The 72,089-nt window shown below is 38.2% G+C and overlaps 4 protein-coding genes and 1 long non-coding RNA gene across 8 annotated transcripts; 2 read left to right on the top strand and 3 right to left on the bottom strand.

The window, feature by feature from the left end:
- Positions 1-2,799: 2,799 nt before the first annotated feature.
- Positions 2,800-13,120, bottom strand: LOC109070894 (heterogeneous nuclear ribonucleoprotein C-like). 4 transcript variants are annotated; one of them, XM_019087395.2, is made up of 10 exons: positions 13,028-13,108; positions 11,139-11,173; positions 9,616-9,660; positions 7,765-8,030; positions 6,251-6,323; positions 6,113-6,163; positions 5,807-5,967; positions 4,592-4,705; positions 4,388-4,506; positions 2,800-4,308 (listed from the first exon to the last, which is right to left on the bottom strand). In XM_019087395.2, exons 3-10 carry the CDS (start codon positions 9,618-9,620, stop codon positions 4,210-4,212), a joined length of 888 nt encoding a protein of 295 aa, XP_018942940.1. In that variant the 5' UTR covers positions 9,621-9,660; positions 11,139-11,173; positions 13,028-13,108; the 3' UTR covers positions 2,800-4,209. The 4 variants fall into 4 exon arrangements, with proteins under 4 accessions (XP_018942940.1, XP_042615214.1, XP_018942939.1 ...); XM_042759280.1 differs by having other exon boundaries at positions 6,113-6,160; positions 13,028-13,100; XM_019087394.2 differs by lacking the exon at positions 11,139-11,173 and having other exon boundaries at positions 13,028-13,120.
- Positions 13,121-30,986: 17,866 nt separating this feature from the next.
- On the top strand, positions 30,987-35,148 carry LOC109070885 (kelch-like protein 33). Its single transcript, XM_042759249.1, has 5 exons — positions 30,987-31,513; positions 32,030-32,760; positions 32,929-33,868; positions 33,957-34,127; positions 34,389-35,148. Exons 1-5 carry the CDS (start codon positions 30,987-30,989, stop codon positions 34,909-34,911), a joined length of 2,892 nt encoding a protein of 963 aa, XP_042615183.1. The 3' UTR covers positions 34,912-35,148.
- A 510-nt stretch (positions 35,149-35,658) lies between these two features.
- On the bottom strand, positions 35,659-38,438 carry LOC122145525. Its single transcript, XR_006160372.1, has 3 exons — positions 38,095-38,438; positions 36,158-36,290; positions 35,659-36,005 (listed from the first exon to the last, which is right to left on the bottom strand). It is a non-coding gene; the product is annotated as an uncharacterized LOC122145525 (long non-coding RNA).
- A 702-nt stretch (positions 38,439-39,140) lies between these two features.
- LOC109070891 (kelch-like protein 33) lies at positions 39,141-42,805 on the bottom strand. Its single transcript, XM_019087393.2, has 4 exons — positions 42,079-42,805; positions 40,671-41,619; positions 40,316-40,486; positions 39,141-40,012 (listed from the first exon to the last, which is right to left on the bottom strand). Exons 1-4 carry the CDS (start codon positions 42,803-42,805, stop codon positions 39,487-39,489), a joined length of 2,373 nt encoding a protein of 790 aa, XP_018942938.2. The 3' UTR covers positions 39,141-39,486.
- Positions 42,806-47,380: 4,575 nt separating this feature from the next.
- Positions 47,381-64,448, top strand: LOC109069475 (solute carrier family 12 member 3-like). Its single transcript, XM_042759248.1, is given in 28 exon segments — positions 47,381-48,025; positions 48,184-48,273; positions 48,405-48,480; positions 48,625-48,720; positions 48,948-49,087; positions 49,758-49,868; positions 49,965-50,076; positions 53,859-53,989; positions 54,069-54,153; positions 54,675-54,832; positions 55,073-55,180; positions 55,261-55,384; positions 55,461-55,562; positions 55,637-55,792; positions 55,870-55,969; positions 56,042-56,153; positions 56,276-56,410; positions 56,499-56,605; positions 56,693-56,775; positions 56,853-56,936; positions 57,186-57,284; positions 57,358-57,469; positions 57,554-57,572; positions 57,575-57,642; positions 57,720-57,852; positions 58,033-58,100; positions 59,775-59,922; positions 64,368-64,448. Coding segments are annotated over 28 exon segments (3,072 nt in total). The 5' UTR covers positions 47,381-47,791.
- The last annotated feature ends 7,641 nt before the right edge of the window (positions 64,449-72,089 follow it).

The raw sequence follows: 72,089 nt of genomic DNA, 5'->3' as shown, positions 1-72,089 counted from the left end.
TCAGTTCATTGTATCTGTTTGCCTGTCAGCGTGAAGTGCCTCTGCATTGGATGCATGCCACATCTCACATGTACAACTGTGTGTGTTTGCATGGACTTGTGTTTGTGTAACCGTGAGACCTGCGCTTCGGCAAACAGTCGAGATTGAGTTTGATTGCAGACTTGTAACTTTCTGTTTGGAGAAGTGTGCGATTGTGTGTGTTAACAGATAGATGTCATATAGACATATAGACATATGCACAAATAGATAGATAGATAGATAGATAGACCAACAGACAGATAGACAGACAGCCAGATAGATAGATAAACGGACGGCAGACAGACAGACAGACAGACAGACAGACAGATAGATAGATAGATAGATAGATAGATAGATAGATAGATAGATAGATAGATAGATAGATAGATAAACGGATGAGAGACAGAAAGCCAGATAGATAGATAAACGGACGACAGACAGACAGACAGACAGACAGACAGATAGATAGATAGATAGATAGATAAACAGATGAGAGACAGACAGACAGACAGCCAGACAGATAGATAGATAAACGGACGACAGACAGACAGACAGACAGACAGACAGATAGATAGATAGATAGATAGATAAATAAACGGACGACAGACAGACAGACAGACAGACAGCCAGACAGACAGACAGATAGATAGACAGACAGATAGATAGACAGACAGATAGATAGATAAACAGACGACAGACAGACAGACAGACAGATAGATAGACAGACAGATAGATAGATAGATAAACAGACGACAAGACAGACAGACAGACAGACAGACAGACAGACAGCCAGACAGACAGACAGATAGATAGATAGATAAACAGACAGACAGACAGACAGACAGACAGACAGACAGACAGATAGATAGATAGATAAACGGACGACAGACAGACAGACAGACAGATAGATAGATAGATAGATAGATAGATAGATAGATAGATAAACGGATGAGAGACAGACAGCCAGATAGATAGATAAACGTACGACAGACAGACAGACAGACAGGTGGACAAACGGAGGATAGACAGACAGACAAATAGATAGACAGCCAGACAGGTGGATAAATGGACAACAAACAGACAGATAGATAGATAGATGGACGACAGACAGACAGACAGACGGATGAACAGATGATAGATAGAGAGAGAGAGAGAGAGAGAGAGAGAGAGAGAGAGAGAGAGAGAGAGAGAGAGAGAGAGAGAGAGGAGAGAGAGAGAGAGGATCGAGGAGAGAGAGAGAGAGAGAGAGAGAGAGAGAGAGTGTGTGTGTTCACTGCACTGGAATGATTGTGCGCAGTGAGGCGTTAGATGAGGAGCGCACACACACACACACAGAACGCTTCATTAATGAATATACGTGTCCGGCTGGCGTGCCGTTCTGCCATCTGTGGCATGTGATACGCAGTTAGTGTTCTCTTCATCTTCATTTCATTGGACCTCATTCACTCGCTCCGTTTAAAATCGAGCAGATGTGTGTCTCCAATTCAATTCGTTTGATGGTTCCTGAATCTGTCTGCTTCCAAAGAGCCAGAAGAACGGCACAGAGTCATTTCATTGGTTTGAAATAATCCCCATTTAATTAAATTGAACAGAGATAATTTCATATTAGTCTGTTTCACGTTGCTCAGTTTCGCTGTGATATAACAGGTATACCAAAGGTTGTGTAAAAGCAAATTATCCACCATCAGATGACATTCTGTCCATGGTCTCAGATTATGAAACTCACCTGAAGAAATTTGAAAAAATAAATAAAGTAAATTGAGTTGCAAATATTTATATTAACTTGATATTTGGCACAAACCCTAAAGACATGATGGAAATGACAGCTACAACATTTCATATCAATATGTCACAGCGTTGATCAGATACAGCCTTTTCTGTTTGGCTCCTTCACATTTTCCTGTTTAACAAAACTGAGTAAGTTTACCCAACAACTGCTCAACAAAACACGCTCTAAAAAATGAATAAAACTATTGAAATAAAAATACTTTGAGGTTTGTCCTTAAAACGACTTGAAGATTGGACTGAGTGAAAAAAAGAAAAAAAAGACTCTTGAGGTGAAACAGAAAGTGTTTTGAGCGGTTTGGGTTGTGTTTTAACAGGTCCTCTAAAAGTTGCAGCGACAGACAGATCGAAAGATGAATGTGAACAGACAGAAAAACAATCTCATAAAAAAAGAGACTAGTCTAGACCTGTTTGTCTAAACCTAGTCTTATCCCTACTATACAGCTCACATCCTAAACAAACATTCAACAGCATGCAACAACATTCACAGGGTCCTCAGGGAATATAAAGAGAAATCTATCTTTTGGAGAAGCTAAACTGAAATTGCAGGTAGTTTGCTACAGGCCTTGAAATGAGGAGATTTCATTTTAGAGGACAGCAACACAAATTATCTAATAAAAGATACAAAAGCCCTTAAGAAATCAGTGATGAACGGCAGTAATACAATTACCATTCAGAAACAGATTACACGAAGCGCAGCGACCGCAGGGAACACTGTTGAATGACTCAATCAGTGTTTCTTTTAATTAGTTCATTGAAATGAACTAAAACTTGAGAGAGGCATTTGATAAGACTCTCTCAACTTGTAAGGTCACAAGCACAATTTAAAATAAAAAAAAATAATAATAATTCACTGCATTTTGCCACGCTTCATGACTACTTGTTGAGGAAAATAAAACGTATTGGAAAAACCAATGCAACATTTAGCTGAAGATTCTGAAGCAGTTTATCATAGCAGTGGTTCCAGATTCTTACAATAAGAGCCGACACGTCATGGACATTTGTAGATTTATTGAAACTTATTACACAGACCAAACAGAAAACAGAACAAATGAAAACGAAACGGCAACAAACACAGCTTGTATTTATCAGAAGCAAACTCACTTAGTGTCACTGTACACAGATACAAACCCACGGGTAAAATGACGTTGACTGTACAATCCGAACGTATTCACACAAACTCAGGGACCCCATAAGGAATATAAAACAGTTCAATCAAGCAGTATTTCTGAGAGGTTAAATAACAGAACTGGGCCACACTGCCGCCCACTGGTCGGGATGAGTAACTCTACATTTATTACCCAAAGGAGTCCTAGAGGTACATTGCTGCGCCTGAACCAACGCAAGCAATGAACTCCTGCCGGATGAGTTCAGATAGTTCAGGGTCCGTCAAAAGCTTCAGGACTCAACTGGAGAGCAATCCAAGACTACTTTGAGCAAAAATGATCTAATAATTGTCTAGTATGTGTTGGGGAAATGATGAGGATTAACAGAACCCTGCACAGAAGGGTCTCACAACCACAAGAATCAAGAAAAGCATTGGTGAAGACGGACATTCACGTGTATTAAAGCGCATCCTCAAGACCACGGCAGAACCTTCCCAAACCCCAGCCACCATTATCACCACCGTAACTCCTGCAGCGGTTTAAGATCTTAAAACAGATGAGAAGGACCTGGACGTGCCTGGAGTGGGAATGCGATTGTTTTCTAGGCTTTACAATCCAATTGGTGCAAACCAATTAACAAGGTTACATGTACAAAATGCATGTTAGTGTCTCTTTAGGAGTTGTAATCTCCAAATTCGATGCATTCTGATTGGCTCATCAATGTGTCAATCACCTAGTAGACCTACATTAGTAGTTAACGATGTTGATTATTACTCATATCCACACATATACGGAGTTTGTCTTTAATGGGTTGCCAAGTTACAAAACTAGTTATTTTTTTTTGCTCTAACCTTCACCCAAGCACAAACTATAACAGTTTTGGTAAAATCCAATCATAGCACTTCTAACTAGCTCCTCCTCCATATATTATGCAAACACATCTAATCTTTCGGGTTGGCAGTATTAAAACAGCTTGGCATGGTGATGCCACAGTGTCACAGCAATGAAGGAGATTTCACTGCAATTAAAAGTAGTTTCTCAATCCTAAAGCAGAAAACTTCACCATTCAACCATTTTTTTTTAAATGCAGATTTGGTCAAGGATGACGAGATCTCAGAGTACGGTGGCTGAAGTCGGGGTTCAGGCGATTGAGTGTCACTTGTAAAGCAGAGATTCATTTTCATGATGAGTCTTAGTCATTGTTCTGGACTCCTAAAATAAAACTAAGGGTGCTTTAAAGGTCAGAGGATCTACTCTATATCTCACGGTGAGCATGCATGTGTGTCCGTGTCGGTCACGTTTAAGAATGGTCTCCGTTGGTGCTGTCTCCATCATCCTCTCCTTCCTCCTGCTCTCCCTCTTCTTCCTCCTCATCATCCTCCCTTCCTCGACTCTTGATCTGCACAAACCCAAAGCGGCAGGTGAATAGGAGCGTGTGTATACGTGATTTCTGGCGCTGTTGTTTCTCTTTCACTCACCTCCTCTTCCTCCAGCAGGTCTCCCTCGTCCTCGTAGTCGTTCATTTCTGTGCTGTCGCGCTCTTTCTTCCCGCTGGAGTGCTGCGGGGAGGCTTCATCTGGTTTAGAGCTCTTCACCTCTGTGCAGAAGCATGAGGAGAGTGATTAGAACTGACTAGTGTTACTGCTTTTAGTGAATAGGTTTATATTCTGTGTGGCACGTACCGGATTTCTTGCTGTGGTCTCTCTCCATGCGCTCCAGGCTCTCCAGCAGATAGTCCACTTTGTGTTTAATCTGAGTCAGTTCTTTCTTAATAGTTTGTAGATCGTCAGCTCTCACTGAACACACACAGGGATGTTTGAAAAAATATAACAAAACACAAACCAATCCAAACTTTAAAATACTATTCAAAACTTCTCACAAAAGATTCACTAATTTCACCAAAAAAAGTCTCTTCTGCTCACAAAGGCTGCATTTATTTGATCAAAAATACAGTAATACTGTGAAAAATTTTTAGAATTTAAAATAAGTGTTTTCTATCTGAATACATGTTAAAATGTAATTTATTCCTGTAATCAAAGCTGAATTTTCAGCATCATTACTCCAGTCTTCAGTGTCACATGACCTTCAGAAATCATTCTGTTATGCTGATTTGCAGTATTGAAAACAGCTGTGCTGCTTCATATTTTTGTGAAGAAAAAAAAGTTTGGGTAAGATTGTTTTTTAAAAGAAATTAATAATTTTATTTAGCAAGGATGCATTAAAAAGTTTAAAAGGTGACAGTAAAGACATTTATAATGTTACAAAACATTTTGTTTCAAATAAATGCTGCTCTTTTGAACTTTGTTCAAATAATCTCAAAAAAATAAATAAAAAAAATCCACAAAAATAATCAAGCAGAAAAACAGTTTTCACTGTTGACTATAATAAACAACCATTATTAAAAACTGAGCACCAATAATAATAATAATAATAATAATAATAATAATAATAATAATAATAATAATAATAATTAATAAATAAATAAATAAATAAAGCAGCAAATCAGTATATTAGAATGATTTCTGAAGATTATGTGGCACTGAAGACTGGAGTAATGATGCTGAAAATACAGCTGCGCATCACAGAAATAAATTAATTTTCAAAATTAATTAATATAGAATACAGATATTCTATATGGTAATAATATTTTACAATACAGTTGTTTTTTAACTGTATTTTTGTTCAAATAAATGCAGCCCTATGAGTTTAAGACCCTTATAAACAACAACAAAAAGTTCCAAACTTTTGACTGGAAGTATATGTTAGAAAATTACAGTTAGATTTTTTTTTTTTAGTAATTAATATAGAAAATGGATTTAAATAAGAATTTAAAAAAAAAGAAAGAAAAAAAAGAGAGACATAAAATGTTGAATATAGCACAAAAAAGAGTGCCTCACTGGTGCGGGACGTGCGCTGGCTGCTCTTGGAGGAGAAGCTGGTTTTGGTCCTGCGGCTGCCGCCGGCGCTCACGCTCACTCGCGCCCGTTTGGAGGGAATCACCGGCCGCGAGAGCGGAGGAGGAGGAGGAGGGGGGACACGCGACGGGTACGAGTACATCCTGAAAACACACACTCAGATTAACACACACCTTCATGGAATCCTGCAATCCCAGTTCAGACAGACATTCAAAGCCTTTCATGAATAATGAACAAAGCTCTTTGCAAAGCATTTGAACGGTGAATCTGTAAGGAGAGCTAGCTCACCTGTCATAGTAATCTCTCTGAAAGTCATAGTCCAGATCAAATGAGGAGCTGCTGCAGGAGAAAACAGTTCAATAATCAACAGGGGTGAAATACTTCCACATAAAAATAAATAACAATAGAATAAAATTAAACACAAACCTGTACATATCTCCTGCAGAGCGTTTGATAGTCTTTGAACGATGAGGTTTTGGCTCACCAGCCAGATTAATATCTAAAAATGCAGAAAGATTGCACACACACACACAAATTACATTGTGGGCTAGTGGTCACCAGACAAGTCACTTTGGATGAAAGCATCTGCTAAATTAATGAATGTAAAATGTAACCAAAAAAAAAAAAAAAGGTGCTCATACATAAGCAGGGAGAAGTTTAACAGACATCTAAAACATTTCTTATTTGAACTATTACACTGAAGCAAACAGATCCTTCAAATAACTTTAGAATGGCCATATTTACAACATTAGGACACAAAACAGCTACACAACGTCAAAAAATTTTACTCTGAGTTTAGACTTTCTGAGTTTAAAATTCCTGATCCCATTTCCCCTCTACATTATCCAAATCTGGGTAAATATCTCAACAACCTGGCCAGGGCACATTTCCCCCCTAAAATTCAAGGAAATCAATTAAATGATAATAATAATACAATTAAAAATAGATTTTGCATTTAAAAATATATATATATATATATATATTATATATATATATAATATATATATATATATATATATATATATATATAAGTCTTAAACAAAATAATATCTATAAATCAATTTTCTTTTGATTTTTGTTGGACACATTCTTGACAGATTTTGTGAGATAACCAAAGACTGCATGTATAAGGTGGCTCACTCTTATTAATATGAACAGAAGAAAGTGCAACGCAAAGTATGACAGAATAAGTCCCGCCTTCTAAGTAAAACAGCCAATCGCCAATTGGTTATGTCATCAAATCACTGCAGCTGCCACTTCTTTTAGAAACAGACCTGAGATGAGGCACTTTGTATCGCACGTGTGCATTGGCTGGACCTATTTGAAGATAAGACAACATTTATGAAGCAATTCACGTTGGATTTACTTGCCGATTTCAAATTTGTTATTGAAATGCAAGTTCGGCCTGCAGTTTTTGAGATTCATTATTTTGCCATTCAAGTAGATAAGAGTTGATCTCGCATGCCTGGAGGCACTGCAAATAGGGCCGCCAAGTCCATTGACTTCCCTTGAAAAGGACTTTGGATCAACTTTAAAGCTGTTGTCTGTAGCTTTTTATATTTATTTATTTTCCCCAGTCTGTAACAATTTTTGAGTACATAACCAGCCAGTGTTCAAAACTATCTCCTTTTCTTTAACCGATTCGCAACAGTAAGCTTGCAATGTTTTATAATTTGAATGGTACTGGTAGGTTTTTACAGGAAATATGAGCATGGCACTGCGTCATTTCGTCGCGTCGGTAAACAGAGGCGTAAAGAAGATAATTCCACAAATAACTGCAATTGCAGGTTTCAAACAGAGATGGTGACAAAGAGGCAAACCTTACGGACTGCAGCTTTAAGATTAACACGTCCTCAGGTAACAAAACGTAAGAAATGAACCCGAGATCTACAATGACCTGCATCAATAAGATCTTCACAGTGTGACGCTACTCTGCTTACCGAGCACCTGTCCAACGATCATCCTCCCATCTTCACCCGCGACCGCTGCTCTGGCGTTCCTCTCATTAACGTACTGGACGAACGCGAAGCCTTTGTGCACGGAGCAGCCCACGATCTTCCCGTACTTACTAAAGATGGCCTCCACATCAGCCTTGGTCACCAGCATGGTGTTGAGGTTCCCGATGAAGACCCGGGAGTTCAGCGAACGCGGATCCGTCTTGTTGGTGACGTTGCTGGCCATCAGGCTGCTGGTTGTGGGGGAATGACTGGGCAAAAAGAGAGGAATAAAGGGGGTGCAGAAGATCGACAGAGACAGGAAGGACAAATGAGAATCTAGCACGTCAATAACATTACTAGCCTCAACATCTACGTTTCCATCCAAATTGCGAAGTTATCTTGTGAAAAATTGGAATTTTGCATGAACCAATTGAAACTAAAGCACCATTTCCAATCCATGTTGTTTAAAAGAACAAAAAACATAACTTTCTGGGAAACCTGCACAACATATCAGTAATAAAAATGGAAGTTGCTGCAAATGCAACAGATGAAATGCAATAATTGCTGCCATGTAATCTTGGCCTGATGTTTGGGAACACAACCATTTCAGTTCTGGGAGGTAAATGTACCAAACCAAATAATTTTGATTACAGACTTTGGCTTAGGCATTTCAGAATTACTAAACAATATTTTAGATTATGTGCAACGCGATTGGTCTGCTAATTAGTCCAGTTATCCAATCATGCGATCTGTTTTTGTTGCACATCGAGGAATTTGATCAGAAAATGTGTTTAGTGCATAGTTTATGTGCATGTAAAAAAAAAGATCCTCAATTGATCTCATTTTTTTTTTTTTATGTGCATTTAAAGTTTTATGTACATGCAGCTTTTTTATGTGATCTCAAAATTTGCATACAAATGTGGATGAAAACATAGTGAGACCTGATTAGTTCTGGAAATCTAAAGTCAACATGAAACACATTTTACTTTTTTGTATAATAACATGTTTCCTTATGACTTATTGTAAGTGATTCGATAAATGTATTAGCTACTTCAAAATAAATGGGGCCAACTTTGGTTACATGTTGACTTTCTCACAGTTTAAAATAGAACCACAAAAAGATTACTGCCCCCAGATCAATACATAATCATTTTCAATTAGTTCATTATTATGAATATTACCACAGAACAAGACATTTAGGGGAAGAAAAACATCAATATATATATACAGTTTGTAACCATCAAGATAAAATATACATTAGTTTCATAAGTTATATCACCTAGTATGTTAAAAATAAGAGCCACAGCAGTCATATATGAAGCTTTCCTGTGCTATAATGTGCATAGATATACAATTAAAATCAGAAGATTCACATATCAACTAGACTGGCGTGTATTTTGTAGTTTTATGCAGTTTGTCGTTAAATGTGTCACAGGGGATGGTGTATATATCTGTATGAACCAGGGCTGGGCAGGTAATGTGGTAGTGTATGGCCAACAGAGATATCACACATGCAAACTAAAATGCGGAAGTGAAACTACTCGCCCACTGCATTCAAGTTTAAATATAGAGGCATTATATTGCTTTGTTTATGGGTTTGACGGAGTAAAATGGGTGGAAATGCACTAAACAGTCAATTTACTGAGGAAAATGGACCTGGTTATGTGTGTGGATCGTTTTTTTTTTTCGTGCTTACTACATGTTTGAGGGGTAAACTGGTATGTCTGAGCTGGACTGGGCAGTGTTTTGGTGGTATTTTTGGACTCTTTTGGGACAAGACCGCCACATAACGTGCATATTAAGATATTTAAGTGTGCTGAAGGGGATGTCAGGGGTTGAATAGTCAGAACTCACTCCATTCTGTCTGTAATTCAGGTCGAGTCGTCTGTCTGCCTGATTCTGTTGGAGAGAAGAGGGTTGTTATTGGACACCATTGAGCTGCTGCTCAGCAGTGCATTGTGGGTGAAGGTCGTACTGCGTTGGGGGGTGATGTAACCCACCGCCCTTTCACGGACATCACACCAACCTCAACACCTTCCCAAGGACAAACAAGCAGTCTAGTGTCCGGATGCTGCCACCCAGTGGTTGGTACACACAACTTGAAGCAAAGAAAATGAAATCCAGACAGATATCCCAAGTGAAACAGAACAGCCCTGTCACCGTAACGTATTAAAACATGCTCAATGTCACATAATCCCTAACTAAAACTCTTTAATTTAAGGGAAAATTCCCAGTGTCTAATAAAGTGACGTTTCCCAGTCACGTGACACAATCAAATCATACGCTAATGGCTAAAAAAAGACCTTTCACACCACCGTCAAGAGAGATTAGAAAGGTCTATTAAAAGATGCTCTCGGCACAGCTGAAGACGCACCATTAAGTCTGTATTATAGCTGAACAAAAAGATGAATATCAGTGTGTCTGCAGGAAATCTCAGCTTTATAGGGACGAAAGCAGGTGAAGCCGTCACCTACAGGCCAATTACAGAGCGAGTCTGAGGTCCTCAGGCACCATGATAGACAGCAGCACAAATTCAAAGCAAATTAGGCCCTGTATGTTTGTATAATTGGTAATAAGTCGCAGAATAACACTAACCTTTGCTTTAGCAATTTAAGGATCAGTCAAGACTTTTCAATGCCTCAATATTTCACTATCACCATTACATAAAGTCAAGGAAATTATGTTACAATTATCATTGTTTTCACCCGTGCCAACTGAAGATTCAATAGTGTAACACTTACTAATTTAGGCCTGGTTTCACAGACAGGGCTTAGACTAAACCAGGATTAGGCTATAGATCAATTAGGGCTTTTAAGTCATTTTTATTAACATGCTTTAGAGAAAAAGAAGAATAAAGAAAGAAAAAAACTGGTGTGCATCTTGACACAAAACAAAGGCACTGGTATATTTTAACATCAGTCAGCACAAGTTTCTGAAACGGCTCACATTTACATTTTTGTCTGGGACTAGGCTTAAACTGGGGGTTAGAATCTTAACGATAGTTCACAGGAAATCAATCAGTTTTAAATGTGAAATTTAGATGTCTGTTCTTGAAATTATCTACAAAAATCTATCATGGCGAGATGCAGACTTGTCTTTGCACTCATCTAACACAAATGTAGACCTCATTGTCAGAGGTTTGGATTCTCTCAAGGAGTGCTTTAGCAAACTGTAGTGTGTCTGTGAACATGTGGTTTAGTGTTTTGCTGGCCTTTGCTGAAGCTGATTTAGACTATGAACTATTCAATGTCTTCGAAACAAGTCTACAGACTATTACGCATTTTTAAAGGTATTGGAAGAAGGTAAAGGCTACACACAGCAAACAGGAGTCTAGTCTGCATAAAAACAAGTGGAGAATAAAAGAAAAACCAACTTACGGATTGACGAGGTTCAAAAAAAGCTGCCTCAAAAACTACAAAAAAAGCAAAATGAATAAAATCAGAAAGGAACATCTTTAGCTCTCTTAAGTTGGGAATATATTTAATTAATTTTAACCTGAATGCTTTAGGGTTGACAGACCTGAGGTCTACATTATTGGAGAAATCTTGGTGAAAACCGGTTTGGTTTGACAAATTTGGTGTAAAATGTGGACTTGAGAATAGAAATGTGACCTCCATGACTTTAAAGAGCAAAATGTGTATGTTGTATATAAATGCATCAACGTCAGCATACAGTGTTTAATCTAGACCAGGGCTTCCCAAAGTGAGAGTCGCATATTTTGCAATGAAACAGCAGCGCAACAGCACTGGATCACTCCCATTTCCTTTAACTACACCGTTCACACCACAGTCATAAAATGGGAATTATCATCCAGTCACATTGCAATACTTGCTTATGGTGTAAAATCAGAAAAGAAACGGACTCAATTACAATATATACACAATCATTTCTATAATTTCCACCCTTGTCTTCTATAATCAAACGTGTGCTTTCGGGGGGTAAAGAAATGTTAAGATTAATCATAAAACATGGAAATATTACTGGTTGTACCCAATATCTTGCCATGTGAATGATTCTTATGTGTGGGAACCCGTGATCTACACAGATATAACAGCTAAAAACAAAACCAGTCTTTAATTGGAATATGATATTGATGTGTGCCTAGTGGGAACTGTGAGGGGAACATGATTTGGTGCATTTCACATCGTCATATAACATACACATTTACTGAAAATAATAATACTTGTATATTCTATATCGAGCATAGAAAGAAGACAGAGCAAAATGACACTTTCTAATGTGAAACAGCATTGAAAATATGGTTCAAGACTTGAAAATGGATCAGTCGGTGTGGGGGAGGGGTATAAATATATCATTTTCATTTCATTGAGACATTCTACAAGACAGCTATAAGAGTTTCATGGGCTGAACTTTTGGATTGCACACAAATATGAAGCAATTGTGAACACATACAGCATGAGGCAGTTGAGCGAAGGCAGTGATGCTCTCTTTGGCCCACTGGGCCTTCTTCAAACATTTATTTAATATTAATGCAACCAGCTCAATGCAACGTTCTTGGTGTACTTTTAATGGAAAGATTGAACGTTTACATGGTTTTGCACAGACCTGGGGTGCAAATGTAAAAGGTGTTAAGTGGTCCATGCATTGGTTTTATTGCATGAGACAGAAAACGTGTTTTCTCAGTCCATTAAAAGTGCCGAAACATAATTCAAAACCTGCAAAAAAACGTCGCCAGGGAAAAGAAGAAGAAGAAAAAAAAAAAAACACAATCGACACGATTCCGACTGGAACGCAACGAGCCTCAAAAATAAGCGCAAAAATAACGTGCAAATAATCGTATTGAAAAGAACAAAGGACAAGCTCACTCCAAATGTCTACAGCCGAATAAAAACAGTCTACTTATGTTGAGAAAATCAGTCTGTCATGTTAAAAATGGACTTAAAACGCGTTTTTATTCTGAATCCTGGACATGGAGGGAAAAACGACCCCATCTTGAAAACACAAGCACCGGTCCATTTCCTCCACATTAACTTCAAAAACCAAACAAACCAGCTGCTCTAGCAGTAGTCCTGCAAAAATGAGGTGAAAAATAAAATAAAAATCGAGCGGTCCTCTCAAAGCATGTTTTTGTTTTTCTTCACTGCTCTACCAACGGCTTCACAAAATGTACGCCACCACAGCCAAGCAGAAAATGACCAGAAAAATGCATTAAAAACAAAAAACACAAAAAAAATCTCCAAAGATAAGATTCAAAGTCAGTCAAAAATAAAAAAGCGACAAAAATCTCTCGAATCAAAATACTCACCGGGAGTTTAAGACTAAAAATGATTAAAATTCGGTGCTGTACTGTTTTGTGGATACAGTCCGTACCAGCTCGTCAGCAGACACCGACCAACAGACGAATGCGCGAAATGGCGTCGAGCGAATACGCGGCGGAAGCAAGCCCCGCCCCACTCCACACATCCTCGAATCTCATTGGCTACTGTGCAACGCGCTGAAGAAACACGTGGAATTGATTGGTGGATTTACGCGTCATTCTCTTCAACGCCTTTCTTTTTAAATGAAGTCCGCGTTTGATTGGTGAATGACTGCAGGATTTGGTTCGCATTTTACTAATCGCTATACAAAAGCTTTTCATCCCATTTATGGAGTTAAAAGCTCGTTAAATATCTGAAATAAAAGTTCTTTAGTAAAACAAAATAAAAAAAATGTATTATAGTAACCACATGTTGTAACAAAATAATTATTTTTACTACATTAAAACCCGGTAAATTGCCTAGTCATTAGTAAACCAATTTAAGTGTCAAAAATATTCTGAAAACACTGTGAGAAATACTGTATTAACAATAATACTGTTGTAATTAACTGTAGCAATTTGATATTGATCTGTTTCAAGCATCTGCAAACCATTAGCACAAAAAAAGCATTAAAATAAACGTAACTAAATATTTGAAGGCCTACTAAACAATTAATTGTAACACAATGCCACTGAGAGATCATTGATAATCACAATATTGAATACATTTATTTGAAATTCTGAATCACAGGAAATTATGGTGAAAAGAATGTAAAAACATTGTAGTTTAAATACCACTGTACTGTAAATTTAACATGAAATGTATAAAAAGGCAAGTCAGGTGATGTTGTCACAATATACTGGGTAAGTTGTCACAATGGAAACTTAATGGGTTTTCCAGCAGATTTTAAGCATTAAAAACAATAATGAAACAAAACAATTCATGAACAGCAACAATTCAGCATACAAAATTACTGACTTTTGATTAAATTTGTGTCAGCTTGTTAACAATTCAAAAATAATTGACAAAACAACAACAACAACAAAAACCATGTTATTTCAAGTTTTGCTTCCAAACTCAAATATATAGTCGACAAGCCCTTGAGTCCGTGAGCTACACTTTTAGAGGAATGAGGATTGGCGTTCACCACTTCAGCCTTCGGGAGTGACTACCTGCAACAAAACAATCCTTCGTATCTGTACTCATTTTCCATTTTTATTTGAATGCAACTGAGGAATGTGGCAACAATTATAATAGCTTTGTTGTCACTCGACTTGCTGCGTTGTCGCGGAAGAGTGAAGTCAAAGTAGAAAGATGATGATGATGATTCAGGAGTCTTCAAAACCTCCTCAAGTTTCTCCTGCTCCCGATTCTCCTTCACTGAAAGAAAGTCATCCATCATTACGTAGCTTCCCAATTAAAACTGATTCACTTTTTACAGATCCATGCATTGGCCTACTTCTTGTGAGAAGACCTTGTACATTTAATGGATAAAGTATTATTTAAATATACACAGAATTAAATATACAGCAGACTGCTCAGAGCTATAGTAATGATGTTACATGCGCTTCACACCTAAAACACACACACACTGCTGCTTCTGCTGCACAGATGAACAGAGAAAGAGATGTGGAGCACAAATGCTAAAGGTATATCCACCTCATCCAGTGTCCAGTTTTATAAAGTATACTATATTGTGGAAGCCCATATCTGCCACACAAGAAAAAATAAAATCATGCTTTGGTAAGTTATACTATAATAATGACTTTAAAAGTCATAATTATGAGATGAAATATCAAAATTATGACTTGAAATAGGTCATAAGTCGTAATTATGACTTTAAAAGTCTAAACTATTACATGAAATGTCAAAATTATGACAAACTAAGGAAGAATTATGATAAAAAGGGCAAATATGTCATGATTTTGACGTTTTAAGTCATAATTTCGACTTTTTATATCTTAATTATGACTATTAGTCATAATTTAATTTAGTATTTAGACTTTTATCTCATAATTACGATTTTGTCATAATTTAGACTCAATTCAAAATTATTTCTATATATCTCATTCAATTCAATTCAATTCAATTCAAGTTTATTTGTATAGCGCTTTTTACGATACAAATCATTACAAAGCAACTTTACAGAAAATTAAGTCTCTACAATATTTAGTAGTAGCTTATCAGTGAGTGACTGTCAGTTCATGTGCATATGGCAGAAATGTTCAGAAAAATCAATAAAAGACGTAAATAAACAGACGATTAACACTATTAACAGCAATTATACAATCAAACTTATAGCAAAATGTGGTAGTTCTGTATGTTGTCTCTGGGTTAGCATCAAACAGCTGATAAAAACATCACAGCATCATCTCTTCTCAGGTGTTCTGGATCCAGACTGGAGCTTGTGTAAAGTCTGGAGGTAAATTGGATACCTGTATAGTTTTGTAATCTATCTATGAGTATGTCGTGATCTATGGTGTCGAACGCAGCACTAAAATCAAGTAAAACTAGCAATGAGATGCAGCCTTGATCTGAAGCAAGAAGCAAGTCATCTGTAATTTAAACAAGTGCAGTTTCTGTGCTATGATGGGGCCTGTAACCCAACTGAAATTCTTCATAGAGATCATTTTTTTGCAGGTAGGAGCACAATTAAGCAGACACAACTTTTTCTAAAATTTTAGACATAAATGGAAGATTTGAAATGGGTCTGTAATTTGCCAGTTCACTAGGATCTAGTTGTGGTTTCTTAAAAAGAGGCTTAATAACCGCCAGCTTGAATGGTTTTGGGACGTGACCTAAAGATAACGAGGAGTTAACGCCATAATATTGAGAAGCGGTTTTTTCTGCTACAGGTAACAACTCTTTCAGTAATTTAGTGGGTACAGGATCTAATAAAACATGTTGTGGTTTAGATGCAGTGATAAGTTTATTTAGCTCTCCCTGTCCTATAGTTGTAAAGCACTGCAGTTTATCTTTGGGTGCGATAGATAAACCTAAAGTATTAGACGCTGTAGAATCTACATTTGTTATTGTATTTCTGATGTTATCTATTTTATCAGTGACAGAAAATTCATAAATTCATTACTATTTAACTGTGAGGGAATATTTAGATCGGGTGGCGTCTGGTTATTTGTTAATCTAGCCACTGTGCTAAATAAAAAACGTTGGATTGTTTTGGTTATTTTCTATGAGTTTGTGGATATGCTCGGCCCTGGCAGTTTTTAGAGCCTGTCTACAGCTGGACATACTGTTTTTCCACGCAATTCTAAAAACTTCCAAGTTAGTTTTTCTCCATTTGCGCTCAAGACTACGAGTTTCTTTCTTGAGATAGTGGGTATTACTGTTGTACCATGGCACAGTACGTTTTTCTCTAACCTTTTTAAATTTGATGGGGGCAACAGCTTCTAATGTATTAGAGAAGATACTGCCCATATTGCCAGTCATTTTGTCTAGTTCATGTGTATTTATGGGTACACAGAGCAGTTGAGATAAATCAGGCAGGTTATTTGCGAATCTATCTTTGTTGGCTGGAACAATAGTTCTGCCCGGACGATAAACGCGAAGCTATATAGTTATTATTATTAATACGCAGAATGCAAGATAAAGGAAATGGTCAGTAACATCATCACTTTGAGGTACGATATCAATGTCAGTAAGATCGATTCCATGCGATATAATTAAGTCTAGCGTATGATAAAAACGATGAGTGGGCCCGGTGACATTTTGCTTTACTCCAAAACCTGTTTAATAAGTTAGTAAACGCAAGTCCTAATGCATCATTTGTATTATCAATATGAATGTTAAAATCTCCGAAAAATTAGCGCTTTTATCAGCGGTAACCAACAGGTCTGAGAGGAAATCTCCAAATTCTTTTAGGAATTCTGTATATGGCCCTGGTGGTCTATACACAGTAGCCAGAGAAAGAGATACGATAGATTTCTTTTGCATATCTGACAGTGTAACATTAAGCATAAGTATTTCAAATGATTTTAAACTGTATCCTGTTTTTCTGGGTAACACTGAGAATATCACTATATATTGTTGCAACACCCTCCCCCACGACCAGTCTGACGGGGCTCATGTTTATAACAGTAGTTTGGTGGAGTAGACTCATTTAGACTAATATAATCATTTGGTTTTAGCCAAGTTTCAGTCAAGCACAGTACATCAAAACTATTATCTGTGATCATTTCATTTACAATAACTGCTTTGGGTGTGAGTGATCTAATGTTTATGAGCCCAAACTTTAAAAATGTGTTTTTGTTCATTTATTTTACGTTTTTTTCTCTGGTTTAATCACGATAAGATTTTTTTTTTTAGTAGATCCTACATTAAATTTATATTTTGACCTCACTATTCGGGGAAACAGACACAGTCTTAATAGATTGGACAGCGCAAGTACTTCTATTTAAGTGGGTAGAACAAAAGCCATCATAAAAGTTATTTGAGAATTGGCTTACTAGTCAAATGGAGCGTAGAGTCCTTGAGATGTTGTCCGAGAGCAGCTCCGCTCCGACTCATAAATCTGACTTTTAAAGTCATAGATGCCTTGCCATAGCATGACATTTTTGGGGGGTGCTTCCATACTATCTCAGTGTCTGAAACCGCTGCAAACGATTCAGTGCGTGAGTGAACTGTCCGAATGAATCAAAGTGAATCATGAAACAATTTCAGACCGTTGTGCAAAACCCGTTAGACTGATTAGAACAAATGTGTGATTCATTAGTGAACCTTCCTGCTGAAAAAAACAAAAAACAACAAAACAAACAAACAAAAAAGCCAGCCTGGTCATAGCTGGTCAGCAGGCTGATTTTAGAGGGGTTTTGGCCTCTTTTTGCAGAGGGCGCTGTTGCTGCTGCTGCCTTTTGCTCTCAAACAGGTATTCCATTCTATTGGTATCCAGCTGAACTGGCTCCAGTCCGGCCCAGATCGACTGAAGCCCGAAGTGGCCCACTTTTGGCAAAGGCTGCAGACTCAACAGCGCTTCAGTGGAGCCTCAGGGTACAACAGCCTGGCGCCGCCGCGGCGACTCGCTAACTACAGAGAGGGGCGGGGCTGAAGGGGGAGGGGTGGAGGGATGGGTGAGGTTGCAATCTGATTGGCCGAAGTATGGTAGGAGTCTTCTTCAGTGCTGTTCAACTCAAGATCCTCATCATCCCATAAATTGGAGAAGTCAAGAGCACTGAGGCGGAGCAGAGGGGCGTGTTTTACGTGGGAAGTCCAGGAGGTGTCGAGAAGAGAAGATTTGGCTTGTTTCATTGGATATTCTTTGGGATTTACTTTCGAAGCACTTGATCAAAGTAAATAAGTGTTGTGCAACACTCTAAGCTTTATTAGTTTGAATGATTCAACTCCTGTGTCTTGTGCTGGTACTTTACCAAGTGATAGGATGCACCATTTTCATCTGGCGCGGACCAATAAAACAGGTGGAACAAATCCCACAGATGCACACTGAAGGTTGCTTGCTACCTTTAAAAGTCAGCGACATAAACTAAAAGCATTGAAGAAATCAATTCAAGTTGCTTTTAGAACTGAACTGCCTGGTTTGTGTGAAACTAATGCAGAGCAATCTTCCAGTTCAGCTCCTGTAAACACATCTATAAGGGTTTTTTTTTTTTTTTGAGACAAAATCACTTTTATACAGCTGTTGGTGTAGTAGATTCAAGGACTTGCCAGCACTTAAAAAGTGATTGGATTGACGTATATGTAGTGAAAAAGCAGAGTATTTTGCGGTAAAGCACAGATACAGATATAGACATTTCATTGGATGAATTCATTTTTCTATTTTATATTGCACTACATATTTCTATTTTACATCAGTGTTTTTATTGTTAGAACTATTAATAAATAATTTAAGTTAATTAAAATAAATCTGAAACAAAACAAAATCAATATTAGATGAAAAAAGTATACTTATTTTTTATTTAAAATATACTTTAGTATTTAATTAGAAGTAATAAAATGATTAATAATAACTAAAAACTGAAATAAATTAAAAAAAAAACTTATAGCTAAATTAAATATTAAAAAAATGGCATGAATACTGAAAACATATAAATAAAATTAACTACTATAACAGTTTATAAATAATAGGAAAATATCACTGAATGGCACAATACAGTCTTTCTGGGGGATTCTGTTATTTTACAATCAGTGGGCTGTTAAACAAATTACGTCTCATGTGGCTCTGTCTCCAGAAGCTGTTTATGTTTGTTTGTAAAGCCGGGGGAAGTGATTGGTATGCTGGGGCGGGATGTTGTCACAGTAACAGTGTTTAATGATGTTTAATTAGCTTGAGAGGGGCAATCCCAGACTTCAGTCAGATGGGAATGACCGCTGATTAGAATCAGTGAGACGTAATTCATTACGATGTGAAGGAGATCTGAGTCAGAACTCCAGCAGAGCTACACGTGTCCTGCAGCTGCTAGACTTATAGCTTTAAATATGTCTTTCATTTTTCTCTGTCTTTTTCTGTTTATTAAAGTCCTACTGATTCTCAGATGATTCTACCCAGTAGGATAAGTTCCAAATTATGATACAAACTGCATTGGTATACATTTAGGATCTATATTTATTTATATTTATGTGTTAATGTATAAATTTTTTATGTAATTTTTTTTATTTTATTATTTCCATTTTACATCATACAATATATTTGAATTGTTATTTTTTAAGTTTATTTATTGTGTATCTATTTTAAAGCTTACTTGTAATCAGTGTTGAGAAGGTTACTTGTAATATGTAACATTTCCAATTTAAAATGTTATAATATGTAGTGTAATTATTTCAATTAGTTTATTAAAGTAATGTAACTGATTACATTTGATCACTTTTCTAAATTTCTAACAGATGTTTTCAACTGTTTATCATTTTGAAACGTTTAAAGCCGGCCGGGTTAACCTTACAGAAGCGCTCGACACTGATTACTGTCAGACTCTCAGAGTCCTTCATCACTTGAATTAAGATTATAATAATTTCATTTTAAAGCACGGCCACCACAGAATCAAACTTCAGCGGCTCTTTCTACTTTGAGATCGTTCCGAGGTTAAATGAAGATTTAAAATCATAACAAGATATAGTTTAATAGCTATGATACTGTTTTTGAAATCAAATATTTGCATAGCTCAGGAAACATCTAACAGTGCTTTTTTTTTTTAAAAATAATATAAAGCATATGCATGAACCAAATAGGAAATAAAACAATTATGGAGTAAGCATGTGTCCTGTTCTGTTACCCAAATAAGACACAGTCCTGTCTCCTGAAACACATTTTAGAGCAGTCAGTGCAATTTGGGACAGAAATCCATAAAATCTGTTCTATTCAGATGTAAGTTGAGTAAAAATATTCATATGTAACCCCCTTTATAGGCTAATTCATTAATGTTTTCATAAGTAACTGTAATTTAATTACACTTTTTTGTTTGTTTTTTTTTGTTCTCAGTAACTGTAACAGATTACAGTTACATTTTTTGTAATTAAATTACGTAATTCTGTGTCCTTCGAAACGCCGTGCGTCATCTGCTGCTTATAATTCAAGTTTAAAACCATTCGACTGGTCCTTCGAAACGCCGTGCGTCATCTGCGCCACCCCCCACCACGGGAGCGCGCACGCTCCTTTACCCTGCTCCGAATGTTATTTATGGCAAGCGCGCTCCCGCGGACCGCACCGTTATTATTCGACGAGCGACTGACACCGAAACTACAATGTCAAACATTCTCGGGACACCGAGCGCTTCCGTGTTCGCGCGCGCAGGGAAGGATCCGTCCTGATTTCTTAGTATACGCGCAAACACCTACCAACAATCAGATGATATTTCCGGAAGCTAAAGATTGAGATGATGTATCATCTTTCAGACAAGGTGAGTCTAGAGTGTCCGCTTTAGGAAGTTCGCGCACGGCCGCAGTTTTGTTGCGCTGATAACGAACGATCTGTGCGATTTGCGCGTGCTTATTATTGTGCGAAACTCTTAGTTTGCTGTTCGTTTCGCGTGTTTATCACTTTAAAAAATGACTGACAGCACCCTTATGTTTCAGCTAATCGGAGGTGTTGCGAAATTGAAATCAAATGTTGGCGAAAGACGATACGGAAGAAGAAAAAAAGTGCGAAATATCTACGCGCTCCGAACGCGTAAAATGCGTGCGCCTGTGTTACGTAACGAGCGCGCGGGGCAGATGCGCGTGGGATTGAGCTGAAATCATCAGCGTTTTGCTTTTGCTTGTAAAAGATGATATAGAAGAGGAAGCGGCCAGCAGTATGAATATACCATTTATACACGCATTTCTAAACCAGGGTTTCGGTTTCAGACAGCTGCACAATGCTCCAAAAGTGATGGTGCAAACCACTTCTAAACCACTTGTGTGGCCTCATCACTGGCAGTGCAATGCAGTTGCTTCACAACTGGTTTGCTTTGGAACCAATATATCCCTTGGACATCAAAAAGTCAAAAGTTTATAAGTCCATCATAATACATTCAGATGCATTATTATTATTTCTTTCCCCTGCCGGAGAGCACACTGGCTGTGTGTGTGCTGTAAGATCGAGGGGGAAGTGGTTCTGTTGGGGCAGCATGTCTTTAATTATCCCTCGCCCCGTGTAGGTGGAAGTGTGAGTGAGTCAGGGAGAGATGGAGGTGATTAGAAGAAAAGACTCCGACTCAAACGGCCTGTTCTCAGGACAACTCGGACAAATGACCGTGAGGTATGAACGCCATTGTTGGAAAGGTATGAGTGTCATTATTGGACCTGCACATGTTCGACTTCTCTTTCTGTAGCACTTGGGGGCATGTGGGCAGACGACGGAGGAGTGTTGTGTGTGAAAATACCACCTTCTGTGATCAGCACCCACAGGAGGTGATGTGATTGCATATCCATGGCATTTATGATAGTATTCAACAGTTGGGGTCAGTAAGATTTTTTCTTGAAAGAAATGAATACTTCTATACATCAAGGATACATTAAAATTGATCAAAAGTGACAGTAAAGTAATTTGCAATGTTACAAAAGTTTTCTATTTCAAATAAATGCTGTTCCATGAACTCTATTCTTCAAACAAATCCTAAAAAAAAAAATTAAATTGGTATTACGGTTTCAACAAAAACATGGGAAGCAGCAAAGCTATTTTTAACATTGATAATCATCAGAAATGTTTCTTTAGCAGCAAATCATCATATTAGAATGATTTCTCATTAGAATGAAGATCATGTGACACTGAAGACTGGAGTAATGAATGCTGAAAATACAGCTGCGCATCACAGAAATAAATTACAGTTTACAATATATTCACATAGAAAAATGGTTATTTTAAATTGTAAAAATATTTCAACAATTTTACTGTTTTTACTGTATTTTTAATAAAATAAATGAAGCCTTGTTGAGCAGAAAGAGACTTCTTTCTAACATATAAAACCCCATCAACCTGACCCCAAACTTTTGAACTATATGTAATTAAAATAATAAATAATAATAACTACATATCCAACATGTTTTTCTCCATGTGTGGCTCCAGTCATTCTTTCAATGTAAATGTATGGGATTTTTTCACCCTATTTTGTACCATTTTATCATCTGCTTTGTCTTTGCCTACACAAGCACTACAGATTAATCAAAGTAAATGGTTTGAATGAAAGGCTCCTGCAGTTTGGGGATCCGTCTCATTGTCTCAATGTCTGTCATCAGGACTGTGCAGTGTGAAGTGTGTCCAGTGCGGGTTGTTCTTTTTTCTTTCTAGAACAGACCCATGATCACACCAGATACCAGCAGAGGGTTTATGGCACAGAGGTGGGCGCAGCGTCTGCACGTCTCTGAATGTATAAGTGCAAGCGCGGGTGTGTGTTTATACGTGTGACTCATGTTCCAGGAGGAGTGTGTCCAGGCTCAGCTTCAGGGAGACAGTGACGCAGACGCAGACATCGAGGACACGGACAGCAGGTGTGTGATTGACACATACACGCATGCACTACAACGAGTCCATGTCTTCAGCTCGCTTTCTGCTTTGTGATTCATTTTAGGCTCCAGATTGTGGGTTCCCTTCCAGCGAAATCAGCTCCCGGAAGAGGAAAGCGTCAGCGAATCACACGGCAGGGACACAACCGAGAGCGAAGACGATGGTGGGCAGAGCCACAGGACGCACCGCTGGAGTCTACGGCTCAGTCCTCATCGCGCGCATAACAGGACCATACTGGAGAGGTACTGTTTCAACAACAGTGCTTGAATGATATCGCTGAAAAATACATCTTAATTATTGTCTGAAATAATTTGTAACTGTATTCAAAATTATTATGCCGAGAAGTACAATAAATGCAATAATATAATCTAGATAAAATAATGTTTTTCACTGTTTGTTTTCACCAAATAAACTAAAAAAACGTATTTTTTATTTACTTGTACCATTATAAATATACATAAAAATATGCATATCTGTTTATTTTTATTATTATAGTTTTCATTAATATTTTAGACATTTTTATTTTAGATTTTTTCCATTTACTTTTTAGTTAAAGTTTTAGTAATTTGTAAAAATGTCTAGTTTTTTTTTTTTTTTTTTTCATTTTTAGATTTAATTATTTTCAGGACTTCGAGGTAAAAAAAATGAGATGCTACTTTGGACAACTAGCCAAAAGTGTTTAAAGTATTTTTTTTAAAGTTGCATTTATAGTGTTTTAATCTGTTTTTATCTGTTAACATCTATTTCATTTCAAGTAAAGAAAAAAATATATATACAAATATTAAAACAATTTTATACACATATATATATATATATATATATATATATATATATTATATATATATATATATATATATATATATATAGATATATATATACATATAAAATACCACACAGGGACTTAATGTCTAATTAAATCTGTGTTTTGAAACAAATTAATGAAGAAGACAGCTTGAAAGACTTAAAATTGACTGGAATCCTCTTCCTTTCCTTGTTTCTTCTGTCTCACAGGAGAGCATTTCTCAGGTGCGGGCCGCTGGGTAATCTGCCGCTGTGCAGCGCGAGCGACTCAAACCGTCACGGATGACAAAACCCGACAGTGGAAAAAGGCGGAAAAAAAATGGACCCTGACAGTGTTTCCCGTCCCCTCTTTCTCTCCCTGTGTCCTGTTTATCTGCTCATCATCCCTCTCTTCTGTATCCATCATCAATCGTTCTCATGTCATTCCTCCTACCGCTTACAGATACTTGGACATTGCCTCCTTAAAATATCACGTTATAACCCTCTTCACACATATGAATCAATCATTTCTTTTTAGTTGTGTCTACATGCCATACAGTATATTAGACCCTTTTATACATTGTGATCTATTTTAGAAGCTTGAAAAATGCTTTGGTAAATAATTATGAGGGATAAAAAGTCATAATTGTGACACACCAAGTCATAATTATGATATAAGAAGTCAAAATAATTATATACTAAATCACATTTATGAGATAAAAGTGGGAAATTATGACACTATGTCATAATTATGAGATAAAAAACGTGACACTCTAATTAATAATTATGAGACAATTGAAATTTTGACAGTAAGTCGTAATTGAGATAAAAATGTCAAATTATGACAAAAAATCGCTGTCAAAAAGTCAAAATTATGATATAGTAAATCACATTTATGAGATAAAAAGTTTAGACATAATAAGTCATAATTAGGACATAAAATGTCAAAATATGACAAAAATCATAACGAGATAAAAGTAAAAATTATTTTATGCTAAATCACATTTATGAGATAAAAATGAAAAATTATGACACACTTAAGTCATAATTAGGACATAAAAATGTCAAAATATGACAAAAAATCATTATGAGATAAAAGTAAAAATTATGAGACAAATAGTCATAATTTTGACTTTTATGTCCATGATTATGACAATCTTGTGGTGGAAATGTGCTCATGTTATTATTTGGACACCAAAGACATCAAGTTTATTGACATAAAGCACATTTTGGACGCACAACGTGACCAGGGGGTGTAAAATTACAGTGATACTGTACTTAAGTGAGGGAATACTGTGCCAAAAAGATCTTTCCACATTTAAAAGTGTTGAATCATAAAGTTATACTTTTTTAACTAAGGCGTCTCTTCACAAGAACAAATGACTGCAATTGTCACCAAATTACATTTCACATTGAATAAAAAAAATTGGCTGTAAAAAAAAAAAAAAAAAAAAAAAAAAAAATAAAAAGCACCAGAGCTCAGTTTGATTGGCTTAGCACTTAGTAAGATGAAAAAACACTATATAGGCCTATATTTTTATACCCCCCCCTATAATAGAAAATATTTAAGTAATAATACTTGTGAAACATTGACTTGGAAATGCGGAGTAGTTTTTCCTTAGAAAAGTAATAGAGTAAAAGTTGCAGTCTCACAATTACTTGAGCAAAGAACATATTCCCAAATTAATGTTTAAGTATGTTAATGAAGTACAGTGAAGTACTTTAACACCCCTGCATGTGCTATTCAAAAGATCTTAGTCATATGATTAATCAGATTTCTGTATAAATGCCTTTTCTCTTGGCAGAAAGTTTCACGTCTGTATTTTAGAAGTCAACACGCAAATGCATTCACATTCTGTTTTACTTTTTCAGTGTGATGGATATCTGAGTCAAGAACATAAAATGTAGATCAGGATTTTGGTTTTATTCATCAGGGTTTGATGCAGAGGTGTAAAGTGGGCGTTTAAGTGAGTTTTGAGGAGGTTTTTTTGACCTGAAACGTGGAGGATGAAGGTCAAGTTCATCCTCAACTGCTATCATTGCCATAACCTTTTAGTACATTTCCAAGCATTGAATGACTTCACAAAGATTTTTAGAAAAGCTGAGTCACCTACGAAAGCAGCTGAATAGCTATTTTGGAGCCTTGACATCAAGTGCAAAAAAAAAAAAAAAGTTGTTTCAGGGGGGACAAAGAAATTTAACTGAAAGGTTAAGAAAATCATGAACAATAAGAACATTTATGAGGAAAGTTGCATTCATGTTGATCAGTAAAAAGCAGCTCAGACCTGCATCTCCATGAAGTGAATCACTCCTCGTGTCTGTTGAACCCTCTCAGTGTTATCAGAAATAGAGCTCTTATCAAATTCTTCATGCTGTGTGTGTGTGTGTGTGTGTGTTGTGGGTGGAGGTGGAGGTGGAGGTGGAGGGGGGGGGGGGCATCGGGGCCAAAGGCCCACCGCCACATGTGGGCTGAATCTATGCAAACGTCTTTTATTCAAACTCTTTTTGGTATAAATGAGCTCATAACAGTTTTCATTCCTCTTGCTTTTGCCATCTTTCCTCGTGCCATTCATGGATTTGTTCCTCTGTGAAAAGGGCTGTTGTTTGTCTCACTCTGGCTCACTTTAAAGGCGACTGCAGTATTTCAGTCAGTGACTCAACTGAATCTTCAACAGACGCTATATTCACTGACAGAAGCACAAGCGTGAGTCAGGTCAGATGAGTTCAGACAAACGTTTCTCATAATCCTTCATCATTAGTTCATTATCTGAGTGTGAATGTTAACAATTCTCCTCTTATTTTATCAGCTGCATGTTTATGTTGACTATTATCGCTATAAGAATTTACTAGCAGTGTGCATCTGTACCTCAGTCCAGCTCATTTTAGATTTCAAATTTATTCATATTTGCTTATTGCTTTTTTCCCTTTTTATTTTAAATGTTTTCTGCTTGTGAAAATGGTATTGTAAAATGAGTCTCTGTCTAGGTTTTAAGAGAATTAAAAATTATAGTTTGACAGCAAGTCTAAGTGTCTTATTTTGTCTCAAAAACACAACAAAAGTATTTAATGATCATTTCCAGGTGAATATCAAAAGCATGACAAGAACATGTCATATTTCGACATTAAATCAAATTAAGAAACTTTATTTTGCTTATCAGAAAATTAAGCCTAGATTTCAAAATAATTATTTCAGCTCAGCTATATATATGTATGTATGTATGCATGTATATGTATATGTATATAATATGTCAACAGAAAGTCTGAACATATCGTAAATGTAAACAAATGTAATAAAAAAGTGCCAAACATATACACAATTTAACACATGGACATAATAATGAAGCTCAAAATTACGCATAATTTCTACATTTATTTGTAAAATTTCAGCACACCATCAAAACATATTATCAATATTCCTTTCAAACACTCGTCCTTGCAATGAGAGCAAGAGAATGAATCACTCAAGTGCCATTATCCACCTTTTTTTTTTTTGTAAGAGTTTGTTTTAAGTCTCTCAAATGGATGCCATTTAGGTGAAGTTTAAGTGTTGCCAATTTAGATACTTTTTGGGTGTTAATGTATTAATAAGACAGGTAGGACCTTATAGATTCTTAGCATGAGCCTATTTCCTCTGTCTGTCTCTGAGGCCTCTTGGCATCTCCAGCAGGTTTCCAGTCCAACTCCGCCAGTGACATTTACTCCTCTGTTTGTAGCTTTTACAGCGCCACAGGTTTCCATCTGCTGTCTCAACTATTCATGCTTCCCAAACATGGACAAACAAAAGACATGGAGAAGCATAATGTACACATGAGCCGGGATATATCTGTGTGTGTTTCTATTAGAAGGATGTAGCTGGCTATATTATAACATTATGCATTATTCTTCTTTATATGCCTCAATGAAATTATGATTAAAAAAGGTTAAAATACTTAATATGACAGTCTTAGTGTATGGGTCTATACAAACAATAAACAGAACAGTTATATGCTATTCCAATTGAAAAAGCATTAAAACAAAATAAATTTGCAATTTTAATTACAAAATCATTTAAAAAGAGAGAGAAAGCAAGAAAAACAATCTTCAAGTCTATAAATTGCTTGTTTCTATCTGCCCTGGGCTCCTTGACCTAGATAACATTCCCAGGCTGTGGAGGAGAAACATGATTCTACTGACACAATCAGAATTTAATGCCTCAAGGAATCACATGCTCCCAGCACTCGCTCCAAAGTTTCTTATGGCCCAGAACTGAGCCAGAGACGCATTTAAGGGCAGGACCGGGAAGAAGTTGTGCTTATAAAATAATCTCGGCACAGTCTTGAGTTTGTGGAAAGGGTACTGGTCCAGCATCAGGGCAAAAGGTCATTTCTTTCAAGATGTTTTAGGTGTTGTATGAGTGAGCACTATGGATTTCAGCACTATAAACCAAAAGTAACATTTAATGCGTCAGATTAGGTGCATTATTTTTGGCTTGGGAGACATTCTCTGCCATGATGTTCTCAAAGTCGACACAAAATGGCTTTCTGTCACACTTTTGCTACTGTGAAAGAGCGAGGAATGAGGAAACACAGAATAAATACAGACAACAGTCTTTAATAATCCAAACTGGGGAAACACGGAGCAAGCAGGAACACACGTAGCACAGCGTTGACGTTTAACACCAAAAAAGTAAAAAGGCACAAAACAAACTATACACACCTGGGATCAATGAACACAATCAAACACAAGGGAAAACTAGGTCACGGAGCACATGCACAAGGCAAAACCACACAAACAGTACAACATCATGACGGAAAACACAAAAAAAAAAAACAGGTCTGTAATCCTGACATATCACCCCCCTCACGGAAGGCGCGTCCTCGCACATTGAAACAACAGAGGGATGGATGGGTGGGAACTTGGGAAGAGGCCCAGGAGGCGGATGGACACCTGGGAGGGGGCCGGTAGACAGAGTCCAGGGAGGGGACGAAGGAGAGAGGAGCCAGAGTGGACCAGACAGAGACAGGAGGGGCTTGGAGCAGGCGGTGCCAGGTGAGACCCAGGCCACAGCCATAACAGCGACCCACAGTGGAGTGGCGCAGCCAGAGGAGTGGAGTCCTGAGGCACCAGATGGTCGACAACAGACCAAGTGGACTGATGGGTCATGGCGGAGAGGAGGGAGCTAGGAGCCATGGCGGAGCCGACGGGTCGAGACGGAAGCAAGGGATTTTCCAGCCACAATGACGATGGAGACTAGCAGACCCGTGGGTGGGGGAAGCAGGAGTGGGTGGGCATTTGTGAGCCTCCGGACTTTCAGGGCTGGTGTGTGCTGCCCACACAGACCAAATTGTGACTCCCAGCACATGGAGTGTGACTAACAGGGGAACGACAGGGCTGAACTTAGGAACTGAGTCTCTCTCTGAGCCGGACGTGGAAACAGGAACCCTTTCTGGGCTGGACTGGGGGACCGGAGACCTCCCCGGGCTAAATTCAGGAACGGGAGCCCTCTCTGGGACAAACTCAGGAACAGGAGCCCTCTCTGGGCTAAACTCAGGAACAGGAGCCCTCTCTGGGCTAATCTTAGGAACTGAGTCTCTTTCTGGACAGGACGGGGAAACAGGAGTGACTAAGGGCTCTGAACAATGAGGGAAGAGAGGGGGCAAGTCAGTATCCACAACCACAGCCTCTCCTTTAAAGTCCAGCAGTCCCAGATCCAAATTCAGCTCACCCTCAGCCACGGTGCAGTGGGCGAAGTTCTACTCCATGCTCTCACTGTCCACGGCTCTTTCCCCCATGGCAGGCGTGGTTGCTGGTTCTCGCACCTGGTCTGATGTTAACATGCAGCTCTGGCTCCATGGTAATCCTCAGCTCTGTTGCTCCTAGATGCGATGGCTTGTCGGTCGCACAGGCTCCAACCCTCCATCATTGGTGGGCTCTGGCTTCTGCTCCACACAGTGGGGAGACTGTGGGCTGGGCTCTGGGTCAGAATTCGAACTGGCAAGATCCTCAATGGGACAGATGTGAGAGGCGATCCAATTCTCACCAGTATCCACTCCACAAAGGTGGCGAAATCCGCTCGAGGACCATCTTTGGATGACAGTGGTCTGCAGGCAGGATTCAGGCTGGCATTGTAGAACGAGCAGAGCTTGTTGTCCAAGTAGCTGGTAATATTTGCCAGGAACAGTCTGGTATGGTCCCCGAGCGATCTTTCCCCCTGCTCCAGGGTGAGGGATGATTCTGGGTGGCTGGGGACATCCATGGGGGAAACTATGAAAAAAAAAAAAAAACACTGACTCAAACACGGAAACAAAAACAGAGTGGAGATGCAAATAAAGTTTTTGTAGGTCCAGTGTTCTGGAACACTTCTGCTACTGTGAAAAAGTGAGGAACGTGGAGACATGGAATAAACATAGATGACATTCTTTAATAATCCAAACTGGGGAAACACATAGCAAGCAGGAACACACTAAGCACAACATTGACGTTTAACACCGGACAGGAAACAAGGGGCAGAACACACTTTAAATACTGAATACCGAACTTAACTAGGGAATTAATGAGACACACCTGAGCTCAATGAACTCAATCAAACACAAGGAATAACTAAGTCACGGGGAGCACATGGGGAGGGAAAACACAACAAAACAAGTCCGTAATCCTGACACTTTCACAGCCTATTTTACTTTTTTTTTGTTTATTAAAACCAAGTGAAACAGGAGTTGAAGAATAAGAGACATCATCTGAGAATGCAATAAAATACACTTAAAAATGGTGCTTAGTTAGAAAAGAAATGTACAAAAAAGTATGAAGGGTCAGTTCTGATGCTGGGAAATTGATAATAAAGGGTTTGGAAAACACTATCAGATATCAGACTATCAGACAAAGCATATCCTCAAATTCATGTTAAAATAACTTGATTTTGTACACACAATTAAACATAAACAGACAGCTGTGCAACAAATAAATAGTTTATTAATCAGCACTAGACACTCATAAATATATAGCATGACTAGACTATACGCAGCCAGTCATTTTTAGATGCTTGAGATGTGATCTTATTGAATGCTTGAGGTAAAAATAGCATTATGTTTTGTGTGACCTCAGGAGACACTGATCTATTTTGCATACCAGACTACAGTACATGATCCCACATTAACAGAGAGATTCAACACAAGTTAGGAAACAGGTTTGATGGAACTTGTCCTGGTTTTAGAACAGAAGGAAGCATTCTGAAGATTTGCTCTTGACAGTAACCTGAAGACACAATGGCAATAGATCAGCAGTGTCTTCAGAGAGAGTGGAGAAGATCCAGAGAGGATGAGAACTCGAGCAGCGACAATGGATGGATGGAAAAAGTAGAGAATGAGAAGAATCCAGGAGAGGAAGATGAATGGACAGAAGAAAAGGAAACAAAGGAGCTGCAAGTAGATGCACAGGAAAGTGGGAAGGCTGTTGATGAAGAAGGATGTAGTGTTAGTTTTCCTTTCATGCCTGCAAACAGTGACTGTGTTTTTGCTATGTGTACTAATAATGATAAAGCCAGTGATGAAGAGGATGCCAATAAATATGAAAACAACAATAATATTGATGCAGTACGCAGTAATACTTTTCCTGTTAACAATGATTATTTAGTGGATGTGTTTACAAATGATGCTAGTGATGATACTGATAAGTATGATGATAAAGAGTATAGCGTTAGTTTTCCTGCTGCATCTGCAAACAGTGATGGTTTAATTGCTGCATGCACAAATACTGAAAAGGCTGGTGATGAAAGTGAAAGTGATGCTGATAAGTATGATGACAAAAATACTGATGAAGAACATAATAGTTTACCTGTTGCATCTACAAAAAGTGAGGGTTTAGTTGCTTCAATTATAAATGATAAAACCAATGATGAAGAGAATGGCAATGAACATGACGAAGATGAATTTAGTTGTACTTTTTCTCTTTTGCCTGCAAACAGTGATGGTTTAATTCCTGCATCCACAAAAAGTGATAAAGAGGATGCTAATAAAAAAGATGAAAATAATGATGAAGAATATAGTAATAGTTTGCCTGTTACATCTGGAAACAATGAAGGTTTAGTTGCTTCACTTACAAATAATGAAAAAGTCAATGATGACAAGAGTGGATACAGTATACATGTCAACATTAATGGAAATGAAGAATATATAAAGAATTTACCGGCTAATCCTGCGCATATTGGCAGGTTAGCTGCTGTGTGTGGACATAATATTGAAAGCACTGATAAAGATTATGATAAATACAACAATATTGAAAATGGCTGTTTTGCTACTGCCTCCATTAGTACCGATGACATTGGTGGTTCTGAAAAAGACTTTACATTTGGAGGTTTAACATTTAGAGATAAAAAACAGCACATGACTGACTCCAGCTCTGAACAAGAACTCATAAATCAAGAGTTAGAGGAGGAGGAAGATGATGATGATAATGAATATGATAGAAGTAGCAGTTTGGAAGATTCTGAAGATGAGGATTGCGAAATTTATCCCAAGAAGCTATACTCTGATCCAGCTTACCCAAGTGCGGTCTTCCAGGCTCTGGAGAACATGATGTTGCATTCGGTCCTTACTGACTTGACCCTCTTCACAGAGGATGGATACCGGTTCCAGGTTCATTCCTTTGTCTTGGCTGCGATCAGTTACCTTATTCAGATGAGACTCAGACAGAAGCCCAAACGAGATCAGTTTATCTGCTTGTGTTTGGGTCCTGAGGTTCATGGTTCCGGGTTGGCAGCAGTGGTGGAGTTTGCCTATACAGGGAACATTGGTATTCTGAACAAAGAAAATATAGAGCGGATTCGGTCTGCAGCGGTCAGCCTGCAAGCTCCAAGAATTCTGGAACTCTGCAAAGTGGAGAAAGAGAGAGAAGAGAATGAGGCAAGAGGGAAAAAAGTGGACATTAAAGAGATTTCTGCTGTGGAACATATGAAAATTAGTCTTCAGCATATCAGACAGTTGTGGACACAGAGGATGGGATGTAACGTGGAGCTTGAAGCGGAAGGAAGAGTGTTTCATGGTAAGACACTTGGAGATATGGCAAATGTTTGAGTTTCCTATGCAAGAAGCTAAATGCTGTCTCCATATCATATACATTTATACTTCTCTAGCTCAAAGTATTAATTCGATGCTTTCTCCATTTGCAAAACTGCTTATAATGTTTTATTTATGTCCCACCTTCATTAAGCTCACAGGGCACTGCTGGCTGCCAGCAGCGACTATTTTAGAGGCATGTTTACCAGCGGTATGAAGGAGAGCCAACAGGAATTGGTGTCTCTGCTGTTAGTGGCAGCTGCCAAGTTTGAAGCCCTACTGCACTACACCTACAGCGGGGCTCTTGCTCTCGGATGGGGCTGTGTGTTTGATCTCACCTGTACATCTCTTCAATTACAGTTTCAGACTGCCTTCTCACTATGCCTTAACTTCTTGCAACAAGAAATAGATGCTTACAGCTGCCTGGATGTAGTATCTTTCGCAGAGTCCTATGGAATGGTGGATTTACTTGCACTGGCCAATGACTATGTCTTGAGGCACTTTCAAGACGTGTCCGTCACTCCAAAGTTCCAAGATCTCCCTGTAGAGAAACTTAAGAAGTACCTTCAAAGTGATTCTCTCTGCGTTCCCTCAGAGTTGACCGTATTCAGAGCAGTCATGTCTTGGATCGAAGCCTTTCCCAGACAACGGGTGAAACTTGCCAGGGAATTGATGGGAACTGTCCAGTTTCCCTTAATGACCTTTAAAGAGTTCAAAGAAGTCAAGTCCATAACATCTTGGCCGAGAATTGGTGCCAAAAAACTATATGATTCTCTCCTTGAGGAGTTCTGTTCCAGTTCTTCAGCTGTTCAGTCAAATTTCAGGGCCTATATGCCTAAAGACACTCTAGTCCTAGTTGGGGGCGAGAGGATCACTGATAATTTTGACAAACGTAGACCCTGTAGGGAAATGTGGTTTAGCAATTCCTTGCAGAACCATGTTGGATTGGTGAAGAAAGTAGAGTGGAGAATGCTGGGAACGTTACCTGAGAAACCAAGATTCAGTCATGGAGTTGGGGTTATGAGGGGCAAGCTTTATGTAGTTGGAGGACGTCATTATTATGGCAAAGCTGATACCATGAATTGCACCTACAGGTAAGATGTGACATGAAGACTCATCTATTTGACCTTGTCCATGGTTGCCTTCTCATACTGTGGACCCCTTGTTCGATCTTTGAATTAGGTACGATCCCATTCAAAACTCTTGGCAAAGGTTGACCGATATGCACGAGAGAAGAGGCAGCTTCACTCTAGTGGTCCTAAATGGTAAAATATATGCTATTGGTGGAGAGAGGGACTCAGAGATCAATATGGAGAGTGTTGAGGTTTACTGCCCCAACACAAATTCTTGGAGGTTAGTAGAGTAAATGAATAGCACAAGAAATGCATTTGTAATTTCAGGAAGAATCTAAAAGGCATGCATGATCAGTATCAGCTGTTGTTCCAGGAACAGCGTTTCTAGAAAGTAATCATTGGCCAAAAACTACCCATATGTAGTTATGTAAGACCCAAACCCTTGCTCTAAACTTTGATTGTTTTTTGGACTTTAGTCAGATTAGGCACCATATTTTTGTTTAAATGAAAAGCCTTTCTGTTTCTTTCTCTCCTACTCCAGTTTTGTCTGCCCATTAGACCAAGCTCTATGCTGTCATGCGGCCAGTGTATGGAATGGTACAATCTTCCTATCTGGAGGCTTTAACAGCCAGTACCAATGCCTGTCGTCCATGACCCTTTACCACCCAGAACAAGGATCCACTTACCTGGCTGAGATGACACATGACAGAGCCCTGCATTGCATGGAGACCCTAGGTGACCGTCTGTACGTGGCGGGAGGGGTTTCGTGCGATGCTGATGGCCATCTGTTAGATCAATTAGCCTGTGAGGTCTATAACCCTGTAGCCAACACCTGGAGTGTCATTATGCCATTCCCAGTGCCTCATGTTGGGTCAGCATCAGCGGTCTTAGAGGGGAAGGTCTATGTAATCGGAGGCTACTGCCAGGAAGACTACACGGATACCAAAACAGTGCATCGCTATGATCCTGCAACAGAACGCTGGGAGAACATGAGCATAACACCAGGCCCAAACACATACATAGCTGCCTGTGTGCTGCCCATACCTGCTCATCTTCGACAATAAGAAGGGAATACCTTGAATATAATAAAGTGTCCTTTGTTACTGCATTGTACATTATCTCAAAGATAAAAAAAAAAAAAAAAAAACCTTCAAATTAAAACATGAGGATGGAAATTCTGAGCTGAATTTCAACTTGGGGCAAAAGACACTTTCAGAAATGATTTGAACAGGTGATTTGCAAGGGAATGTACAATGCATCGAAAGTCTGGATAATCTGCTGACATTATGGCATTATCCCAACTCCACATAAGCCTTTAAAATAACAGCACTTTAAAATGTCACAGTTGTGCACATAGCAATGATACATTCCTGGAAACAAATTATATAAATGATTTGGCATCAAAAATCTCTAATTTTTAATTTTGTTGATCACTTTATTGGTTAAATATTAAATTATCTGAAGTTTTATGCTAGATTTTAAAATTGTTTTGTAGAATGATCCTAGAACAAAGCAAAAGAAAGGAAAATGGTTTATTTCTACTTTGTGCATTCATTTAAGTGCATTATTGTCAACATGTTTTTCATTTTTGTAAACTGAAGATCAAACTGTCACAGATACTGTCAACCAAGCTTAGTTTTTATTTAACTGGTGTTTTGTGTGTGTGGATTCGTAAGGTTACCATCAAGTTGCCATCTAGTTGGAGTTGGAAGAGTACAGAAGGAACTCTTGTTTTTGTCTGTACAGTATATCTGAAATAGTGACCTTTTAATTACATTTATGCACAATTAACACACTGAAGAAACATGATATATTTTCAGGTCTATTTATTTCAGGTCTGACATGATATATTCAACAGTTCTTTCTGAAATTTTACAAAATAACACACACAGAGAAAAATTATACAGAAGTAGAATCCAGTGGGTAAAGCAGGTAGCCTGTGTAAGTGGAATAGTTGTAGTGTCGACCCACAAAGATCCAGGATCTGATCCACAGCCTCATGTGAACCTCCTCACCAACTTCCAGCTCCATCACAGCTCCGCTGGCCATTTGGTCATTTCTCTCGCCAGAATTATATTTGTATGAAGACACAAATTGTGTCGTGCCTTTAAAGACGCTCAGACCCATATCATGGGATGAAAATGCGGAGCCTGAGTACCTAAAGTAATACACACCTTTAACAGGTGCTGTGAAGACTCATGCAACAGAGAAAAGCAAGGATCTCAATGCTGCAAATTAAACAGCGTTTAAAAATTCATTGATGATTTTTTTTTTTTTAAATCACAAATGTCAAACTGAATATGCAGTAACCTGTGACTGGGTCATATGCATTGGCAATGTTGGTTAGGACTTTATCAAAGATGAGCTTAGTCTCTGTACTAAAAGGTCCTCGGTTTGTACTCTCTGTAGCTGACATGGATGCAGTAAATGCCACTTTAGGAATCTTTAAAAGAAAAAAAAATAAAAGGGTTTGTTTAGTTTAAGCAGTCATTAAGAAAATGTGATGTGAATGTACCTTTAATCTGTTTCTGCAACTCCTCAATCAAGCTATTCTGCTCTGCGAGTTCATTGTTAGCAGTGTTCAGATCCATTGTCAGTCTATTAATTGAAGCTTTAATCTCCTTTAACTCAGAGTAGATGTTCACCACAGGAGTCATAATATCCTCATCCTGTGCCAAACACAAACTTAAAAACAAGATTAAGATGAGCTGAAATAAAGCCATGACGACTGTTTCTGTGGTGCTAAAGAGAAGAACAAATGATCTACGGTCTCTGTGCTTCTTATTTGTATAGAGCTACTTTTGGTTAATGATTAAGCATTTTGTTTTTAGATGAAAAATTTCTAGAATTGCACAATTATTCAGTCATTATGTTGTTAGCTAACTGCTCAACTCATATCACAAGTTCAATGATCAAATCCTATAAAAGCAGATTATTTGTTTTCTCTTGATGTTGATGTAAAATATGTTTATGTGCTGTAGGTGGTAGGAATCTGTGATAAAAGATTCAATAAACTCTTTAGACATGTTCTTTCTTAGTAAGTCTATCACCATTCTAAGAAACAAAACATGTATTTTGCAAATATATATAACTGGATGAATCTTTAACCAAAATATTTTTATTTCATCAGAATACACTGCTTCGTTTGAGCATCCATCAATGGAGAAACATTATTTTTGTCCACATAATGGGTTAGTTCAGGTCTTTACTACAACAAACCCAGACTAAAGCATGGCCACTCTACTTGCAAATGTCATTTCATTTTCTTAAATTTTAATGTTTCCATCTCTTTGGTTTCACCCCACGATTCACACGATAGAGAGACATAGTTGGATATACATGACTTGCTACAAAAAGTCGCTTCCAGCAAATTAAAGTCATTAATATTCTCATTAATGTTCTTATTTATATGAACATTAAACTATAGGCAACAAATATCATTTTGAACCTGTAATGCTCAAACAAAAAAAGTCATACTTAAATACAAGTGTCATTGTACATATTTACTTTTGAGACAAAATTGCAATACAGATTTTACAGCTTGGCACTTGTGGAAACTTTTGAAACCTAATACATAGACAACATGCAAACTAAAACCAACACTTTTAAATCAACATAGCCATAGCATACTATTCATTTATGAATACACATAACCCTGAACAGAAGTAAACAAAGTTTTGATACTGGTAGAGCTATCTAGTAAAACAGGGCACACTTATTTTGTAAGGAAATGCTGCAGGCCTATTAAAAACACTCAAACAGCACTCAGTGTTGGTGAGTTTGAGAACAACATTTTTACATTTTCAGTTCTGCTGGGTTACAAATCCCCAGTACCATGGTGCAGTCAGACGATGGCGATTACCAAATATCAAAGTATTCACAATCCCTTACGAAAAAGAAGTTTATTCAAGTGTGCTATTAGTATACTTCTTTTTAACAAAAAAATTGGAAAATATGCTTTTAGTTAACTTTTTATGTACTTCTCAGAAATACACTTAAAATGACATTTAAGTATACTTGACTTATAATTACAAAAAGTCTAAATATACTTGAACTTTACTTAAGTATACTTAATAAAATAAACTTGAAGTATACTACTTTTTGGTAAGGGGTACCATGGTACAGTCAGACGATGGCGATTACCAAATATCAAAGTATTCATAATACATCTATGTAATGGCACATTTGATTTGTTTAACTGCGTTTCTGTACAGTTAGTGTTTTGATACTGTTGGAGAATCCCTTACCTGCAGTCCAGAGTTGTTTACAAGCGTCAGATAAAGATGAAAGCGACGTGACATGTGGCCAATTATGGTAACACGTACTTGAAAATGTGCTCTGTATTTATCCCATCCAAGTGCACACACAGCATAGACCAGGGTTCCTCAAATCTTACCCTGGAGGTCCAATGCACTGCAGAGTTTAGCTCCAACCCTGATCAACCTCACCTACCTGCGATTTTCTAATGATCTCGAAGACACTGATTAGCTTGCTCAGGTGTGTGTGTGATTAGGGTTAGAGCTAAACTCTGCAGGAAAGTGGATCTCGAGGTCAAGATTTGAGGTTCCCTGCCATAGACTGTAAAAAAAAAAGATGGCTGTCACACCTTCTTCTTATTCTTATTCTTTTGGATTTATGGCAGGTTGCGAACCAACTTCATAGGTACATACCGCCACCTACTGTCTTGGAGTGTGAAGAGAAGGATTCGTTTCTCACATAATCCTCTATTCTGTCCATTAATCATGACACACCATCACTTTCTTGCATTGCAAAAAAGCAAAGCTGCCAGTGTCTCAATTATCACTGACATGTTTCGAGGATTTGTAAAATGGGTCTGCACAGTAGTGAGTGAAGAGGAGCTGCGGTTTTAAGGCTCCGCCCACACGGCCCTGAACCTCCTTTCAAGTAGCCGCACTGCTCCAATTTTGGCTACACTTTTCAGGACTTGTGTGGCACACTTGACACAACTGGAGGTTCAGTGCTTTGCTCAAGTCGTGGGTATTGAAGGTGGAAAAGAGCTGTTCATTCACTCCCACCACCAACAATTCAAACCCATGACCTTTGGGTTACAAGTCCAACTCTCTAACCATTAGGCCACAACAGTTGATCAACAGTAAAGATGTGTTCTTTGTCAGTGACATTTGCAGGTGTGGATTTAATGGATTGTATGTACATATCAGCTTCATCTATGTTTACGTTATCTGTGTTCAGTATTGTGTAACAACCCATCACAACAGTACTATGGGTGAAGTACCATTATCACCTTGACAGGGCACAAGCATAATTTGATTCTTACAATAAATAAATAAATAAATAAAAGTTTGAAATTGTTATGTTTAATATAAGAGAATCATTCATTACGACAAGCTCTGTGAAAAAAACAAAACAAAAACAAGAGTCAACAAAAAAAGTATCACATAAACTTATTTACATATCGAAATGTAGCAATCAAGTAGTTCTAATTAAAATGGACTATCAAAGAGCATTATTTATGACACTCAGACCTGCTGCCTATACGTTCCAAAGCAATCACTCAGAAGTGAGTTAACATTTCAGATACTCAGTTCCCTATGCAGACAGCAAGGCATCTCATTAGATTTTCAAGTTACACAAATAAAGCTAACAAACATTTGCTCATCTTATTCTCGTTTTCTGATGTGATTAGGCAGGGAAAGGAGGCATGCACGTACATCTGTGACAGCACCAGGCATCTTTCCCATGCTCTCCCATCTCTGCATCACTGGATCATAGCGATGGGTCAGTCTGGCTTCGCTATAGTCCTCCTGACAATAACCGCCTAGAATATACAGCCTCTCCTCCAGGACAGCAGAGGCCACGCCGATGTGGGGAACGGGGAGAGGAGTGAACACCGTCCAGGTGTCACATACAGGGCTGTACATCTCACAGACCAGTTGGTCGGTGTAGTACTTACGGAGGTTGCAGACTCCACCAGCTACATAGAAGCGGTTGTTCAGGCTCTCCATGCAGTGCTGGGCCCGGTCATGGGTCATCTCAGCAAGGTAAGTGGTTCCTCTCTCTGGGTGGTAGAGGAACATAGACACCAAGCATTCATACTTGCAGTTGAAGCCTCCTGAGATGAAGATCTCGCCTCTCCAGACGGTGGCAGCATGACCGCTCAAGGCTTGGTCCAAAGGATGGCAGAAGCTGATCCATAGGATAGAAAACTCAATATTTAATAGCCCTATTCAATGAATCATTTGTGTCAGAAAGAGAAACACCTGAGACAAAGCTGAAAGAGCAACATTTTTCACCAAACATATGATGCTCCAGAGAGATTTAAAGGTATGTTGTCGTGCTTCTAGGAGCCACTAGGTGTCAGTCAGTTCATTCAGTCTCTGCCTTGCTTTTACGTTTTCACAATAAACAGGCAGTATAAAGTTAATGATTATAAAGGAAACCTTTAGAATTTAACTTGTCATTTTATCCTATTGTATGTTTTCCTCTTACCTCCAGGTATCTGTTTCTGGTGAGTATTTTTCCACACTGTCAAGATTTGTGTTGATGTCTTTGTCTCCTCCGACAGCATACAGGCTGTCTCCACTCACCACCAGCATAAAGTTACTTCTCAGTTCATGAAGGTCTGCCAGTCCTTTCCAGTGATCTTTCTCAGGGTCGTACCTGTTTATGTAAATGTGTTGTTTATAGAAAGAAAAACAATGAGAACAGCTGATCAAAAATTTTACAATTACACCAACATTGTGACACTCAGAAGACATATATATGTATTTTTAGTTAAATGAATAGAACTTATCTTAAAGACCCCATTTAATGATTTATTTGACTAAAATAGCCATTACTTTACCTGTAAACAGATTTCATGGTGTCAGATTTTGCATAGAACTGGCAGCCTCCAGCTACATATAGTTGACCATCAAGAACCCCAACGCCGTGTCTGAATCTGGCCAGATCTGGCATTTCTCCCAGCAATCTCCACTCTATCTCCTTTACGAGGCCTGTTCCACTTCTCAGAGAGTTAGCAAACCAGAGCTGCTTGCTGGGAAGCCGTTGACCCATGTCTGGTTGCAGCTCGTCACCTCCGACCAAAACCAGGGCGTCTTTTGGATGACGTACACGTTGCCGCACCACTCGGTCAGAGATGCCAAATCCAAACTCTTTTAGTGCTGATTTGTAGAGTTCAACTTCGACTTCTCCACTGCATTCCATGCTCAGGTTCACAGCACGAACCTCTCGAAATTCTCGGAAGGTCATGAATGGAAAACGCACTGCTCGCATGAGCTCTTCAGCCTGCGGGAGCCGTTCGGTGGGATCCGCTTCCACCCAAGTGACGACTGCTCGGAAAACAGCCAGCTCTGATGGAGTGGACAGTGCATCGCATCGGAGGAACTGCAGAAGCTTCTCGGCCGGGAGGTCCTGAAACTTTGGGGTGGCAGATATTTCTTGGAAGCGTCTGAGGACAAAATCCTCAGCCAGCTCCAGCAAGTCAGCCATCCCATAAGCCTCTGCGAATGACGCCACGTCCAGACAGTTGTGGATGTCCATCTCCTGCTCCAGGAACTTGAGGCAGAGTGAGATGGCAGGCTGAAACTGGAACTGGAGTGAGGTACAGGCGAGTTCGAACACACAGCCCCATCCGAGCACCAGAGTGCCACTGTAGGCGCAGCGCAGGAGGGTCTCGAGCTCAGCGGCTCCAACTAACAGCAGAGGCACAGACTCCTGCTGGCTCTCCTTCATACCGCTGGTAAACATGCCTCTGAAGTAGTCGCTGCTGGCTGCTAGGAGCACCCTGTGAGCTTCATGAGCCAAAGAATTGAGTCAGCACTGTTTAAGGACAATATTGAAATTTATTTATTTAAACTATCATTGTCTTTTTCTGCGGCTTGAGGGCAGCAGCTTACAAAATGTTCTCCTGTTCAAATTTTAAAACGTTCAAATTTGAGTAATGCATGGATGGAATGAGATCAAAAGGTATAAAGTTTTTGGTGTCTTTTTTTTCTACAGCTTGTTTAATTTTAAACTGTTGTCTTTTTCTACAGCTTGATACAAGTCAAAAAAGAAAAGTTTGTCATTTCCTTTTGTTCAAATTCAGATTTCAAAACATTCCAATTTGAATAATGGATGGAATGAAATCAAGAGAAACCAATCAGCAATATTTTTCACGGGAAAGTATCACTCTTGTTTTTTGTGCAAATGGAATCTTTTATGTATGTTATCTAGTCATGCTTTGCATGTTACAGTTTCAGATTGCTTACCACAGAAAACAGCTCCTTCTGCAACCAGTTCTACATCACATCCCACTCTTTTGGCCCATAAGTCCTGCATGGACTGCAGGTTGACCTTCATTTGCTCTTCTGCTGAGATCTTTTTCAGTTTTTCTTCCTTGTTACCTCCACCTTCCTCCAATTTGACGAGCTCCATGACTCTCTGAGCTCCCAGACTAACAGCTGCAGTCTGGATCTGTGTTATGTTGTCTTTGTTCAGATTGGTGATGACTCCAGTGTAAGCAAGCTCCACCACTGCAGCCAGACCAGAACCATTAACCTCAGGACCCAATCTCAGCAAGATCTCCTTCTCATCTCCATCCCTCTCCCGGAGCTTTTGCTGGATGACGGAGCTCACCGCAGCCATGACAAGCGAGTGAACGTGGAGGCTCAGCCCATCCTCGGTGCTCAGGATCAGGTCCGTGAGGATGCTCTCCATCTTCATCTCCTCCAGAGTCTGGAAGATCTCACTTGGGTAACTTTGTCTATGGTACCTATGCAGTGGTTCATCCTCCTCCATATTATTCCCCTCCGTTTCCTTCACCGCCCCTTCTTTCATTCCTATCCTCCTGTCGTTGTAGGACATGATCCATTTTAGCTTCCTGCTCTCCTCCTCAATCTTCTCTCCACCTTCTTCTATCATCTTTTTCCTGCACTCTTTCTCTCTTCTCCAGCGTTCCTCCCATTCCATGGGCAGATATTTTCTTGTAAATTCCATGAAAACCAGCCGTCAAGTGCTCTGCTGTTCTCGTCTGGGTTTTATTCTTGTTTTAGCAATACTTCTCCTTATTGTCGTTCTCTGTTTACAGCACTAACTCTTGTCGGCGCTCCTGCACTCTGTATTTCCCTGAAGTCAACAACATGCTAATTATAGGTTCTGGGCCAGTAGATCTCATTTCGATAGACCTGCAGCCTTTACAGAGAGGTCACACTCTGCTGCTTTGGGTTCAGATCAGTAATCACAAGTATTCCAAAGTTAGTGTTCATTTTTAGATTAGATTAGATTAGATTCAACATTATTACAAAGCCAATGAAATGAGGCTTGCACAAATGCAATATATAGCTATATATTCAGTGAGTATGCCAGATATAATGGTGTAAGGGTTTTTAGTTTTTTAATTTTTATTTATTTAATTATTATTATTATTATTATTTTTGGCTCTAGAGTTGTCAATTTATTTTGTAAATATTGAGTGATGTTATGACTTTTTAATTATTTTATTTATTTATTTTTAGGCTCAGTATATCAATGAGTGACACGGTAAGCAATTGAATGTTTTTTTTTTTTATTAATATTGCTTGGAATTAAGCATTAGAGTTTGCTAAAATTTTGTCATTTTGTTAAAATTGTATATTTGTAAAAGAGTTAAAAGGGGATTTTTTTTCTTTCTCTCACTTTGTATCATACATAATAATTTTTTTTTTATTCCTATTTCCCTCCATTATCCAATGCGTTTGATTTATTGTTTTATTTTATTTTCCATTTTCCATTACATTTAATTGTTTGAATTCAATTATTTGCTGATTTATTTGTCACTCGTTAATTATTGTTATAAGATATTTAAAATGTAAATTTTATTTATTTATTTATGTATGTGTGTGTGTGTGTGTGTGTGTTGAATATGATGTACTGAGTTGAGATGTGATGTAATATGATTGGAATTGAGCTTGAATAGAAAAGTTTTAAATCAACTCTTGTTGTTCCTTGTCCTATTTTTTCCTATAATAGAACTGATTTAGTGTCATCCCTATGAAGTGTCTTCAATGATTAATTTATTCATAATTGTGGTGGTTTTTACTCCTGGTGCCGAACCCAACATTTTAAGGCCAAATGCTGTCACAATTATTTGTCAAGTTGACAAATCATATAATATGGATTTTTTAACATCAAGTTTGTATGTTTTTATATTTATGAATCCTTTGTATATATATATATATATATATATATATATATATATATATATATATATATATATATATATATATATATATATATATATATATAATTTTTAAACTCTTTTAAGTAACTTTTCCATGTAATCAAGTTCATAAAACTGCATGTATAATTATGCAGGAATGTTAAATATATATATATATATATATATATATATATATATATATATATATATATATATCTATATATATATATATATATATATATTGTGATAAATAATTATGTTTTTAATTACATGTGAAAAACATGTTTTCATCAGGGTTTCCTTTTCCAGAAACCTCAATGCTACATAATACCAGTAACCCAGCAAGCTGATGTTAGTGAACATTTTTCCTTTGTTTACCACAAAGTAAGCGTGCACTTTTCAGAATGGTTCAGATGATTCTTATTAAGTACAGTCACACTGTTTCTGAACTCAATGTATTTATTCATGAATCATTAAAATTGTCATAAAATTAAGAAAAATCATCATGTATCAACCTGATAGTTATAATCTATTTGCACTATTTAGATGGAAAAGAAGATAAGCATTAACTGTGTGTTTACACAGCTGTCTGAATGCTTGTTAATAATATCCAACAAATGAGCCATTAAACACCAGCATTTTATTAAGAAAATTTTCCCCCTCCATTTTTTAAGTCATTGACTAATTTATGAAAATGTTTTCTACATGCAGCACATCATTTCTTGTTTGTACTTTTCTTTGCATTTGAATACACTTTGAAAACCAAGGTCACTTACACAAGAGTACACAAAGTAGACAAGCCCACCCAAATGGGTTATGTGTTCCAATAAATGTAAAAAAAAAATGTTTACTGTTCATAAAATAAACTTTTATGAACTTTTTATGGCACACGGTTCCTTGAAACTTGTATAAACTGTGGAAAAGATTTATTGTGTTCTTTCGGCTTGTTCTGATTGTTGACTCAAGTGCTCTTTGAAATCTGACTTCTAGGAATGGAACTGATTGGCCGATGTCCACACTATAAATTACATATCCTTTGGCTATCCATGTTTTGACCTCATTAAAAGCATGATGATTTCAGTAAACACCACCCTCATGCCAAGATCTGACTGGTTAGATGAGGATGTGGGTGTGTTTACTAAATGCTGCTGTATAGATAGATGGAACAATCGTGATGAAGCAGGTTAACGTTCCCAAAGAAACCACGCCAACAAAACAATGGGAACACTAAACTAAAGTAGCAGATATCAGATGACGCGCAAATGGTTGTACTGCTGGTTTAAATCATCGCCTTTCACTTGAAATCAACAAGGTTCTTTAACAGTAATTCCATATGAAAAAAATGAAATAACTATGGAAGTGTTCTCAGTACATTTTCATGACATTCATTATCTCATTATTAAGTTTTATGTGCTGTCATAATGAACAATTTTTTCATTGATACAGAGTTTCAGTTCAGTTAAATTTTTATATATAGTGTTTTCCACAGTGCAAGCAGGTTTTATAGGGGGAAGTATTAGTGACCAGTGTAAAAACTCCCTTCATTGTTTTAGGAGGAAGAAACCTTGGCAAGATCCAGACTCAGTTAACAACATGTTTAATATTGGGCCAAATGAAAAAAAAAAAAAAAAGATTGTTATTGAATAATCAATTGTAAGGATTGGTGTACATCTGAAGCAATTTGGAAATTACATCTCTTTAATATCTTAATTGTTTTTCTTAGACAGCAGTGATATTAAATGCTAAATTGAGACATGTTAAAGTTTTCCGATTTTTCTTCTTTAAAAGACCCTAGAAATCTCATTTGTCTCCTCTAGAGTTTCAGAAGAAAACTCAATGTTTCAGATTGTACTCAGGTTTGCCAAGATTTGAAGGTTTGAAAAGAGGATGATATCCACTTCATCATGCCTGGGTCATGCAATCTGTGCTGGTCACTGAGGAAATATATCAACTTCGTGCTGTGGATCACAAGATTGTCTTTCACTGTGGACGAAGTGGAGTCCAGCCCAGGGTCGTCACGTGTCCTTCGTCGAATCTACTGGCCGCGCCGTACTCTAATTCACCAGCCATTCCTCACTCAGTGTTACGCATTTTATGGAGGACCGTTTCCTGAGTGGGTTTGAGCAATGGGTCTGTGCTCAAAGTATGTTCTATATGGGCAGTCTCTCGTCGCGCCGGGAGACGGCATCACAGTATGTTAGGGGGCGTAACATTTCCGTCACATGCTTGAGGTATTCAGCCAATCACAACACACTAGATTGCTGGCCAATCAGAGCATACCTCACTTTTCAGAACGATGAGCTTTGTAAAAAAACAAGCATTTCAGAAAGGCGGGGCATTGAGGAGCAACAACAATGTACATTATGTGGAAAATGTGTTTTTTGAACCTTAAACCACATAAACATTGCATTACACCAAATACACAAAATAATGTTATTTTTAGCAATGTCATATGACCCCTTTAAACCTCCAAACCCTCCTCTCAACACAGTCTTGCTCAATAGCCACACTATATTCCTTCACCTTAAACGCATTTCTTTCTCTTTGACTGGAGCCTCAAATGGAGGGTTTTTAAAGGCTCTCAGTAACCAGTATCGCCGGTCTTCACTAATTAACTCAACCCTCATCAGTCAGCTCATTAATGGGTTTTGTATACTACATGTATACTACAAAGTTTTTCTAAATTAATACCACAAATTTTGAATGAAAAAAATAACAATCCATTGTTTTGGCCAGCATAAATTGTACTGAATTAACGAATGAATGCAAAAAACTTACAACATACATGTGACTTGCCCTAATTTGACATTCATGAACAAAACAAAACCTGTCCTAAGAATACAGTTCAACCCTGGTGTTAATGTACTGTATGTCTTCATGGCAAACTGTTCAAATTGTTTTCTAGAGTTTCCTGCTTCTCAAATGAAAGCAATAATCTCACATGTGCTTCCTCTTTTAGTCGAGATGTCAACAATGTCTAAGATTTGCCAAGATACCAAAGTCTATCATCAAAGGTCAGAGATGTCAGTATGAACTGAACTTAAACATTTGATTTGAGACAAAAATCTAATTTGTATCTTTTTCTTTCCTGCATGCTTTGAGGTGTGTGAACAGGTTTGAGATGTTGCATGATGCTCTGATAACAGCTGGACAAACTTTAATCTTGCTTTAAAGCATGAATACCCCAGGTTTGTGACAAGTTTCCAGGCCTATATCCAACCACTATGTATTCATGAAAAACGCTCAGACCAGTAAACTCAGCGTCTGTCAACTCATAAGCATAATCTGTAATCATTTAATTTATGATGGTGACTTTGGGTGAAGGAGATCTGATCTTCAGACGTCCAAATTACATGCTTGTAATGTTGACTAGTTTTACATTAATCTGTTTTTTTACCACATGACTGAGTAAGAGTTTTGCTTTTGGCAGACAAAGTCTCTGTTTGACAGATTTATGTGAAGCCAGTTTAATATTTCCAAACAAGATTTCAAAGATAGCATGAGACCACAATACAAATAACCTTCAGTCATGGCTCTGCAGCAATGTCTATGTATAATAATGTATTTGTGGGTGTATGTGAGTAGGCTCAGTTAAGGTATAAAAGAAAATGCAACTCATTTCCTGACAGCAGAGGAAGGTCAGGTCATGTCCACACGGCTCGCTGGAGAACGCTGTGATTGCCCGATGTGATTTGTCTGGATCTGAGGGATCATTTTGTGATCTTCACAAGGATTAAAGCAGAAAGGGAAGGAAATTCACAGGCAAAAGTCCCACCGAATCCACCATGGCCAGATATATTGCTCGTATCAGAAAATCCATCCCAGGAGACAGCAACATCCCGTCTCAAGGTGTTACCGTGGATATGGGGGAGTTTGATTACGGGAAAGAGAAGGAGAAGGCAAAAATGTCATTCTACAATCCGATGGACCCCGTGCCAAAATATGAATTTTATGCCAAAGACACTTGGTCGGGACGTATAAAAAGCACCAGACCATCACTGGATGTTCTGCGCAAACCAGTAAGTAAAACTCCAGAAGTGGTCATCTCTGTGGACGTACTTATTAAGTTCATAAGCACATACAAGTGAGTCTAATTGAATACTGCACACAAAGAGTATTGCTTATATGGCAACACTTTTGATTTTGATGTTGATTCTCTGTATATTCTTGTCAACAGCCGGACCCTGATGACCTTCCTCCACCACCAGAGGATGACGGACAGCCCAAAGTCAAGCTTGTTCGCTTTGGATGGGTTCTGGGAGTCATGGTGAGAAAGGAGCAATGCTTAATTATTATTAACTTGAGAATACTTCAAAATAGAAATTGTATAAATTAAGTAAAATGTATACAGTTGATGGATTCTTTAATCAAATTCTTAGTTTTGTGTTTTCATTTCAGATTCGCTGTATGTTGAACATCTGGGGAGTCATTATGTACCTGCGACTGCCGTGGATCACGTCTCAAGCTGGAATCAGTGAGTCCATCCTCCATCTGCTTTATTTAATTCAGTTCATATCCTTAATTCAGTTAAAATCATTCTCAAACGAATTTTAAACAGTAAATTTCTTCCTTTTTATGTGCCACAGCAATTCCTTAAATTCTCAATTTTTGCTTGCAGTTCTGACCTGCGTTATTATCTTCATGTCTGTAACCATCACAACAATTACAGCAACGTCAGTGTCTGCGATCTCCACCAACGGAAAGGTCTACTCTGGTGAGAGAAATTATTTATTCACCTCAACAGTAGCCACACGTTTTATTGGATTTCATGTTGGTTTTAATCAGAATCATGTCGTGCTTTGCATGAAAAAAAGTATAAACATACTCAAAACAAGAAGTGTTTACCTGAGATGTAAAACTGTGGAAGAAATGCATTGCTTTTATTTGTTTTAAACAAATGTAGTGTGTGCTGTATTTTGTAAAAAGTGATCTTTCTTCCAGGTGGCACATACTTCATGATCTCTCGGAGTCTGGGTCCGGAGCTCGGAGCGCCCATCGGTTTGCTCTTTGCATTCGCCAACGCTCTCGCCTGTTCACTCAACACAGTGGGGTTTGCCGAAACCGTCAGAGATGTTCTTAAAGTGAGACACACTCACATATAAATGTATTTATTGTTAGGTTTTGGGGATTTCAGAGAGCTGCTTGAAAATGTATTCTATACAAGCACTTTCAACATGTTACTCAACTTGATGAGGGACACACTGTCCATGCTTTCTTTGAAGAAACAGGAAGATGTTTCTGGTGATATTCACTCTAACTGTGCGTTCACAACGCCGATATCATTAGATTATTATTCCTATATCGTTACTGCACATCAGCAACTCACCAGGAACATGAACAATCTCAGACACCTTGGTCCACGTATCATTTTTATTTAATTTTTATGTCCCTGTACGCAAACAGCGACACATCATAGATTATTGCAAACCCGCCACAGCAATAATCAACCTGTCCTATATTTTGCTTGGGAACTAATGTGGCTGGAGCTGCGTTCTCTGGAATCCTCTCAAGCGATAGACTTCTACGTTCTGATTGGTTGCCGCCAAACCGCATCATAGCTCATTACCATAAAGTTGCCCTGATTTCAACTCTCCTCGATGCTCTCACCGCTGCTCGACGCTGGCTCACATTGAAAATGAATGACTTCCGGCCACTTTGACGCTCTTGACGGTGGCGGTGTGAACACACAGCAATGGTTCTATTTGACTCTGTTTTTAATATCTCACTCAGAATTGTTTGCTTTCTTTTCAGGACAATGGCGCTCAGATGGTGGACGATGTCAATGATGTGAGGATCATTGGGACAATTACTGTCGTCCTCCTCCTCTGCATCACATTTGGTGGCATGGCTTGGGAGGCAAAGGTAAGGTCCTCTGCTTTGGTTTTTACTCATTTCCCAGTACTGTCTCTTTTGACAGCATAGCTGCCATTGCTCTTCTTGGTTTTCACTCCACCACAGGCTCAGATCCTGTTCTTCATCGCACTCTTGCTCTCCTTAGTTAACTATTTTGTGGGGACGGTCATCCCCCCCAGCATAGAGAAGCAGGCTGTGGGATTTTTCGGCTACCGTGGTGAGTACACGAGATCCTAATCTAATGCAACCTCAAATGAATCCAATAAACTCCTGTTTATAACTTATGGAGTCATTATTTTGTCCTGCTACAACAAAACAAATTAATGTAGAAGATCAGTTCATCCATAAAGAAAAAAAAAACAAAACAATGATAAATCATAATTAGGACATAAGTGAATATGATGACATTAAGTCAGAATTATGAAATAATAATGCATAATTATTACATAAAAATATGTTTATATTAGTATGTCATGATTTAGACCAGGGATCTCCAACCCTGCTCCTGGAGAGCTACCGTCCTGCAGACTTCAGTTCCAACTCTGCTCCAACACACCTGTCTGTAATTATCAAGTAGCCCTGAACACCTTGATTAGCTGGTTCAGTCCCAAATTAATTGGGTTGGAGCTGAAATCTGCAGGACAGTAGTTCTCCAGGAGCAGGGTTGGAGACCCCTGATTTAGACTTTTTCCTCATAATTATGACATTTTTTGACAATTTTTACTTCTCATAATTGACTTTTCAATTATGACTTAGTATGTCACAATGTCTAATTTATCTCACTTGGAGGAGTTGGATGTGTTACTATCAAATTTTCCTGAGGATGGTACTCCTCTGGTACTGCTCGGTGACTTCAACATCCACCTAGAAAAACCTCAAGCTGCTGACTTCAACATTCTGCTCGCCTCATTTGATCTCAAGCGAGCGTCTACTACAGCTATGCACAAATCAGGCAACCAGCTAGACCTCATCTACACACACCAAGAAGAAGGGGAAAGTTGTAGCCTAGTGATTAGAGAGTTTGACTCCTAACTGTAAGGTTGTGGGTTCGAGTCTCGGGCCGGCAATACCATGACTGAGGTGCCCTTGAGCAAGGCACCGAACCCCCAACTGCTCCCCAGGCGCCGCAGCACAAATGGCTGCCCACTGCTCCGGGTGTGTGTGCACTTTGGATGGGTTAAATGCAGAGCACCAATTCTGAGTATGGGTCACCATACTTGGCTGTATGTCACGTCACTTTCACTTTCACTTTTTTTTCATGCTGTTGCTCCACGGACAACACTTTAGTTACTCCACTGCACACCTCAGACCATTTCCTCATCACTTCTAACCTCACACTTACTCCTCACACAGCACACACTCCTCCGCAGGTCACCTTTCAACGCAACCTACGCTCACTCTTTCTCTCTCTCGCCTGTCCTCTATGGTTTCATCCTCACTTCCTTCACTCTCTCAGTTTTCAGCACTGGACACAAACAGTGCTACTGATAGTCTTTGCTCCACTCTAACCTTTTGCTTGGACAACTTTTGCCTACTTTCATCCAGACCAGCACGCACCACCCCATCTGCCCCCTGGCTGTCCGATGTTCTCCGTGAACATTGCTCTAAACTCAGGGCTGCAGAGAGGAAATGGCGCAAATCAAGAAACTCTGCCGACCTCAGTGTGTATCAGTCACTCCTCTCTTCCTTCTCTGCAAATGTTTTCACTGCTAAAACAACACACTACCACAACAAAATTAACAACTGTTCAGACTTGCACACTTTTCAAAACTTTCTCTTCTCTTCTTTGTCCTCCTCCCCCTCCTACATCAACTCTTACAGCTGATGACTTTGCAGTTTTCTTCACAAATAAGGCAAGAACCATCAGTGACCAATTCTCCACACCGCAGACTGATGATAACTTCATAATGACTAAAACACACTCTCTCTCCTCCTTCTCTCCATTCTCAGAGACAGACATTTCCAAACTTATCTTTTCCAATCAACCTACAACTTGTCCACTTGAACCTATCCCCACTTACCTTCTATAAGCCATTTCTTCTTCAGTCATATCTTCACTTACTCACATTATCAACACCTCACTTCACTCTGTTACATTTCCCACAACATTTAAGCAGGTAAATCCCACTGCTTAAGAAACCATCTCTAAATCCAGCACTTTTAGAAAACTACAGACTGGTATCCCTTCTCCCATTCATTTCAAAGACACGTTCAACCAACTCTCTATGTTTCTTGTACAGAACAGCCTCCTGGACAGCAACCAATCTGGCTTCAAAAGAAGCCACTCAACTGAGACTGCCATGCTCTCGGTTACTGAAGCCCTGTGACTGGCGAAAGCAGCTTCCAGATTCTCAGTACTCATCTTGCTGGATCTGTCTGTTTTGACACAGTTAACCACCAGATTCTCCTATCCACGCTCAGAAAAATGGGTATCTCTGTCTTGGAGGGGTGAGGTTTCTAAGTCACAACTTCTTGCTGCTGGGGTTCCTCAAGGTTCAGTGCTTGGACCACTTCTCTTCTCCATCTACATGACGTCATTAGGATCTGTCATTCAGAAGCATGGCTTTTCTTATCACTGCTATGCTCATGACACTCAACTCTACTTCTCATTCCAATCAGATGATCCGGTAGCTGCTCGCATTGCAGCCTGTCTGAGAGACATTTCTAGCTGGATGAAGGACCATCACCTTCTGCTCAACCTTACTAAGACAGAACTGCTTGTGGTTCCAGCTAACCCATCATTTCATCACAACTACTCTATACAGCTGGTTTCGTAGACCATAACTCCTTCCAGGACAGCCAGAAACCTAGGAGTTGTGATCGATCATCAGTTATGCTTCACAGACCATATTGCTACAATGAACCGGTTCTGCAGATTTGCCTTATACAACATTAGGAAGATCAGACCCTTCCTATCCGAGCAAGCCACACAACTTCTTGTCCAAGCTCTTGTTCTCTCCAGACTGGACTATTGTAATGCTCTCTTGGCGGGCCTTCCTGCATGTTGTATCAAGCCTCTGCAACTGATCCAGAATGCAGCAGCGAGAGTTGTCTTCAGCGACCCAAAAAAGCTCACGTTACTCCTCTCCTCATCAGGTTATACTCATCAGGTTGCATCAAATTCAAGGTACTGATGAGTGCCTACAAGACGACCACTGGCATGGCACCGATATACCTAAACTCACTAGTACAAACTTATGTGCCCTCCAGAAGCTTGCATTCTGCAAGTGAACGGCGCCTTGTGGCGCCATCCCAAAGAGGTTCAAAATCACTCTCACGGACCTTTTCCTGGACTGTGCCCAGCTGGTGGAATGACCTCCCAATCTCAATTCGAACAGCTGAGTCTTTACTCAACTTCAAAAAACCTCTAAAGCCACATCTTTTTCACCAGCACTTGACCAGCTAATACTAGCACTTACCTTTTGTTTTCTTTTCTATTCTATTCTTGAAAAAAAAAATGTTCTGTGCTAGACTAACTAAGACTTGTCATGGCACTTGTATACTGTTGTTGTTCTCTTGCTGGTCTGATTGCTTCTATTGTTCTCATTTGTAAGTCGCTTTGGATAAAAGCGTCTGCTAAATGATTACATGTAAATGTAAATCTCATAATTAACTTGTACACAATTACAACTTTCTATAAACTTTTTATCTCATAATTATCATTTTGCGACAATTTTGACTAAGGTTGACTTTTTAAATCTCAATTATGACTTAGTATGTCATAAGTTCTACTTTATCTCATAATTTTTATCTTAGTATTCATAATTTTGAATTTTATCCAGATAAAATGTCATAATTTGACTTCTCATAATCATGACTTTTTTATCTCGTAATGTATCTTTACCTCAATTTTGACTTAGTATTTCGTAATTTCTTTTTATCTCATTATTGGGACCCCCCCCCAATAATAATGACTTACATTATCAAGTGATGGTGGTCCACCAGCCAGAGCATTTGGAGAAGCAACAGCCAAACCTAACCTGCTGTTTTTCCCCAAAGCTGAGATTTTCGTGGAGAATCTGCTGCCTTCCTTCCGAGGCAAAGATGGATCTTTCTTCAGGATGTTTTCCATCTTCTTCCCTTCTGCCACAGGAATTCTGTCTGGAGTCAACATCTGTGGAGATCTCAAGGTAATCTTGCTGTTTTGTTCTTAAGTTGATGTGCCTTTCAAATGATACAGAAATGATGTGCATGTTTGTGTTATTCCAGGATCCATCGGGTGGGATTCCTAAAGGGACGCTGCAGGCCATATTCTGGACCACACTGAGCTATTTATTGATCTCAGTCACAGTTGGTGAGATTAGACATTAGAGGTTTATTGATTTATTATCTATTTTTTTATTTTTATTATTATTATTATTTTTATGACCAATGCTGATATCTTAGAGTGTGACTGATATGATATCACACTATAAAAAAAAAAAAAAAACGTGAAAAACGTAATTGGAACTTTATGAGTTAAGAAAAATGATTTATAAATGTTGGCTCCCAGAATATTTTGGGATTGTTCATTTTATTATTAATATTTTTATTTTTTATTTTTATTTTTTTTTAAAGACAGAATGTTTCTGCAAAAAATTACCATATTGGAATGTTATATGGGAATGTTAGCTTCCGATTATTGGCCACTTTTCCGACACCATCAGCCAAACAGAGTAATGTACAGGCCAATGCCGACAATTCAAATATACAAAACAGCTACTCCTATTAGACATATTTCTGTCACAACCTTTCGTATCTTAAACTCTGATTAAATGAAATGTGCGTCTTATTAATAAACCACACACTAAGGCACTCCCCTCTCTTCTCCCTCAGCTGCAAGTGTTGTAAGAGACGCTTCTGGCAGTTTGAATGATAGTTTAGCGCTCAATTCTTCAATCTCCTGCAGCGGTTTGGGCTGTAAATTTGGCTGGAATTTTGACCAGTGTGAGCAGAATCGCACATGTAGCTTTGGACTGGCAAACCATTTCCAGGTGAGCACATCGGCAATGTTATCTAAAACACAGTTTTCACATTTTGTGAATTCTGACTGCTGGAAAGTGTAGTAGATTTTACATTCATATCACTGTATTTGGCATGATGACTACATTCCATAAGACCCACTGAACCCATGACCTTGGCATTGCTAGCGATGTGCCTTTCTAACCCAATAAAGCTACAGAAATGTGGCTCAAAATAGTATATTTTAGCTTTTGGATACTATTTTTCTCCAGATTCTTGCCACAGTTTCAGGATCTGGCCATTTGATCACCATCGGGATCTTTGCTGCCACCTTGTCATCAGCGCTGGGTTTCTTGGTTTCTGCTCCTAAAATTTTCCAGGTAAATTGTGTGGCTGTTCTGAGGGTAAGGTTATTTATTCAACATACATTTGACTAATGTTTTGTGTGTTTTTGTCACAGTGTTTGTGTAAGGATAACATATACCCCTACATCGGCTTCTTTGGGAAAGGCTACGGGAAAAACAACGAGCCTCTGCGAGGCTACATGCTCATGTTCATCATCGCTTTGGCTTTTATCCTCATTGGTAAGTCCTGAATCTCCTTCAGCACAGTTTCTATCTGCGAACGCTTCAACATTTGGTGTCATGATGATTTTTTCAGGTGACCTGAACACAATCGCTCCTCTGATCTCCAACTTCTTCCTCTGCTCTTACGGACTCATTAACTTCAGCTGCTTCCACGCATCGGTCACCAAATCACCTGGTGAGAACCTGGTTATCATTCTGTAACTCAGTCCATCATTGGTGTCTAATAATCCTGTTTATCGTCTCTCACAGGTTGGCGGCCACAGTATCGTTACTTCAATCCATGGACGTCTCTGTTTGCTGCATTCTTGTCTTTTGTCCTCATGTTTTTGTTCACGTGGTGGGCCGCTCTTGTCACTTTTGCTATCGTTCTCTGTCTCTTAGGCTACGTCACCTATAAAAAACCCAGTGAGTAAATGATGCAGATTATAACCAAATTTAAAATTGAATTTTCTGACTGTTGTCATATCTGATTGTGTGTCCAGATGTGAACTGGGGCACATCTTATCAGGCGGGTTTCTACAACATGGCTTTGTCCTTCTCAATGTCTCTGACTAGTGTTGAAGACCACGTCAAAAACTTCAGGTAAGACTTTTCACCAAACTGAATGACCGCTTGAGCTCACGATACACCAGCTGCTCATGTACTCTCTCTCAGGCCTCAGTGTCTCGTTCTGACCGGCCCTCCGAACATTCGTCCCGCTCTGGTGGACTTTGTGGGAACTTTCACCAAGAACATCAGCCTGATGATCTGTGGGAACATTATCATGGTACGCGACGTTCATCTTATTCCAATAAACTGGCAACTTAATGCTTTCTTGCTAAATAACGTAACTTATTTCTCTAGAAACCTGTGATGTGAAGGCAATTCTCGCTCTCTTGTTGTTTTAAGGAGGATGAGAAGTCCAGTTTTCCGCAGCACAGCACTGATATGCTGGTGGACTGGCTAAATCAGAGGAAAGTTCGCTCTTTCTACACGTCCTTCACCGCTGACAGTCTGAAAGAGGGCGCACATCATCTCATGCAGGTACGACTGGCGCTAGCTTTAGGTCTGTTTTCTTCTCATCTCATACATCTCACAGAGTCTTTGCTCTTCTTGTCAATTGTTTTTCTAGGCTTCAGGTCTCGGTAAACTGAAGCCCAACACTCTGTTTTTGGGATACAAGATAAACTGGCAGGAATGTAAACCGGAGAGCTTACAGGACTACGTCAACACCATTAGGTGAGCTGCTGTTTTTGTTCACAAATTTCGGTGAATCGGTTGCAATTTTTCTTTGTATTTTGATGTTGTTTAATGTTTCTTGTTCAGCGACGCATTCGATTCCAGCTACGGCATCGCGATTCTGAGAATGATGGATGGATTGGACGTAACGGGTGATTTGCACAGTGCAGGTGTGTGCTTTATACAGTATGACGACTGCAGTTTGAGTCATGAAATTAAGTCCGATGTGGGTTTGTTGTGTCTGAAGGCAGATCATCTGCAATTGACAATCCAGCATTTGATGCAGACGAAGTCCCGCAATGTGAAAAGGATGAGACTGATAGGAATTCAGGTGAGACATGCATCCAGTAGTTATTTTTTTTGTGCTCATAAATGTAATTTGACAAACACTGAGAACATTAAATTATCATAAAACAATAGAACATCAAATAATGCAATTATAATCAGCACTTTAAGTTCTGATGTCAGTAAGCCAATCAAAGTGATCCCATTATAATAACAAAGCTGTGCAGTTTCAGTTAAGCTTCATTTGATGTGACGATCTGACCATATAAAGCTCCATTTTTGTCTCTCCATCCAGATGTTTCTGACGATGGATCAAATGAGCAGGTCAGATCGGTGTTTCAGATGAAACAGGGCAGGAAGAGCATCGACATCTACTGGATCTCTGATGATGGAGGTGAGACACAGCTGCCTTGAAAGCTATTTCCATATTTGTTTTCTCACTGTGAAATGCCATTGTTCTCTCTCAGGTCTGACTCTTCTAGTCCCGTATTTGTTGACCAGAAGAAACCGTTGGAAAAAGAGCAAACTCAGAGTGTTCATCTTAGGTGGCCGTGAAACCATGGAGGACGATCGTAAAGAGTCAGTTGCTCAGCATTTTTTAAACCAAATTTCTAGTTTTGAAGTGCAGAAATGTTGGTTCTGTAAACTGGTTTGTCTTTGCAGCATGAAGATGCTGTTAACATAAATTTTCGGCTGGAGATCGAGGACATTGTTGTGATAACAGACGTGGATAAACCTCCTCTTGCTAAAAAGTGAGAAACACACTCATAAACACGCATTCAGAAACATGCAGTAACTTACATGATTTCCTTCGTCTTTGTTCCTTTAGTTTGCAGCGGTACGAGGAATCCATCGCCCCCTTCAGGCTGAGTGAAGAACAGGCTGGAGGAGACGTACAGGAGCTCAAGAGACTGAGTCCATGGAAAGTGTCCGACAAAGACCTGGAGGCCATAAAACCAAAGGTGTGTGTGTGCGCTAGTGTGTGGCATTTTGAACATGAGTAAAGCTGCTCAGTGTTAAAGCAATAATGCATTATTGTTGCATTATTGACAACAGCTTGTTTCTGAGAAGCTGCTTTGAAATAATGTGTAAATTAACAAATAAATTAGACTAGAGTATGATCATCAGTCTTTTATTTTCAGGTACAGAGGACAGTGAGACTAAACGAGATCATCAAGAAGAACTCAATTCACTCTGCTCTGGTTGTAATGTGAGTACAGATCAGGGTTATTATTTTTTTAACTAGAACCATAATAAAATCACAACTTAATTGAAATAAATAATATAAAAACTTTATTTCAACTAATTGCAAATTCAACCTTTCATCATTTCCGATTAGTTGAAGTAATAAAATGGCAAAATTAACTTCAACCTAAACTTAAATGCTATAAAGACATTTAAAAAAAAAGCTTGCAATGATAAAAACTAAGATTTTATGAAAACTAAAAAAAGAACATATAAAAATAAAATCTTATTCCAATTATTATGAAAACTGTAATAGTTTATCAAAAACAGTAAAATAAAACTGAAATAAAACTATAGACTAGTTGAATCATCCCAATTGTGTTTTTGTTTTTTTTTTTTTTCTGTTCAGCCAATACGCAAATGACAAATGAGTGACATCACAAGCAATTTGTCCTAATTTTGGCCTCGCAACTCTCTTAATATGCACACTTTAATCAATAGAAAAAGCCAGATGACCAGTCGACACAGTCTAAACTAAAAAAAAAACAGTGAATTTTTAAAAAGGGAAAGTAAGAAAACTTCAAAGAGTAGATCAAATTGAATAGTTTTTGTAAGGAAATTTGTACATAAAACAATGTATGGTCACACTTAGAATGCTGTTCTGCCGTCAATGAATAACTACACAGGAACAAACAACTAATGTACACATAACATTCTAGTAACTACTATTAGCTAACAAGAAATTCTGATTAGCGATGTATTAAGTAATAGCACTCAGTTGAAAGTGGTCATTCACTATTAGCTAATCAGTAACGACTATATATGTATGTCCTGGAGAACCACTAAGAGCTACTATTAGGTTCATAAGTAATGTGAATTATGCATAATATATATGTAACCCACTAGTAATGACTCAACTATTACCAACTCTTTCTGAAGGAACTACTACTTTGGATCTTAATCTGGATCAGTACTCTAAAGTGAAAAGCATGATAAGTCCTTGATATCGACTGACTCCTTGTAGCTTTTGAGATATATGTAAGGTCTTTGATAGTAATGACCTCACAGTGTTACTACATCCTTCTAATGAATTTACTATTATTTGGATCAGTATTCTAAAGTGAATAACACGATAATCTCTAGTAATTAATGAAATCACTATAAGCTTTTAAGGTTTTTTAAGATTCTGGATAGTAATTCCTTATTTTAGTAACATTTGAGTCATTACTAGTGAGTTACCGGAATCTACATTTTAGAATACTGATCCAAATAATAATATTCCTTCTGAAGAATTTGGTAATACTTGAGTCACTAGTGGGTATGACCTTCACTTAAGAACTATTTATACATTATGCATCATTCATATTAAGTTATGAACTCTGTTTGACAGTATTTCTAAGTGGTTCTTGGGGAGGTATGGAAAAATAGTATTCCTATTAACTAATAGTGAACTACCCATATTAGATTAACGCTATTTTTAACTATTTTATTAATCAGGGTTTCTTGCTAACTGTTAGTAGTTACTAGAGTGCTAATATGTGTTACACCGTGTTCTTGAGTAGGCCTATTCATTATGACAGAACAGTATTCTAAGTGATACCCAATTTATATTTTTTCTTTATAACTGATTTCAGTCATTTAAGCGAAATGTGGACTGGTGGTATGTTTTTTTATAATCTTCTCTGTGTGTGTGATTCAGTTCTTCTCATCCATTCCATGATGTCACCTGTCCCAGGTTCTCTCTATATGTCCTGGCTGGACCGCGCTCAGCTACAGCATCCACTGTCCCGTCCTGCTCATACGAGTGGAAACCAGGAGAACGTCATGACCTTCTACTGCCAGTGAATGTGACTGTTTTATCATTAAACACTTCTCTTACGCGTGTTGTAACCTGCTGCCAGGTTTTCATTGATGTTAAAGATGTTGAACTGAATGAACTGCGTAATCCCGCTCATAAAATGACTTTGGATGTATGTTTATTGCACATTAATGTCTATATAAGTGTTGATACAGGTTAAACGATTTGGCTAGAAAGGATAGAATAGAAATGGGGAAGGCACTGTCGTCTCTGATCTCTGGACCTTCATTTCAGGGTTGAGGTTTCATGCAATTTAAAACAAGACACAATTATATAATAGTATGATATACGAATTTATTTGTTCTTGCTTTTGTAAATTACACTTCATTGACGAAACTAATAATGAATTAATGTGAACGATCATCTTGTCTGTAAATAAACATAAGTTATTATGAATTACAAGTTTTTGATCTGCTTTTCAATGTGAAAAATACATTAAGCCCAATGACGAACATCCTCAACCTTCATTGATTGTCTCATTACAACCAAGTATAGAAAAATCATATGTTAATATCATAATATTCCGCTAAATAAACACAGATTTAATGAGTGTTTTGTATGTTTCTGTTGCCGCTGCCCCCTTCTCAAGCTCAAAACCTATGACAAAAAGACGAATCATTTAACAAATAAACTAATTTAAATATTTTCCCCATTATAATTATTTCCAGCAACTTCCCTTTTACCAAACAGACCATAACACAGACATGAATTCACAACAAAAATTAGAAATACAAGAATACATATAAGCGAGCTAAATGGGCCACAAGATAAGACAACACTCAAATTAAGACTTAATAGATTATGAAGTAAATTACAGTGGCCCTCAATTATAGCTAGCAGTCTAGTTTAAAAGTCCAGAACAAGTGTGACAGGTCCTCTCCAGATATGTTTTGGGCTTCTGTACTATATTTTTAGATATTTTTAATTCAAACATCACAAATCCAAACAACTCACTATAATTTTTCTGAATCCTTAAGTTGATGAAGACGGGGTCTAAGTTAGAGAGGGGTTTTGGATTTGTCTTCTACACTCTGTAAAGAAAATCCATTGACAGCCCTTGAACCATTTCAACATTTTTTAAGGATTCAAATGTTGTGTATATGAATGATATAATGAACATTCAGAATTAAGACAAGATAAAACTGTTAAATGAGGTAAGTAGGTGCTGAGAGAACATATCCTTTAAAGATATGCATTGCATTTAAAATCTACAGACACAACCAGTTTAAAGTGCAATACATCAGACCCTTTCTATACCATCCTTTGAATATAGACAGGCATGAAAATTGTAAAATTGGATGTATTGCTGCTAAAATGGAGATGATACTGCTTTGTGGAGAATGGCCCTTTCGTATATGGACTGCAATTGAAATCTACAGACATGACATTAACTGCAATAATAAAACATCTTTGAACCCATCTATGAACACATCTTAAGAATTTTTAAGTGCTAGATAGAAACTCATTTTGAAAACTGGCCTTTAAAGACTGGATTGCACCTGAAATCTACAAGACCAAATAAGACAGTGCAAATAAGCCCTGAGTGTATTTGAATGTTTTTCCAGCCTCTATTTGAAACATGAAGCAAGCCAAATAGTTTTCCTTGAGTGTCTTAAGTGAGTAAATCTCTGGTCTGTTTTAAAACTGTCAAGTAGAAGGTCCATGACGTCTGCGGTTTCCTCCGTATGAGCAGGACGGGACATAGTGCGGACCGCAGCTCAGCGTGTCCAGCCAGGACATATAGAGAGAATGGACATCTGCCTGCGGTCGGAGACGACTAAACCACAACACACACACAGACGTTTATTAATATTTAACAGGTGTGTTTTCCCTCAATTAATGATTCTACATTTAAGAACGTAATGATTCATGAGCCTCCACTATTATCATATTTGCTTTTGTATGAATTACATATTGGACCACAGCCCGTAATTGTATGTTACAAGTCAATACTACCCACACTAGAACCAGCGCGGCGTACTTCGCATTGCCTCCGTATTATTTCATTCAGCCGCACTTTCTTCTCCGACTGTTCAAAGGAAGAAAGACACATTGAGCCTGGCGAGCTATGTAGCTTGACATTGAGGTCAAACACACACCAGACACACACGACTCCCTTGTCTCGTGCGTCCATCTCTTTGTCGTGACTTTTCCACGGAAACTCTCTGTCCCCTCTGCGCTGCGCCGTCCTCAATCGTCCAGCTTTCCCTCATTCAGGCCTGAAGTGGGCTCGCATTTCCTCAAAGACGCCCTCATGCTCATGACAAAGACATCTGTTACTTCTTGCATTTTAATCTTATTACCAGAGCACATCACATTCTTTGCTTCCATTATTAACATTTATACCCCATTTGGGCTAACCTCTTTTTGGAAAAGTGGTGGCCTTCTTTCGCTGTCCGTCATCACAATGATGACATATTGAACATCCAGCCGGAACGCTGGAGCAAACGTCCTTCATTCTGAACAGAATTGTATTAATAAAATTATAAATATCAAGCACAGTACAGTAACTGACAGCTTTTTAATTGAATGTTTAAAATTACCAGCTACTTACAGCAAGCCCTTGCATATGGCCTGCAGGAAAAAATATAGGCTATATTGTGTGCACAATGTACTATGTCGCTCCCTCGATTTATAAATAGTGCACACAATTTACTAATTCATTCTCTCGATTTATAAATTGTGCACATAATTTACTAATTCGTTCCCTCCATTTGCTAAATTGTGTACACGATTTAAATCGGGAACAAATTAGTAATTGATGCGCACGTTTAGAAAAACGAGGTGAACGATAGTATCATGTGCACATTTTGTACATCGAGAATGAATAGTAAATCGTAAGCGCGACAATTTATTTATTTTTTTCTTGCATGTCATTTGCGAGGCTGTCATGACTTGCGATACAAATTCTATTCTTTTTAAAATACGCTCTGATTCTAAAGGAACTTGAATTATGTCGCTAATGAATTGTTGACTGTTCCAATGAATTTCGATGATTCATATACTTCCCTATGATTCAGATGACTAGAATGAATTCTTTTAATATTCGGTTTGATTCTAATGATTCTGATAACTCTTTCCAATAACTGATGTTTTAAGATGCAAATTAGTCTGAATTCGATGATTTATGTTCTTGAAAGAGTTAAGTTATATTAATAATTCAATGATTTAAATGATGAGATCTAATGTTCTTGAATCTGAATTATCCAATGATTAAACAGCAAGAGATTCATTTTATCTTGGGGGAGGAATTAACAGAAAGGCTTTAATAGAGTTCATTCTAGAGACTGATTGTTATCTAGGCAAATCGAGCACCACTTTGAGACATTAGTGAGATCTGTTCTGCTTTTTGGATCTTTTTTTCGAATGAAACACAGAAATGTCTACATTTAATCAATCGTCTTGTCTATTAGATATTCCAAATCGCTCTGTCACTTTTTTTTCTTTCCTCCAGGCTCCGGGTGATGGTTTCAAGTAATTCAGATGCTGTAATGATTCACTAGTCGCACGCCTTGCGGTCGTTCTCCAGGGTTTGCTGTTCTCCAATGATGAACACTCTGACTTTGCTTCCGTCACTCCACGTTTCCTTCTGGCAACAAGTTGGCACTAACAAGTCAAACCTGACGACAAGAGAGGGCAGACTTTAAGGGCTTTACCTGCCTTACTCAACTGTTCATGTGTTTTTAACTGAAGGGTTATCATACACAATTGAAGGGCACGCACGCTACGGAGTGCCGGCATTAATTATCATAAAACATCGAACTCAAATAATTGCCAATTATATCAGCACTTACGTTCTGATGTCAAGTAAGCCACTCAAAGTGATCCCAGATAATAACAAAGCTGTGCAGTCAGTTAAGTTCATTTGATGTGACGATTCTGACCTATAAGCTCCCATTTTTGTCTCCCATCAAGAGTTTCTGCACGAGGATCAAATGAGCAGGTCAGATCGGGGTTTCAGATAAACAGGGCAGGAAGCGCATGGACATCTACTGGATCTCTGATGAGGAGGGAAGATCACCATCTGCCTTGAAGATTTCCATATTTGTTTTTCACTGTGAAATGCCCTTCGTTCTCTCTCAGGTCTGACTCTTCTACTCCGTATTTGTTGACAGAAGAAAACCGTTGGAAAAGACAAAACTAGAGTTGTTCATCTAGTGGCGGAAAACCATGGAGGTACGATCGTACAGAGTCAGTTAGTCAGCATTTTTAAACCAAATTTCTAGTTTTGAGTGCGAAATGGGGGTTCTGTCAAACTGGTGGGTCTTGCAGCATGAAGATGCTGTTTAACGAGATTTCGGTGGAGATCAGGACATCGTTGTGTGATAACAGCCGTGGATAAACCCTCCTCTGCTAAAAGTGAGGAAACACATCATAAAACCACACATTCAGAAACAGCAGTAATACCTGATTTTCTGCGTATTGTTCCTTTAGTGGCATCGGTACGAGGAATCCATCGCCCCCTTCAGGCGAGTGAAGAACAGTGGAGAGATGTACAGGAGCTCCAGAGACTGACAGTCCATGGAAAGTGTCTGAAAAGACCTGGAGGCCATAAACAAACCAAAGGTGTGTGTGTGCGCTAGGTGTGTGGCATTGAACATGAGTAAACGATGCTCAGGTGTTTAAAGCACATATCATTATAGCAACAAGCTTGTTTCTGTGACGTTCTTGGAAACAATGTGTTAATTAAACAAAATAAATTAGTATGAGTATCATCATCAGTCTTTTATTTTCAGGCTACAGCGGACATGTGAGGACCTAAACGAGATCTCAAGACAAACTCCATTCCCTTGCTCTGGTTGTAATGTGAGTACAGATCAGGTTATTATTTTTAACTAGAAACCATAATAAAATCACAAAACTTAATTGAATATAAAATAATATAAAAACTTTATTTCAACTAATTGCAAATGCAACCCTTTTTCATCGTCCGATTAGTGAAGTAATAAAATGGCAAAATAACTTCAACCTAAATTAAATGTTATAAAGACATTAAAAAAAAGCTTAGCGCAAATGATTAAAAACTAAGATTTATGAAAACAAAAAAAGACATATAAAAATAAAATCTGTATTCCAATTATTATGAAAACTGAATAGTTATCAAAACAGTAAAAATAAAAGAATAAACTATAGACTAGTTAATCATCCCAATTGTGTTTTTTTTCTTGTTTTCTGTTCAGCCATACGCAAAAATGAAAAATGAGTGAAATTCACAAGCAATTTGGCCTAATTTTGGCCTCGCAAACTCTCTTAATATGCACACGTAGGTCAATAGAAAAAGCCAGATGACCATCGACAAGCTAAAACTAAAAAAAAACAGTGAATTTACAAAGGCAAGTAAGAAAACTTCAAAGAGTAGATCACATGAAATAGTGTTGTTAAGGAAATTTGGGAATTAAAAACAATGTAAGGTCACACTTGGAATGCGTGTTCTGCGTCAATGAATAACTACACGGAACAAAACGTAAGTACTAATAAAACATTCTCGTAATACTACTGCGAACAAGAAATTTTTTTATACTGATTACGCGATGTTTTAAAGTAATCGCACTCAGTTGGAAAGTGGTCATTAATATAGTAATCAGTAACGACTATATATGTATGTCTGGAGAACCACTAAAGCACTATTAGGTCATAAAGTAATGTTGAATTATGCATAATATATAATGGAACCCACTAGTAATGACTCAACTATTACCAAACTTTCTGAAGGAATACTACTTATCTGGATCAGTACTCTTAAAGTGAAAAGCTGATAAGTCCTTTGATATCGATGAAGTCATGTAAGTTTTGAGATATATGTAGGTCTTTGATAGTAATGACTCAGTGTACTACATCCGTTCTAATGAAATTTCTAATTATTTGGATCAGTATTCTAAGTGATAACACGATAACTCTCTAGTTAATACTGAAATCATATAAGCTTTTAAGGTTTTGTAGATTCTGGATTAGGAATTCCTTATTTAGTAACATTTGTGCGTCATTACTAGTGAGTTACCGGAATCTACATTTTAGGAATACGATCAAAATAATAAGTCCTCTGGAAGACTTTTGGTAATCTGAGTCACTAGTGGGTATGACCTGCACTTAAGAACTATGTGACATATGATCTTTAATATTATTATTAATTCGTGTTGACAGTATTTCTAGTGGTTCTGGTGGGGAGGTATGGAAAAAAATAGTAGTCCTGATGAAAACTATATAGTGAACTACCATATTAGAATAAACGTATTTTTAAACTATTTTATAAGCAGAGTTTCTTGCTATCTGTTAGTCGTTGATAGAGTGCTAATATTGTGTTCAGTGTCTCTTGAGTAGCTATTCCATTTCATGACAGAAAAGATTCTAAGTTGCCCACACTACCCCAATTTATATTTTCTTTCTAACTGATTTCAGTCTCATTAGCCGAAATGTGGACTGGTGGTATGTGTTTTTTATAATCTTTCTCTGTGTGTTAGATTCCAAGTTCGCGCACAGTACCACCTGACCCTTACACTGCCACCACAGTATCACTCCTTCTGTCCTGGCCTGGGCCCGGCTCAGCTACAGCATACACTGTCCCCGTCCTGCCTCACTTCAGAGGAAACCAGGAGAACGTCATGACCTTCTACTGCCAGTGAATGCTGACTGTTTATCATTAAACACTTCTCTTACTGCGTGAAAACCCGGCTGCCAGTTTCAGTGATGTAAGATGTTGAACTGACCCCCATAGGAACTGAGTAATCCTCTTACACAAATGAGTGTGGATGTATGTTTATTGCCCATTATGTCTATATAAGTGTTGATGACAGGTTAACGATTTGGCTAGAAAGGATAGAATAGAAATGGGGAAGCACTTCTTTATCTCTGATCTCTGACCTTCATTTCTTTAGGGTTGAGGTTTCATGCAATTTAAAACAAGACATTACCTATTATATTATGATAAAATAAGTTTATTTGTTCTTGCTTTGTAAAATTACATTTCATTGACCAAAACATTATAATGAATTAATGTAGAACAATACATCTTAATCTGTAAATGCTCACTAGATTATTATGACTTACAAGTTTTTTGATCTGCTTTTCAAGTACAGAAAAATACAATTAAAGCACAATGACGAACATCTCAACCTTCATTGGTTGTCTCGTTACATTCAAGTATAGAAACATCATATGTTAATATCAGAATATTACAGCTGGGGAAATAAACACACAGATTTTAATGGAGTGTTTGTATGTTTCTGCATGCATGCAGCCTTGCCCCTTCTCAAAGCTCAAAAATAATGACAAAAATATGAATCATTAACAAGATAAACTAATTCAAATATTTTCCCCAATTATGCACTATTATCAGCAACTTCCCTTTTACCAAACAAGACCATAACACAGATACATAATTCACAACAAAATTTGAAATACAGAATAAATCGAGCTAAATGTGCCAAAAGAATAAGACAAAACATTAAAATAAAAAGAAAGTAAATTTACAGTGGCCTCAAATATAGCTAGAGTCATAGTTAAAATGTCAGAAACAAGTGTGACAGGTGTCCAGATATGTTTTGGGGCTGCTGTACTTTATTTTATTCGGTACTAAATATTTTAGATATTTTTAAATGCAAAAACATCAAACAAAAATCCAACAAGTTCACATATAAGTTTTCTCTGAAATCTTAAGTTAATGAAGAGGGGTCCTAAGTTTAGAGAGGGGGGTTTTGGATTTGTCTTTCTATCACTCTGTAAAGGAAATACCATTGAGCCCATTGACAATTTCAACATGTTTTTAAGGATTAAATGGTGGGTATAATGAATATATATGAACATTCAGAATATAAACAAGAATAAAACTGTTCAATATCATTAAGGAGGTGCAGAAGAGGAGAACATCGCCTTTAAAGAGAAGGCATTGCATTTAAAATCTACAGACACAAACAGTTTAAAGTGCAATAACACTCAGACCCTTCTATAAAAATCCTTTAGAAAATAGTCAGGCAATGAAAATGTGTAAGTGGATGGAAGTGCTGCTAAAATGGAGATAGATACCTGATTTGGAGGAAAATGGGCCCTTACATATATGGACTGCAATTGAAATCTACAGACATGACATTAACTGCAATAATAAAAATCTTTAAGAACCATCATATGAAAACACATCTTAAGAATTTAAGTGCTAAGATAGAAACTCATTTTGAAAAAACTGGCCTTTAAAGACATGGATTGAACCTTCGGAAATGCAGCAAAGCCAGTTTTCCTTGAGTGTCTTGCCTTAAAGAGCCGGATACGTGAGTAAATCTCGTGGCTGTTTTACTGGCAGCAAGCCAAATAGTTGTCCTTGAGTGTCCCTTAAGTGAGTAAATCTCCGTGGCTGTTTTTCAACTGGCAGTAGAGTCATGACGTTCTGCTGGTTTCGCTCGTATGAGCAGGACGGGAAAGTGCAGACCGCAGCTCAGCGTGTCCAGCCAGGACATATAGAGAGAACTGGGACAATCTGCCTGCGGTACGGGAGAGACCTAAACACACACACACACACACAGACGGTTATTAATAGGTACCAGGTGGTGTTTTACCCTCAAAATTATGATTTCTTACATTTAAAACGTGAAATGATTCATGAGGCTCCAATATTATCAGATTGTGCTTTGTGTGTATGAATTACGCCCATATTGACCAGCAGCCAGTAATGGTTAATGGTATTACAGTCAATACTCACACTAGAACTAGCGCGGGCGCACTTCGAATTCCTCCGTATGATTTCATTCAGGCCGCACTTTCTTCTCCGACTGTCACAGGAAGAAAGAAACATTGAGCTGGCGAGTATGGCTGATATGAGGGTACATTGGAGGTCAAACACACACACAGACACACACACACACACCACACACACTCACGTGCGTCCAGTGCTCTTTGTCCGTGACTTTCAACGAAACTCTGTCCTCTGGCTGCTGCGCCCGTCCCTCTCAGCCAGCTGTCCCCCTCATTCAGCCTGAAGGGGGAGCATTCCTCAAAGCGCCTCATGCTAATGACAAAGACGATCTGTTACTGCATTTACATCTTATTACCAGAGCACATCACATTCTTTGCTTCACATTAATTACACATTTTATAACCCATTTTGGGCTAAACCTACTTTGGCAGAGTGGTGGCCTTTAAGCTGTCCGTCATCACAATGATGACATATTGAACATCCAGCCGGACACGCATGGAGCAAAGTCTTCAGTTTCTGAACTAAGAATTGTATTAATAAAATAATAAATATTCAACACATACGTAACTGACAGCTGTTATGTGAATTTTCAAAATACAAGCAGACTTACACAAAGCCCTGCATTATGCATGCAGGAAAATAGAGGCTACTATTGTGTTCACAATTTACTATTTCGCTCCGTCGTTTATAAATACTGTCACCAAGTTACTATTCATGTCTCTCGATTTATAATTGTGCACATAATTTCTAATTTGTTCCCTCCCTTTTGCTAATATTGTGTACACGATTTATATAATCGCGAGACAAATTAGGAATTGTGCGCACGATTTAGAAAAACGAGAGAACGAAATAGTAATCATGTGCACATATTTTAGTACATCGAGGAATGAATTAGTAAATCTGTGCGCACAATTTATTATTTTTTTGTCTTGCATGTCATTTGCGGGGCTTCATAACTTGCGATACAAAATGCTATTCGCTTTTAAAATTAAAAGCTCTGAATTCTAAAGGAACTTGAATTTATGTAGCTAATGGAACTGTTTGACTGATTCCAATCATTTCGATGATTCATATAATTCCCTATTGATTCAGATGACTAGAATGATTCTTTTAATGATTCGGTTGATTCTAATGATTCGGATAACTCTTTCCAATAACTGATGTTTGAAGATTCAAATGAGTCTGAATTCGATGATTATGTTCATTTAAAGAGTTAAGTTAATATTAATAATTCTAATGATGAAATGATTAGATCTAATGTTCTTGAATCTGATTATTCCATGATTAAACAGCAAGAGATCATTTTTCTTGGGGGAATTTAACAGAAATGCTTTATAGAGTTTTATAGAGATCTGATTTTATCTAGGCAAATCTGAGCACACTTTGAGACATTAGTGAGATCTGTTCTGCTTTTTGGAGACTTTTTCTGAAGGAGAAACATCAGAACATTTCTAAATTTAATCAAATTGCTGTCTATTAGATATTCAAATCTCCTCTGTCACTTTTTCTTTCCTCTGGGTGATGGTTCAAATAATTCAGATGTCTGTAATGATTCACGAGTCTCACTCCTTGCGGTCGTTCTCCATGGTTTGCTGTTCTCCAATGATGAAGACTCTGACTTTGCATGCTCCGTCTCCAGCGTTTCCTTCTGGTCAACAAGTATGGCACTAACAGAGTCAAACCTGAGACAAAGAGAGGGAGACTTTAAGGGCTTTAACTGCATTACTCAACTGTTCAGTGTTAACTGAAGGGTTATCAGACACAAATTACAACGACTGAAGCCTTGTAATGATTACAGTCCATATCTGACCTCCGTCATCAGAGATCACATACAACCGTCGATGTCTTCTTCCTTGTTTGCTCTTGGAACGGTTTTGACTGATCGTTCACCGGTTGTTCTTTTTGGTCCTGTTGTACACGACATCTAAAAGGACAGAATGAGATGAAAGGAGAAGCGAGATAAGTTTGAAGAACAAAAGAGAAGACGCATCGATCGGCTGTTTAATTCCACTTGAGTCTGCGTTTGAAATCCTGATCGTCAGATTCCTCATGGCCTCACCCACCTCAGTAAAAGCCTGGTTGAACCTGCCAAAACACACATGTAAAGTGCTATTACGGGAACACTGTTTCTACAGAGAAATGGTACGAGACTACACACACAGACACAACATACCCTGCATCGCTACCAGTCGTCCTGTCGGCATCTCAGTCCGTCCTATCCTGCGGAAACAACAACGCCGTGGTTGGAGTCAAAACATCACTGAACCAAACAAATATTACTTTTTTTGACTCCTTTCGGTGAACTCACAAAAATGTCCAGGTCACATTTCAAAGGGTCCACTTTCAGGTCCGACGAATTACAAAAGAAACGTATGCATGTGGGTTCCCGCAACAAATCCGCACATTTTCCTCCAAAATTCACATGTGTCCTTCCAATCTGCACACATTTTTCCATTAAAATTCAAATCTTCACATTTTCCCTGAATTTTTAATCCCTCCCATATGTGTCGGATTTTCCATTCAAATTTCCAAATGTTCCATCCAATTCCAAGATTCTAATTCTCAATGGCGATTCTCTTATAAAACGTTTACTTCAGCCGGTTTTTTATTATTTAATAATATTATTAAAAACACATAACAAATTATTAACATTAACATTGCCATTCAAATTTTCCAAGTTTACTTTACCATGGGTGGTTTATTATTATTAATATAAATTAAACAGCATAATTAAGTAGTCAGAACAGACACTTTCATGGCAATATAAACCACTTTACCAATAAATGGTTGTGACTCGTTAATTTGTGGTGTGCGTTTCTGCATTACACTCTCAAGAGCATGAGATTATGCGTGCCTCTCTTGACCTACAGCTTCTTTTCACTCACTATATGGGTTTGATATAGTATCCGTCGATGCCCTTTTTATTACTGCTAATTGCTTCCCTGTCCACGCTCAGTTCGTTTGAAGTCTCGTCTTTACTCTCATCAGCTATATTTCGGCTTCATTCGTTCCCCAAACCAGTACATCGCCTTGAGATGAAAACAATACATACAAAACAACAACACTCAATCAGGTCATCCCGACCCGGCACTACTCCTCGGGGAAAAACAACGATAAAAAAAAAAACCAAAAAACGGCAACAACACCGCACAAGAGATCAAAAATCACTATATGCTTCTAATGCATGCAACACAAAGCAAGATATCCCTTTGTGCTACACACGTACAAAAAACATTTTTAATGGTCCTGCTAATTGTCCCCCGGAAATCTGACTGGCATAAATTAGGAAAAACGCGATTTGCACAGTGAGTTCCTGTACTCATGTTGTCACCTCCTGAGCCATCGTGGCGTCTGTACACCTGCATGATGACTTCCGGGCTCCTTGCTACTCAGATTGGCTGCCGTGAAAGACACGGGTAGAAGGAACGAACCTGTCATCTGTATTGGAGCCCACTAGTTTCATTCCTCTATTTTTT

This window comes from Cyprinus carpio, chromosome A7 (assembly GCF_018340385.1).
Source record: "Cyprinus carpio isolate SPL01 chromosome A7, ASM1834038v1, whole genome shotgun sequence".
Taxonomy (NCBI): Eukaryota; Metazoa; Chordata; class Actinopteri; order Cypriniformes; family Cyprinidae; genus Cyprinus; species Cyprinus carpio.
The sequence above is the reverse complement of the archived record's forward strand: the minus strand, read 5'-3'. Positions and strand labels throughout refer to the sequence as shown.

Bases quoted from the DNA above. Each gene is read 5' to 3' on its own strand.
- LOC109070894 (XM_019087394.2), bottom strand. The intron at 4,507-4,591 runs GTACGTGCCACA...GCTTCTGCACAG, and splicing joins AGACCACAGCAAGAAATCCG to AGGTGAAGAGCTCTAAACCA. The intron at 4,309-4,387 runs GTGAGTGAAAGA...GGGTTTGTGCAG, and splicing joins ACCTGCTGGAGGAAGAGGAG to ATCAAGAGTCGAGGAAGGGA.
- LOC109070891 (XM_019087393.2), bottom strand. From the start codon at position 42,805: ATGGAATTTACAAGAAAATATCTGCCCATGGAATGGGAGGAACGCTGG. The intron at 41,620-42,078 runs GTAAGCAATCTG...TGGCTCATGAAG, and splicing joins AGAAGGAGCTGTTTTCTGTG to CTCACAGGGTGCTCCTAGCA. The intron at 40,487-40,670 runs GTAAAGTAATGG...TTACATAAACAG, and splicing joins ACCATGAAATCTGTTTACAG to GTACGACCCTGAGAAAGATC.
- LOC109070885 (XM_042759249.1), top strand. From the start codon at position 30,987: ATGGCAATAGATCAGCAGTGTCTTCAGAGAGAGTGGAGAAGATCCAGA. The intron at 31,514-32,029 runs GTATGATGACAA...TGCCTCCATTAG, and splicing joins AGTGAAAGTGATGCTGATAA to TACCGATGACATTGGTGGTT. The intron at 34,128-34,388 runs GTTAGTAGAGTA...CTCCTACTCCAG, and splicing joins CCCAACACAAATTCTTGGAG to TTTTGTCTGCCCATTAGACC.